The 72,089-nt window shown below is 39.8% G+C and overlaps 1 protein-coding gene and 1 non-coding gene across 4 annotated transcripts; both read right to left on the bottom strand.

Moving 5' to 3' along the window:
* Window positions 1-15,141: 15,141 nt before the first annotated feature.
* Window positions 15,142-47,440, bottom strand: LOC122070668 (CRC domain-containing protein TSO1-like). 3 transcript variants are annotated; one of them, XM_042634874.1, is made up of 11 exons: window positions 47,231-47,440; window positions 45,429-45,589; window positions 44,479-45,325; window positions 33,425-34,149; window positions 33,257-33,331; window positions 32,996-33,182; window positions 26,542-26,640; window positions 26,385-26,451; window positions 16,415-16,565; window positions 15,559-16,288; window positions 15,142-15,438 (listed from the first exon to the last, which is right to left on the bottom strand). In XM_042634874.1, exons 1-10 carry the CDS (start codon window positions 47,288-47,290, stop codon window positions 15,580-15,582), a joined length of 3,081 nt encoding a protein of 1,026 aa, XP_042490808.1. In that variant the 5' UTR covers window positions 47,291-47,440; the 3' UTR covers window positions 15,142-15,438; window positions 15,559-15,579. The 3 variants fall into 3 exon arrangements, with proteins under 3 accessions (XP_042490808.1, XP_042490807.1, XP_042490809.1); XM_042634873.1 differs by having other exon boundaries at window positions 15,142-16,288; XM_042634875.1 differs by having other exon boundaries at window positions 15,142-16,288; window positions 47,219-47,437.
* A 16,944-nt stretch (window positions 47,441-64,384) lies between these two features.
* Window positions 64,385-64,490, bottom strand: LOC122070670. Its single transcript, XR_006137926.1, has one exon. It is a non-coding gene; the product is annotated as a small nucleolar RNA R71 (small nucleolar RNA).
* Between the last annotated feature and the right edge of the window lie 7,599 nt (window positions 64,491-72,089).

The raw sequence follows: 72,089 nt of genomic DNA, 5'->3' as shown, positions 1-72,089 counted from the left end.
CCTAACCTCAGGGGAAAATTCCAACTCGGATGCAGGCCTCGCGGGTGAGCCACTGATCACCTCATAGATGTGCTCCTACATGTCCCAGCTCATCAGTTGGCCTATGCCTCTAGTCCTGGTCCGCAGTAAGGATGATCTCTACACCCTTCACCATACTGACTATAGCGAACTCCCCCACCTCCTCCGTGGCCTCCAGGTTGCAGTAGAACCTCTTCACTAAACCCATATAGCATGGCTGGTCAATGTTGAGGATGGACTCCCAACCAAAGGCAGAAAACCTCTCCAAGAGGTGAATGCGAGAAAAGTGCTCCACAATCACCTGCTTTTCCAATATCACCAGTAGTGAACGAAAAGTACTCCATAATGATGCAGCTCTCGTATTGTGGAAGACCATCTCATCATAGTCGGATGAGTCCTCCCATTTCCTAGATGGTGATGGGGCTGAAGAACTAGACCCCACCTCTCTCTTCCTAGCCCTGAAAGTTTTTCTCTTCCTTAATGGCTCTACGGATTCCTTGCCTCTTCTTGCTGGCATCCTGAAAATGTAAAGGTAGAGATAAGCACATGATGTAAAATAAGAAGTCAATGTATAAGGAGTGTCAAGTCGAGACGGATAGTAGAAATGGAATCAAAGAGATGAATAGAATGAGCTGTAACAGCATACGACAGAAATTTTTTTAGGAAATGTGATCTAAGCTGATATTTTACAAATCATTAAACCTGGATACCAAAACCGGCTACGTGAAAATACATAGATATGAAGGATTATGGTGATGGAAATCACCAAGCAAACACAGGAGATGCAAAGTGATGAATGAGGTATACAATAACCCAAGTGAGATGTGGTCTTAATGCGTGAACAATCCAAGAATTTATACAATGAATAGATCCTTTCAAGAGAACATGAGATACCATACTAGATTAAACAAGAGATAGCATATCCCTATTTGGGTTTAGAATAAGAAATTGAAGGATCCCAAATAAGTATACCAACAAAGTAGAGAAATTCAAATTTGGGAATCTAGCTAAATGGGAGATTCACATTTCAAAGGAACCAACTAATGATGATTCTAATATGCTTGAAGATTTATGATTCAAATGTAAACAAAAAACCCAAGATATGGCTAGATATAAATTTTCCTAATGTTGTTGCCCTCTCTGTTTGGGAAAATTATATAAGGATTTTAGGGCTATCATACCATCCAAATTTGGGGTAAATTGCAAAGGAACGGTTATTGAACACAAGAGAAGCCTAATATTGCAATGAAAACAAGGAAAACTCATAATGTGGTGCTAAATTGACATAGATAAGAGAAAGGCACAATAAAATCCCCAAAGTCGTTGTTTAGGGCATAAAAAGGGAGAAAATCTTTCCAATGTTCCATTTCAGGGATAAAACTACTTGGAAACTTAAATCTAAGCTCTACAATAGCATATGCATCGTTTTCCATGAGGAAAATCAAAGGAAAAACCAAAGCCCCAACGACATTGGTGATTTTTCCATTCAAAAGAGAGAAAACCCAGAAATTTTGAGAAGTAAAGGATTATGACCTTACCTTGAAGATGCAGTGATAGAGAAGGCAACTCGAGCAGATCGTTGTGTCGATTCGGTGAGTCGAGTCGTAAGGGATCACCCAAAATCTCTTGAGTTCGACTGAAAGGGAAAGAAGAGAAAATGGGCAAAAAAACAGGGTTTAAAACCCCTTTAGTTGTAGCCTCAGGTAACTCCGACGGGCTGAAATCAGCATGGTTCAGCCAGCCAAGCCAGCCAGTCTTTAGCCTGCCGATTTTGGCAATAAGGGCCAGACTCCACCGGTGGTCCTACATGGCCTGCATTGGTGGGTTTAATGGTCATTTTTGAAAAACTATGAGTTTATATGGGAGATTTGGGCTGACACGTATAATGAAATGCGAATTTGGAGTTTGAATTATTATGGGCACGTTTCTTCGATTGTTTTGGGATGGAAGTGCACAAAGTTGCGAGCTAAGCTTCGAGCAATTGTGTAATGAGTTGTAATATTAACATATACTTAAGTTTTATGTAAATCAGGTACATTAGCGATGGTATGCACTAGATCCGAGGGTGTCGCTTGGGGTGCACATCGAGGCACTCGTCCTATTGGTAGGCCACCAATCAATAGGAGGCCTCAACCTACGGGGCAAGCATCTAACCCACAACCTCAAGAGACAACTTATCAGAATGTGGCTCATAAGAATCCACCTATGGCTACACTTCCTGATCCTCCACCAATACTTAACCCTGGTGATGTTGAGAACTTGATTCAACAATCGAATCAGAATCTCCATCAGCAGATTCTCCAGCAACAGTAAGCATTTGTGGCTTCTATGCAATAACAATGGTATGCTGCACTACTAGGTCATCCTCCTCAGGTAGATATTCCACAAGGTCCAACTGGAGTACCTAGTGTTGGGGCACAGGTTGGAGGTACACCACCTGGCATCAACCCTCAGAATCAAGTTGGAGGTACACCACCCATACTACCTCAAGGTACACCTCCATATATAATGCCACCTCCTTACCCGTACCATTCAGCGTATGCACCATATTTTCAGTCAATGCGCCATACCACAAGAGTGGTGGAGTCATTCAAAAGGAACTTACCACCTACATTCACTAAGGTGGGTAGTGACCCTTTGGAGCCGGATCAATGGATCCAAGAGATTGAGAAGATATTTGAAGTGATTGAGTACACCGATGCTCAAAGGATTATTTGTGCGGAGTTACAGTTTAAGAATGAGGCCAACACCTAGTGGCAGGCCTCAAAAGCCATATTGTTTGCTACACACCCGGAACCCACATGGGAACAATTCAAGAAACTATTCTTAGCAAACTACTATCTTCGTAGTTTTAGAGACCGCAAGGAAGCAGAGTTCTCAGCCTTAACTCAAGGAAGCAAGTCTATCCTTGAGTATCAGCAATAGTTTGAGGCCCTATTCTACTTTGTCCCCCTCACATGAAATCAGCTGAAGAAAAGGGTAAAAAATTTCTGAAATGATTAAAGGTATCCATTGGCACGATACTTGAGGCATTAGATCTCATCGACTATGCCTTGATTGTATAGAAGGCCAAAACCATGGAAGATAAGATGAAATGTGAATCATCCCTTACACCTAGAGTATGGAAGAGAGCAAACCCTTATGTGGATTATGGTGGCCCGAGTAAGAATTTTCATGGATTATACGGATTTGGTCCTTTATACAGGCAGCCCTACAAGCCATCGAGTTATCCTCCTCGACCCGCTACTGGGCTGGGTACTACATTTTTTTGCCCGAATAACAGTATGGAGCCCACATCTTCTAGGCCGCCTCGCTCTCCACTTGCTACAAGTTAGGCTCAGAGAGCTCCTGCTCCGGTTCAAGCCCTACAGAACCGTTGTTTTAATTGCCATTCATATGGGCATTTTACTAAAGACTACTGAGCCCAACTAGCCAATCAGCCTTCTGGGTACAGACCTGCTTTGACTCAAGGGAGTCAACCATAAGGAAGGATGTATGCTTTGTTAGCTGAGGAAGCTGAAGCTAGCACAGAAGTGGTAGCAGGTACGATTTAAATTGAGAATTACCTTTTGGTAAATATTGATGACATGCTATACTTATGTGCAATGTTGTATTAGGTGTCCTACCTGTATCAAGTATACCGGCATATGTCTTATTTTATTCAAAGGCTTCATATTCGTTTACATCAAAGAGATTTGCTAAGAAACTTGACATGGCACCTAAGATATTAAAGCATAAGATGATAGTTAGTACACTTACAAGAAAATTTTCACAGCTAAAGGAAGTATATGGGCCATACACCATTGAGATCAGTGGAAAGCAGTTAGATGCCCAACTCATCAAGTTCAACATACAAAACTTTGATGTTATACTAGGCAGGGATTGTTTATCAGCACATCGAGCAAGCGTGATGTGTGCTAAGAAATAGATCAAGGTGATTGATAATGAAGGGAAGGAACTAATATACCAAGTGGATATGACAAAGCAGACTAAGAAGGTCCTCATCTCTGCTCTGCAAGCGATAAAGTTGTTGGAAAATGGGTGTCAAGGGTACCTAGCATCGGTGATTGATTTAGATGCGAAGGTCACACCTCTAAAGGAAGTGGAAGTAGTTAAGGAGTTCCCAGATGTCTTTTCAGATGATCTAACTCAGCTACCACCTGATAGGGAGCTGGAATTTGCTATAGATCTGATCCCTGAAGCTGCCTCGATGTCAAAGGCTCCATACAGAATGGCACCAGCAGAATTGAAAGAGTTACAATTACAGTTGCAAGATCTACTGAAGAAGGGATTCATACGCCCAAGTATATCACCTTGGTGTGCTCCAGTGTTGTTTGTTAAGAAGAAAGATGGAAGCTTGCATATGTGCATTGATTACCAGGAGTTGAACAAGTTAACTATCAAGAACTGGTATCCATTACCACGCATTGATGACCTGTTTGATCAACTACAAGGTGCTAAGGTATTTTCAAAGATTGACCTCAAATCCAGGTATTATCAATTCAAAATTAATAATAGTGATATACCAAAGACAGCCTTTAGAACTCAATAAGGTCATTATGAGTTCTTGGTGTTGTCTTTTGCGTTAACTAATGCACCAACAGCTTTCATAGATTTGATGAACCGAGTGTTTCACGATGTTCTTGATAAGTGGGTTATTATTTTTATTGATGATATCTTGATCGACTCGAAGTCAGAAGAAGACCATGTAAAACACTTGAGGATGGTACTACAGAGACTGAGATAGCAACAGTTGTATACAAAATTCAGCAAGTGTGAATTTTGGCTCAAACAGGTTGGATTCCTGGGACACGTGGTGTCTGAAAATGGAATCGAAGTGGATCCAAATAAGGTGAAAGCCGTAGTAGACTGGGAGGTACTCAAGAGTGTAATAACAATTAGAAGTTTCTTGGGTTTGGCAGGTTACTATAGATGCTTCATCAAGAACTTTTCTTGGATTTCAGCACCAATGACCAAGTTAACTAGGAAGGATATAAAGTTTGATTGGTCAAAGGAGTGTGAAGAAAGTTTTCAAAAGCTGAAGAAGTGGCTAGTGCCAACACCAGTGTTGACTATTCCTAAAGGCACAGGTGGAATGACAGTGTATACCGATGCTTCCAAATTTGGATTGGGTTGTGTACTTATGCAACATGACAAGGTCATAGCAAATGCGTCCAGACAATTGAAGGACTATGAAAAGAACTACCCTACTCATGACTTGGAGCTAGCAGCGGTCGTTTTTGCCTTAAAGATTTGGCGTCACTACTTGTACAGTGAAAAGTGCGAAATATACAGTGAACACAAAAGTCTTAAGTACTTTTTCACCCAAAAATACTTGAATATGAGACAAAGGAGATGACTTGAGCTTATAAAAGATTATGATTATGATATTCAGAATCACCCAGGGAAGGCCAATATAGTGACAGATGCTTTAAGTCGGAAAGCTCAAACTATGTCACTTTCCTATCTAGCTGTCAGTCCAGAGCTCGTATAGGAGGCGATGTTAATGGATGAAATCCTCTTGTATAAGGGAACAACCTTGGAACTAGAACACTAGGCAGATGATGTTCAATAGTTGACTATGTCCTTGGCAGCTCTACAGGTACACTCATCCATCACGGAAGAAATCATAATGAAATAGCCTTTAAATCCTAAGTTGCAGTGGATCAAAGAGAAGATTCAAGAGCAAACAATGAATGACCCCAGCTTTACATTAGCCAGTGATGGGGCACTGTTGTTTCAAGGTAGATTGTGTGTACCCTGCGACGAAGTAATACAAGACAAAATAGTAAAGGAAGCACACAGTTTTGAGTACTCTCTTCAACCTGGGAGTACCAAGATGTACAAAGACCTAAAGCAACACTACTGGTGGCCAGCAATGAAGTCCACAATAGCTTTGTATGTGTCGACTTGTCTTGCATGTCAGAAAGTCCAAGCTGATCGGCACCGACCTTTTGGCACTCTTCAACCGCCCCCAGTACCTGAATGGAAGTGGTATAACATTACAATGGACTTCGTCATCGGACTACCCCGTACACCCAAGGGAATGGATGCAATTTGGGTAGTGGTTGACAGACTTACTAAGACAACTCACTTTATTCCGATCAGGACCAAATGCACCATGGATAAGCTGGCACAGCTTTACATGGATAATGTTGTACGCTTACATGGTGTACCAGTGAGCATTGTATCAGACAAAGACCCGAGGTTTACCTCCAGATTTTGGAAAAGCTACCAGCAAGCCTTAGGATCATAATTGAATCTGAGTACGGGCCTTCCATCCACAGACAGACGGACAGGTGGACAATACAGATTTTAAAAGATATGCTTCGAGCCTGTGCTATAGAATAAGTGGCAATTGGGAGGAATATATACCTCTTATGGAGTTTTCTTACAACAACAGCTACCAAACTACAATTGGGATGGCTCCATATGAAGCATTGTATGGTAGAAAGTGCAAAACTCCTCTATATGGGGACGAAGTAGGTGAACGTCGAATGCTTGGACTAGAAATGATTCAGATGACATGTGATAAAATCGATGTCATTAGAGAAAGAATTAAAGTAGCCCAATCACGTCAAAAGAGCTATGCAGATAGCCGTAGGACAAAAATGGAATTCTAAGGGGGAGAAAAAGTGTTCCTTAAAATATCTCCTACCAAAGGCCTACGCAGATTTCACAAGAAAAACAAGTTAAATCCAAGATATATTGGGCCATTTGAGATTTTGAAGCGAGTTGGAGTAGTATCATACATGTTGGCATTACCACCTTTCCTCAGCAATGTTCACAATGTCTTCCATGTATCCATGTTGAAGCAGTACGTTCATGATCCATCTCACGTACTACCTGTGGAACCGAAATACTTAGAAGCTGATATGACATATGAAGAACATCCGGCTGAGATCTTAGACCAAAAGGTGAAAACCCTCCGCAACCGCTCTACCGCTTTTGTGAAGATTCGGTGGGCCGACCACCAGATTGAAGTGGCATCTTGGGAGAAAGAGGATGATATTCAAACCTGGTGTCCTCATCTTTTCGGACAACCAAGTACGATAATTTTGGGGATGAAATTTTTAAAAGGAGGGGGTAATGTGATACCCTACTTTCTAAATCCGATCTAATTAACCGCATTGAATTAGTTTGATCATATAGGGGCCTTAACCGGGGAGAACCAACATAGGTACCATATGGAATATGGTAGCAAGGGTGACCTTGAACTCGGGTTGGCCTGACATGATCGAGCGGGTATCAAGTGTAATACTTGCACCAAGACTTGCACTTGCACGCACCACGAGGCCATATACAAAAAGTAAAAGTACGTACTAGTATTTGTGGGTGCCAACATAATCTAATATTATGTGGGAGTTTATTTCCATTGAAACCCACCTGAGATAGCCCACCTGCGATTTAACCCACCTAAGATAGCCCACTTGAGATTTAGCCCACTTGAGGTAGCCCACCTGAGATATACTCACCTGAGATATACCCACCTGAGATAGCCCACCTGAGATTTAGACCACCTGAGATAGCTCACTTGAGAATTTGAAGATATTTTGGGGGGCCCAGGTATAAAAGAGGAGACATTAATTGTCTTTTTGCTCATTAATGTTAGTTGGTCGGTGGGAGAGCAAAGGAGAGAGAGAAAGAAGAAGAAAGGAAAAGAGGAAGAAGAAGAAAGAAGAAGAAGGAAAAATTGACTATAGAGCTTCACCGGAGCTAGGTCTTAGTATTTTGAGCCCGGATTAATGATCAGCTCGTCGAGGTCTTCGATTTGAGGTAGGTATTTTACACATTCTAAAGATTCTTAGGAAAACCCCTTTCTTAAACCCTCTTTTTGATTTTTGGGAAAGAATCCACTTGAATCTTACTAATCCTACTTGGATAATTAAATTTAAGGTCTAATGGAAGGTGTGTATAATGATTTTGAAAGATTTGGAAGGAATATTGGTGAAGATCTAGAGTATTTGGAGGTTCTTGAGCAAAAGAAGTGAAATTTGGGATTTCATTGGTGTTCTTGAGAAAGAGGTAAGAATATTCCTTTTCTTTTGATTTGATCTTAGATCTAGGTTGAGGGCACATGATTGGACCATAGATAAGTGATTTAAGTAGCTGGATCATCCCCAAACAAGTTCCCAAAGCTGGAGGAAAGTTGGGAATGATGTTGAAAAAATTTCGTTTAAAGACTGGGGGTATTTTTACCACACCTATCTTCTGGTTTTATCCCACTTGAGTTCCCAAAACTCAATTTCTGGGCTCTGGTGTAACCAGCGGGTTGAAATCGATAGGCTATATAGCCCACCGGTCTTCTATTTTTAGCCCACCTGAGTTCCCAGAACTCAGATTCTAGGCTCTAGAGTAACTGGCGGGCTATAGCTCTAACCCACCTATCTTTCCAGAATTCCCAGAATTGGTCCAACTTTGATGGATAACCCCCATTTATGATTCTAAACCCAATTTTAGTGTTTAAACATAATTATTTTGATCCCAACATAGCGAAATGATAAACCATTATGTTTATGATTAGTTACACTCAATATACGCGTACCCACACATCGGATCTTTTTCGTACTGGGTACAGCACCGTGTACATATACAAGTAAGTGGGGAGTGGACTCTGATTTAATTTCAGAATGTTATGCATAATTTAACATATGTTATCCTAGCCATGTCATCATGTCACTTGTGTGTTGACTTGACATCACAAATGCCATATCACGCATTTGAATGTGCATTTACATAATATGCTATGCTTTGTGTTATGATGGAATATTCATTATGTCTTGCATTGAGGAGTTTCATTTGGACATGATATGCATGCTAGATTTTGATGTCGCAGTCAGCTTGGAAACAAGTGCATGGTGGCTCATGATATGGGAAGCGGCACCATTATGTAATCGTACTATGCTCATGTAGAGGCATGTGGCTAGGATGTGATTTACCCTTGTGTTACGACCCTTCCCAATAGGATTTTACGTGTTGGGGGATCATTGGGGGAAGCATCAGGTTACGATTGTCAAACTCTTGCAGCGGTTTGAAGTACGCATGGCTGATCACTAGGACCGTTGGTAACCCCGATGATATATTCAAAGGGTCGATCGTACCGCTTTTATTTCGGGTGGAATCACCCATTTACTTTCTGTCATTTAAATTTACCAGGAGTCGGCTTACATTTTAAATTTCGGTACCAACAATGGGCCTTCTCCGATAACCCTATGGGCGTATCACAGGATGGGGTTCGTGGCTCGTACACGGGGCATACGCGCACTATGGTTGTGAGTAGCACAAAACCTATGACCTAGTAATGTTGTTAGGCTAATAGGGTTAAAATGAATTGTATATAGACGCATTTGTATTGTGAGTTTGTGACAGTTTGTGTGGTTTTTGTTGTGTGGTCTTCCTTTCCACTTATTGGGCTAGTGAGCTCTTCCCACGTGCACAACTCTTTTTAGGTGTTTTTGCAGGTTACTCGCCTGGCGATCAAGAGCCGAGTTCCACTGTGGAGTTTTCATCTGAGGACTGGTGGGTCCTTGATGAGTTCGAGCACGGTGTTGATTGCACGTGCGAGGATTGTGCTGCGTGGTAGCTGTGACTCCTGAGTGATTCTTTTGATTCTTTTTTATGTACTCCCTTTTGTTACTTGATACTTAAATTATTATATTTTTGAATATATATCATGCCTTCAGGTCCAAATGTATGTAACTTTTATAACTCAATTTGGTTATCAAGTATTTGGGAAACAATTACATTTATTATTAATAGGTCTTCCGCTAAAAATACAGGTCTTATCTTAGTTTAGTAGATGTATGTTATACCGCAGTTATTGCATTATTGATCCTAGCAGGTTTGTGAGTTAACCGGTGTTAACTCGGTCACTGGCTCAACTTTGTGCACGCGGGGTGTGACAATAGATACCTTGAATTCCATTACCAAAATTGGACTTCATCCCTCCCTTACCTTTTGCACATAGTTTATGAAATTGATTTGATAACACACTTATATACCTTTAAATCCTGTTAGACCACAGATAACTTCAAAACTATAATAGCCCCTCCTCCAATTGAGACCTTTTAGGTTCAGCAATCCCGCTGAGAAAGAAAACAGACCTGAGATGTCTAAACAACCACCATTACTACAAAAAAAAGACGGGTAGAGCTTCCATATGCACCACTACACAACGGCTTCCACTGGTACCAGCCCCTATACGTAGCTCACTTATCCCATTACCTTCTACACCAAGCATGGCCCCATTGCCATAACTATTACTACCTTTGCTACCACCCCAAGCTGATCATCAAAGAAGATACAGAAGAAAGTGAAGGTAGCTTGCCATAGCATACACCAGACATTCTCATGGAAAAAATCCCCATTACACCAGCAAATGGTGGAGGCAAATGGAGGGATCGATAAAGTGCGTGTATCGATTGAAAGTAGTGGGAGGATAGCAGAGAGAGGGCTGATCAGTAATGCCACTAGGGCAGCCAAGTAAAGTGAAAGCAGAGACAATAGGAAAAGGAGAGGGGATGGAATGTTGGCAGTGGTGGAGCCTAGTTTTTTTTTTTTTGGGGGGGGGGGGGTGTTGTGGGCGGGGGAATACTGTCTCTATAATCTGATCATTTTTATATATAGGGGTAGTGAGTGGGCTGATTTACCTGAAACAAAAGTGTCATCTAATTGCTCTTCTACTTGTTTTTCTAAACTCCCATTTTGTTTTTCAAAATCGGTCTGTGGAGCCCCCAATCTCCCGCTATGATAATTGAAGAAAACCAAAATTTGCCTCAAATCAGCCCATTGGTGTCATCAAACTATTGAGGAAGGCAGATTGGAACGTGTCCTGCAGATCCCATTGTTACCTAAAGGAGATTGTAACATTAGACTTCTTCCTCACTCTAAATCTAAAAAACAGATTGCATTGGAATTGAAAAGCAAATCAAATTGAGATCAAATGAAAACTAAGAGCGAAAGCCACACGAGGAATCCCATTGAATCCAAATCCAAATAGAAAGAAAATGCAACACAACAGGAGGTTTGTGTGAAACATACTTAAATGAAATCTCTTCACGTTTCGTGATTTATCTTGCCAGCACAAACATAGGGATTTACTTACAACACCCCTCTGCAAAAATAGTATTCGAGAAGAAAAAGATTGGGGACAAGATGATTTTCCCTGCCATTTGATTTAAAATAACTTTCACCGTAATCATAGCGCTATTAGTCGCCCTGCTATCATCATAGTCCTCAGCATTGTTGTTCACCATTGCCATGGCAATAGAGACCATTCAAGGGTGTAGAAGAGAGGAATGGTGAGAGGAAGAGAACTTATATATCCCTTATTTAATTATAAGATTTTAAAGATTTTTTTAGTGTAAATATAGAACAATATCATTGTGCAAAAAATAGAAAGAATTATATGAGTACATGCACTTATATAGTATACGATATAAAAAAAAATTCCTCTTAAACTTAAAGATTTTTTTATATAGAATTTTTTTCTTATTTAGAAAGATTCAGATTAAAAGAGAAAAAGAGAGGTGTGAGAGTGAGAGAAAGAAAACCTCCTAAACTCTTTTTTTTTTCTTTTAGAAAGATATGAACGTGAGGTGAGAGAGATGAGGAAAAAAAATTAGAAAGTTTTTTTTTCTTTGGGTAAAAAGAAACTCCCAAAATCTAGATTTATTTTTTGGGTAGAAAAAAAAAACTCCTACAATATAGATTTTTTTTTTTAGAAAGATAGAGATCAAAAGAGAAAAAGAGAGGTAGGTGACGCAAGAGAGAGAGAGAGAGAGAGAGAGAGAGAGAGAGAGGAGGGAGAAAAATTAAAAGAAAAAAAAATTTTGAGTAAAAAAGACTCATAAAATATAGATTTTTTTTTAAGAAAGATATAGATTAAAAGTGAGGAATGTGATAGGAGAAAGAAAATTTAGATTCTTTTTTTTTTTTTTTTTGGGTAATAACAACTCTTAAGATATAGAATTTTTCTATTTAAAGAATTATATGGATGAAAAGTGAAAAAGAGAGGAACGTGAAAGAGGGGAGGGAGAAAATTTTGAATGAATTTCTTTTTTGGCAAAAAACTCTTAAAATATAGATTATTTTTTCTAAGAAAGATATAGATTGAAAAGGTAAAAGAAAGGAACGTCAGAAAAGAGGGAGAAAATTTAGAAAAAAAAAATTATTGGTAAAAACAACTCCTAAAATATAGATATTAAAAGAGAAAAAGTGAGGAATGTGGGAGAGAAAGGAGGGAGAGGTTTTGAAATAAAGAAACTAAAATTTTGAAGAATATAAAGGGTACCAACAATATCAAAAAAATAAAAAAGATTGACAAAAAAGATAATGGAAAAGATAAGGTATTCAAATAAGCAAGATGGCTAAAGTATTCAAAGAAAAGATTAGCCTTTATAATAGTATATAGGAAAAGAATAGGTATTCTAGCGTAATACCTAGGAATAAGGTATGCAAGCGGAATTTTAACCGTTAGATGAAACATAAAAATCTCATCCGTTTATAGGGGGAGGTCTTACAAAACCTGTACAATACCGCCGCTCCACGGTACTATTCCCCCAACCACGACCCTTTTTCCGGCCAGTGTGGTTGAAGCATCACTGTCACTGGAAAGTTTAAACATTCTTGCAACACTGGCAGAAACTCGAGGCAGAAATTTTATGGTCAGAAATGGCAGTCCAGATCGCGATTCCGACCACGACCTCTCGCTGCTGCCACTGTCGCAGCTGCTGCCACTGCCACTGCTGCCCCTGCCGCTCCCCCTGCTGCTGCCCCTACTGCCAATGTTCACGCCACTCTCTGCAAATCGACAGAAGAAAGGTTCTCTCCTACCTAATCTCTCCCCCAACCAGCTGTGTAATGCGGATCTGTCCCAACCGCTCCGTGGGCATCTCTCCCTGTTGTTCTCCATCTTCCCCCCTTTTCTCTCTGCCTGCTCTATCCGTGATCCAAAAAAAAATTTGTCGCCGATGTACTCTCTGCAAATCGATAGAAGAAAGGAAAAAAAAAATTGTCGCCGATGTTCACTCTGCAAATTGATAGAAGGGGAAAAGTTTTCCCACCGCAACAACGGCACCACCCCTGAAAGCAACGTCCATATCTGGGGTTGGAGACATGGGGGGCCATTGATAGGACATGTAAGGGACCCATTAAACATGTTAAGGAAGCACTGGACATGATTCCTTTCCTATGAGAAAAGCAATGGCTAAAGGCAAAAGAAGATAGAAACCCTCCACCCATATCCCCACTGTTGCTGCCGCCGCCGCTGCTGACCCTACTGCCACCACAACTGCCGCTTCTGCAGCCGTCGCAGTCACTGCCGCAGCTGCTGCTGATATTCAAGCTGCACTTTGCAAATCGATAGAAGAAAGGGAAAAAAAAGAAAAAAAAACCCAACTACATCGCTTTCTCCGGCTGGTTCTGGTAAAATGAATGACTTTTTCCGGCTAGAAAAGAGAGAAAGAGAGAGAGTAAAGGTGTTGCAACCGTAAATTGAAAAATTGTGTATCTTCTCTCCATCCAACGGTTCAATTCATGTTGATCCTACGGTCAAAATGCCGCTAGCATTCCTAATTCCTAAGTACTACACTAACATACCTATCCCTCTCCTATACATAATATATATGATATATGATATGATAAGATATATATATATATATATATTCACAATCCAATCTAGATGATCGAGGAACATCCATCTATTCATTCCTTTTAGTGCATTTTTTTTTTTTTTAATATACAAATTCAACACAATGAATTTATAGCAATAATATTCCCAAATTGATTCATTTGTTAGCATGGTGTTGGGCGTGGAGGTTTCTGTAGCTACTTTGTAGGTTTCTTTATTTGAAATAATAGTGCAAAAAGAAGCCACCACTTGGTTTCCTTTTGGAACCGACCTTAACGAAGTCATTATAATTTGTTGTTTAGGTAGTGACGAGGAAGCCGGACAGGTTATGAAACGATAAGGAGGGGTTTTACTTGAATTAGGGGGAGTGCGAGGCAGTGTAGACAAAAGGGATAAACTGCATCAGTATAAATATGTTTCCAAGATTTCCAATTTTAAAGAAAATCTAATCCCACCCCATCCCTATCTGCCTTTGTTGCTCACATTAACAATCAGAATTTGTATCTTTCCTACCAAAAAACACAGGAAGCTATCTAATTCTGAGTAGTATATTTAGGGTAAAGGAATCCTGTCAGTTCACTGAGAGAAGGTTACATTTACAGCCCATATATGACATATTAACTCCATTGGCACTAAATTTGTGGACATATGGTCAACATCATCATCCTCCATCCACTTGGAAACCTAGACCTCTGAAAAGTGATTGTTCAGCTTTGGCAATGAAGAAGCATTCCTCATGCTGCAAGTAATTTAAGACAGAAGGTACAAATCTACATAGCACTTTTTTTGTTATTTACAATGGAGGAAAAAGTTGAGTATGCCGCCGATATCAAATATGCTAGCACCCATTGTGTCTATCTCTCTCTTCCCTCTTTTTGAAATGACCTTCATCCTTCCTGAATGATACTCCACCATGTGATCATATTGATGCTATCCACTAGCATACTTGATATCGATGGCATACCTATCCCTCTCCCTTACAATAGATAGAAAATAAGGCCACTGCAAGATAGATCTCTTACATTTTATTTTATCCTATACTTTGTTTTTTGGGGTAACTAATCAATCAATGGACTAAGATTAATCTTCCAAATAAAAATAAAAAAATAAAACCAAATAGATGTACAAAACTTTCTTGGGAGAAATCAGCAGCAACAACCCTGCCAGATTCAAACTTAATTCCTTCCCCTCAATGTATTTGACAAAAATACCTTTTCGATCCCAATCTAACCAATATAGTCATTGAAACCACTTGTTCACAAGTATTTCTATGCCTAAATGCTTTACCCTTACATGTCAGGTCACTATAAAATTTATGGGAGATGGTTCCCCACACTGCCAGTGTAGGGAGGAACTGCACACCTCACTAATGGGTGTCTTGAAAAAGGTATCACCCATATGAGATCCACACTATCAAAGCAGGTGAAAATATAAATCATGTGACAGGGAAACTGCACACTGGGAAATGAAAATCACTTAAGACTGCATCAAGCTATCCATGCCAAAGGGTTCATCTCTTTTATTAGCAATGAAACAAATCCAATTAAACAACAAAAGTAACTAAGTGAAATTAACAAGGAATGCAAAATCAACATGCTGGCAATTTCGCCACATATATCTTCCAATTTTGGACATGTATCCAAAAAAAAAAAAAAAGGGTTCCTCAAGTATTGATAGTTACCGCAGGAGCGGCCAAGTAATGATAATTTTTTTAAAACGTTTGCAAGTTAATGTCTGTCCAAATGTGCAATTCATTTAGAAAAAGCACCTCATCACATCATCTGCTCTTTCTGGCCTCAACCACATGCCACCACAAAGCAGGGAACTGACGAATATCAGCAACCCATTGAATTAAAAGTCAAAAAGATGTAACATATTGATCCTGATAATAAAGAAAACTAGGTACTAACCTTCGTCTCTTATTGTACCACTCACTTGTCACCACTACTACTCTTAGGGTCACTGTCTGGAGTGAGCAGAGGGAACGAAGGTATAGCCCGCAATATGAACTTGCGACCACTTCTCAAAGCCAATGAAGAATTTGACCTCAGCTCATGCAAGCGACTGTGTGGAGGAGAAACTCTCTTCTTATTCGGAGAACTCGCTTTCACAACATTGATGGGAGTAGCAGTATCCTTCAGAATCTCAGGTGTGTCATCTCCCAAGATGTCACATAGCCCATTCTCAGAGTCCAGTTCTGGGGTGAAATTATTGCCACCTGAGTGAGACATAGGTGTGATGGGTGAGCTATGCCACTGAAGGGAACTAACTGATGATAAATGCCCACTTCTACGAGATGACGGAGCTCGTGAAACTTTTACAGGGTCACTGGTATTGGATGAAACCAAAGAGGAAGTAGCCCTTGAAGGAGGATGTGGCAATGGAGTGAGATTGCAGATATCAGCAAGTCCATCCCATCTTGGTGAGAATTGATTGACTTTTCCTGCCTTGATGCAGTCCAAATCCTGATCGTAGGGAACTATATCTAAAACTTCCGTACTCGTTTTTTGTTGACTCTCATATTTATTTCTTGGAGACCTTGTGGACTTGCCATAGGATGACAAAGCAGAAGAATCAGATTCTGGGGATGGTAGACATCTTCTACCAGGTACTCGTGGTTTGGGCACTTTCTTTCTATTGCTGGAAAAGTGAAATATATTAGTCTTATTGGGAAAACAAAAACAAAGAAAACAGATCTCAATGAATGAATATGACATCATTTAGTTCTGCTCAAATGGAGCATGATGTGCAAAAATGAAGCCATACTTAGAGCAGTCGAATGACAGTGCAAGGGGTGAGAGGCTGTGGGGATGAGAATGCTCCCAATGTGAAGTATCACTCCTCGCTTCCACTGTATCTAGCTTCTCATTAGACAGGCCCTCCCATCTTTCATCAACGGCCCTTTTGTATATCAGTTCTGTAATTTCACCATAGGCTAAATAAATTTCATTGTGACAGAATAGGGAAAGGAGGTATCAATTTCAAATCTAAAGAGAAAAATAAACTAAGGTGGCATTTGGTGTCTATAAACGTAGCTTTTTCCGCTGGAAAACTATGGAAAGAGGTCAGTTGCCAGTATAAAATTTTATTGTGTGAGCATTTCATTTTTTCCTGTTAGAAAACTCCCAATTTCTGGACAACCAAACATAGCCTTAAATTTGAGATGTTTAGTTATATCAAAATACACTTCAGTACTGTTGATTCACTATTTATACCAGTCCTAAATAATCGGAAATATACTGTTCAAAATAATCCCACATTGGAAAACTCTGGGACCTTGGATGACTTCACATACCAATTGAGCCTCTCCACTTAAAATCTTAAGATTTTGAGTTGGATACTACAACAGCATATCATTAAATCCATCAACGCCCACTACTTTAATAACATATTTTGGTATAGTCACCCAAAAAAGGGGGCCCACATGCCACGTACACTTCCACTTAAAAGAAGGGAAACAAGCGAGGGGGAGTGTTGGGAATCCCACATTCTAAAACTCTCAAGACCTCAGATGACTTTATAACAGTTGGGGCTTTGCACCAAAAAGCTCAAGCTTTTGTGGTGGACTCCAGCATGCCCGTCCAACTATAGGTTTCTCAACATATTGGTGAGGTAGGTTCCTGCACACCCATATTCAGGCCTTATCCTGTTTGGTGGCTTTGGCTTTTGTTGGGTCCAGAGGTGGCTGACCAGGTATAGATGGATGGATCTGCCCGTGGCTCACCAAAAGGCCGGTACTAAATTAGATATATATATATATATATTGCCCTCTAAATACCACCAGATGAAAATGCAACAAAAATTTTAAAATAAGTAAAAATTAAAGGAATTTATAATTAATACAGCCAGTATTACAATAAAATCCCATAATATGACCTGACTTCTATTAAGCCCATAGCTGTCACGGCATCTAGGAAAACCAAGGCCACTAAGGTGTCTGGACACCTTGACAAATATGTATAAGCCACAAAAGCCTGGTCCCAGCCCTAACCCAATTTTCAATCAGATCTAGGGATGGCGATAGGTCAGGTAGGGTCACCACTAAGGACAACTATAGACCTAACCCATCCAGAAATCAGGTTGAAATGACCAACCCTTTCATGGCTATGGAACCAGCCCAATTGTTGATTGGGTCTACATGTGGCGATAGGCTGCAGGTTCACCAATAAAGGACAGCTATGCACCCAAACCCAACTCACTTATGTTTCTCTGTTTTCAATAAACTGTTTCTTTTCTCTCCAAAAACGTTATAAGTGTGTCATGAGTCATGACAGTGATATTTTGGACTATTAATTTCTACTGAATATTGCTTGAAATTCCATTTTGAAAATCATAGGGGTTTAGCTTGAGAAAATAATGACAATCCAAACGATCTGATATTGGCAAAATCTACAACATTAAAGAACGCAGCATACAATGAAAAATAAATAATTACGACATTACATTAACAACGCCACAAATTACTAATGCTGAAAAATTTACCAGGAAGAAGATAAGAAAAAAAGGACTTACAAATATTAACAACCCATTTGGCCTGAACTAGTCAAGACAAACCCAAACTGTTTATTATGGTCTTCTTTCCCAGGTTAATCTAACCCCACTAACAAAGAAAGTAAGAAACTTTAGTGGAAGGAGAAAAGGGAAGATTTGGCATATCCTATAAGGCATCAAGAAAGGTCCACAAACTTGAAGCCTTTTGCTAGCCAAGGCCCAAGACATGCTCAATAAGCCCAACTAGTCAAGACGAACCCAATTTTTATTTTGATTGTAGTTAGGCCCCAAGGAGAGTTGAAATCAATGCCCTCTTAATTATGAGATGTTGGTACTTGCCAATTGGGCAACAACAACTAAGCCTTGTCCCAACTAAAAGGGTCGGCCACATGGATCTTTGCCCTAATCAACTCAATTCGGCATCATACTTAACAAAGCCTAAGCTATGCACATCTTCCCTCACCACCTCTCCCCTAAGGTCATTTTAGGTCTAACCCTAGCTCTTTTAGTTCCTTCAATCTGAATCAATCACTCCATATTAGAGCATCCAAAGGCCTCTGTTGAAAATGGTCATGCCACCCCAAACGACATTCTTATAGCTGATCATGTATTGGAACTACTCCCAAATAAACTCTAATATGATCATTCTTTACTTTATCCTTCCTAGTTTTACCACCCATCCATCTCAACATTCTCATCTCCGCTATAGTGTGTTTATCTACATGATGCTTCTTAACTACCCAACATTCCACACCATACATCATAGCCAATCATATGATTCCTATAAATTTTTCTTCGCACAACACTCCAGATGCACCTCTCCACTTCAGCCATCCCATTTTCATTCATTGTGAAACATCATCCTCTATATCACTTTTTTTATTTATGATTGAGCAATACCTAAAATAATCACTTTGTGGAACCTCCCTCTCATCAATTTTCACCGTCTCATTATCCGTCCATGTACTCCGTCTTTGTTCTACTTATCTTAAAACCTTTCAACTCCAAGGTTGACATCCATAACTCCAACTTGGCGTTAATGCATGATTTTGTTTCATCCACCAAAACAATATCATCACAAAAAGAACACACCAAGGAAATTCATCTTGAATTCCTCTGGCTAATTCATTCATGATAAGTGCGAACAAATAGCAGCTTAAGTTGATCCTTGACATAACCCAATTGTAATTGGGAATTCACTACCTTGACCCCCCACACACACAGCTCTTACACTAGCTGCCACACCATCATATGTATCTTTAATTATGTCCACGTATTTACTTGAGACAATTCTCTTCTCTAAAGACTATGCCATAAGCTTTTTCTAGGTCAATAAAAACTATATGAAGATCATTTTTGCAATTTCTAAATCTTTCAACGAGTCTTCTAATAAATAGCTACTATCGTGGATCTTCCTGACATAAAATTTGTTTCTCTGTAATAGTAGTTTCTTTCCTCAGGTGGGTTTTAATAACCATCTCCCATAATTTCATTGTATAATTTATTATTTTATACTTTATAGTTATTGTCGTCTTGAATATTATCACCTTTACTTTTGTAAATCGATACCACAATGCTTCTCCTCCATTCATCTGACATTTTCTTTGTGCTCATAATCTTATTAAATAGATTGGTTAGCCATGATAAACCACAAATTCCTAAGCTCTTCCACACTTCTAATGGGACATCAGGGCCTTGTGCATTGCCAAGTTTCATCCTCCTAAAAGCTTCTTCTACTTTAGATATGCTAATTTTCCATACAAATCTACGAGATGTGGCATTTTGATGCAATATTCCAGGACACTATTACTCGAAGTTTCTTAGTAGGATGTAGAAATAAACTTTCCATCTCTCCTTAATGTCCTCATCCACATAAGTATTTTACCATCTTCACTTTTAATATATCTAACATGGTCGAGATCTCTACCCTTCCTTTCCTTCATTTTAGCTATCTTACAAAAAACTTTTTACCCTTGCTTTGTTCTCAGATTGTTATAAAGATCTTTATATTTCTTCTCCCTTGCTTTTCCACAATCTTCTTAGCTTCATTTCTAGCAAATTTATACCTTTGTAGATCCTCTACATCCTTAGTCCTTTGCCATGTCTTGAAACTAGCTTTCTTAGTCTTAATGGATGTTTGAACCTCATCATCCCACCACCAGGTCTCCTAGGCTACCCCTTGAGGTTAATATATTTTGTGGTTCATAAATATTCAAAGTTAAGATGATTGTTCCTATAAAGTGTTTTCTAGTATAATTTTTTAAAGATCCATTAACCATCTTATTATGGCTCGGAAATTATATGCATTGATTGCTTTGAGCGACACAAATAAGAGGGGGTAAACTTAAATTAATATGATTCACAAATTATCAAGGTCAAGACGAGAGTTCCTAGAGAGTGTTTCTAATATGTTTTTTACATTTTTAATTTAATTAACTAGGAGAGTTGGGTCTAAACGATCCAGTCACATTAGTAACATTTTTGTTGGATGGGGTAATGACTTGTGGCAAATTTGGCACCAGCCCTCTTTATTTATAATAAAGGAGAGAAAGTTCTAGAGAATCACCAAAGACCATTAAACCCCTTAGGGTCAGTTTGGCAATTGACCAGTTTCCTAAAACCCATTATTACAATACTCCCCCTCAAGTTGGTGTATAGATATCACATATGTCCAACTTGCAGATAATAGGATAAAATATCTTACTATTAAGACTTTTAGTAAATACATTAGCCAGTTGTTCACTACTAGGGACAAACTAATAAATCCCATATCCAACTTCTCTTTGATGAAGTGTGTAGATCTCCACATACTTGGTTCGATCATATTGGACAAGTAATGTAGAAGTAGGTTCACACAAGGTTAACAAACTTCCAGTATTTAAATAGCCCAAACCAAAGTAATTCTGAACACTCAAAACCAGTCTTCGTAGAAACCAGAAATAGAACCAGAGAAGGAAAACTTCAGCAGAGAAGTTAGGATGACAAAACCCATCCAGAAGTATCCAGGATCAACTCAGAAAAATCACTCACAGCAGTCAGCAGCAGACAGCAACTCCGCAAAAGAACCCCACAGCAGCTAACACATTCCCAGAAAAATCTGGGTTTCAGCCAGAACATGGAGAAACCCTGCAGTTCAGTTTTGGCTGGGTAGCAGGGGCTGAAACCCTAGTCGAGTGGCCCCCCTTGAGGCGATCTTTGAACCCTCCAAAGGGTCTTCAAATCTGCTGGACAGAAGAGGAGAAAAGGGCCCTGCCGATTTGAGTTTTGAAGCCCTAAAACCTGCAGTCGATCTTAAGATGCTGAACTGATTCTTCCCAAGCTTCGATCCTTGTTAAGTCTTCAAATAAGCTTAATTTAATCCACACACTCCCCTCACAGTAAGTAATAACAGAAATTAGAAAAGAAGATATTAAGCAAGATAGATGTGGGTGGGAATGGCTATCTCAGCCTAGGTATCTCACCCACAGCTATCCCACTTGTTTGTCTTCCTTTCTTAGGAGAGGAAGCAAGCAATAGCTGCAGAAAACTTTATTAATTTAATTATAATTTGTGTCTACAACACTCTCTTTTTGAAGTTCTTTTTTGTTCCATCCAATCTTCCTTCCACTGACCTTCATCTCATCTCCCCTCTACCTAAATGTAAATCCCTTTAAGCTCACCCACCTTGCTTTTGTTGATGATCTCATGATCTTGTCCGAATCTGACCTTCTCAATCCATTCCATTCTCTCTTCCCTCTATCTCTTTGAGAACCTTTATGGCCTCTGGATCAACCTTTTCAAATCCTATGCCTTCTGAACCGAGGTCTCAAACTCACTTAATTCCACCCTCATAGGTATTTTATGGCTTTTCCCTGGGCTCTCTCCCTGTTAAATATCTGGTTCTCCCTTTATTTCTACCAAGATCATTTCCCAGCACTGTACCACTATGCTTGATCTCATCCATAAAAGACTTCAGCTTTAGAGAAGCAAGCATCTCCCTTACACTGGCCATTTGGTGCTCATCAAATCGGTTCTCTAATCTTGCCACATCTACTGGTCTGGTGTTTTCCGACCCCAATTCACTATCAAACTACATAAACCCTTAAGAGCACCTTCCTTTGGAAAGTGTTGACTCGGCTCATTTCCTCCATCCCATAGTTGGTCTTCCATTTGTCTCCAATTGAAGGAATGAGGCCTAGGCATCCGTAGAATTTATAAGGCCAACATTGCGGGTATCCTCAAGCTCATTTGAAAGATGGTCTCCAAGCATAATAGCATCTAGGTTTCCTGGATCTATTCTTCCCTTCTCCGTAAAGACTCCCTCTGGATCATTTCCTCTAATTCCGATGCCTTTGGGTTTGGTGCAATATTCTTAGCCTTCGCCCCATAGTCATCCGTGTCATCCACACTTCTATCTTTGATGGTCATTCACCTCTCTATGACTTGACAACTGACATCCTTCTGATGTCCTCCCTGTAGCTGGGCCTAGATCTATTTACTCCTGAGGATTAGATAGAGACTCTCTTATCGCTTCCATCATCTCAAATGAGATTTGTTCTACGCCTCTCCTTCCCCGGTCCTCTTGGACATTTGGTCCTCTCTACCCCCTTCTCCCGAGTCACTGTGGTAGAAGTGATCAAGTCATATGGTCTCCTTTGCCCACTGGCACTTTCAACTCCTCCTTGGCTTAGGATTTTATACGTTCACATAATCCTCTTACCTGTTGGCGTAAGATTGTTTGGTTCACTGGGCACATCCTTCGTCACAGTTTCACTGCTTGGAGATCCCTCTCCAACTGCCTCCCCCACCCAATCTTTCCTTCTCTATTGACATATTCATGTCTCTACCACTTGTTGTCTTTGTTGGAATGGAATTGAAGACCCTAATCACCTTTTCTTCAATTGCCCCTTCTCTTCCTCAATTTAGAAAAGAGTTCTCAATTCTTGTTGGTGTGGCAGGAGACGTATTCTCCCCCTACATAGAGAATGGATTTGGATTAACATGACTTTTTCTAGTTCTTTGGTCTATGACACTGCTGCCAAGCTCGCCTTATGTGCCGCTATCAACCACATTTGGATGAAAAAGAATCTTCGTAGATGGACTCCCAAACTCCCCGTCTTTCGATAAGATTTGGAAAGCCATCTACTTTGATGTCAGTTCAAAGCTCCACATGCTTCCTCACCGATGTGTTAGTCTTACCCCAAGGAACAAGCTCATTGTTATGTCCTGGGTTTTCCCCTCCCAATCCTTTCTGCCCGCTCCTTAACTCTGTTTGTTTGGCTGTGTTTTTTTCTTTTCTTTTCCCCTCGGCGCCTGTATATTCCCTTCCTCCCTTCTTTGGTAATGAATTTTTTTTTCACCCTAAAAAAGGAGGCAGTTTGCTTACTGGTTAACTTACCAGACCACTTAGCAACACTTTGACCACATGCCACATGCCCAGAAAGTTGAAAGAACATCTATTTGATATCAAGACCCATTTAGATCCTAGCATGAATATCCAAGAATGAGCGTAAGACTGGAACCAAATAAATATCCAAGTTGCTCACTGCAGTAGATGATGACAATACAGAACAAATGTGAATACAACTGCGAGTTGGCAGCCCTAAGCAATAAGATTGCATCGGAAGGCAAAACGGACATACTAACAAATCACATATCTGGGCTGGCTTATTGAACTCATGCAGAAACATCATCCTAGCAGATATCTGATATCAATATAGTTCAGCACTATCATTCTCCAATGTGCTTAAGATATTGGCTTTTAGTTGAAACTTCAGCAACTAAAAGTTCCCAATTGGGGATTGCTTTACCATTAAATGGGAGGATCCAACAATTCTGAAGACCGTGCAAGAGTGAATGAAGCAAAAGGCGTCAAGTTGATTTCCTCTCACTAAATTTGAGGAAGATTGATTTAGATGAAAGCATGAAGAAGAAAAGGGCAAGAATTGAATTCAGAGGGAAAAATATTTTTAGTGTTCATGTGAAGTACAAGCGGTTACTATTCATGTGAACAATGAATTGGGCCCCATATTAGCCATTGGAGGTAATATTTCTGGACTAATGGAAAGTTGTTCAGTTTTGGACAGCAAGCAATAATGGAAGACTTCTAAGCCTTGACAAGCAAGATCGATTGGACTTCTTTGCCTTGGGGTATCGATCGGAGATTCTAAAAGGGATGTGTGGATTTGTTTCCTTACATTTAAGTTTCTTTTTTTATGTTTCCTTTTTGTAACTTGTCTTCTCTTGGTCCAAGGACGAGGTTTTCTGTTTCCATTTTTAGGAGTTTCCTAAGTAGTTAGTTTCCTTCTTTTTTAGTTTCCTTCTTTTTTCCCCTTTTCTTCATGGTTTCCTTTTTCATAGTTTCCCTTTTGATGGCAAGCATTCTTGCCCGTGAATTGTATGACTCCTAGAGAGTCCACCACAATTAAGTTTAAGAAAATAGAGAGCTTTGTATTGGAAGTTGTGTGAGGCAATGGCTGTGAGATGCAGTGGCAGTGAGAAGCTGTGGGTGAGAGACCCAAGTCTGAGGGAGAATACCTTATCCCCCTTCCCTACTACCCTCATTCTTCCCTTTCTTCTCTATTTTCTGTTTTATATTTCAGTCGATTTCATTGTGTGATCTGCTACATGCTCTGCCATCGGAGTACCTTAAAGTCTATTCTAGAATTCTGAGATTTTAACCTATTTTCTACCATATCCGATTTGGTTGTGCTTTTGGTTGCTGGATTTGTTACTTGAATTTAAGATTTATTGATCATGTTTAAAGATCCTACTTGGGGCTAGGTCCCTTGTGATCCAGCCTTACATTAAATTGGTATCAGAACCTACCGTGGCCAGCCATGAAGACGGACTTGCACAACAGGAAACTTTGTCGAAGAATGTTCAAAACTAGAGATCAAGTTTTTTCTAAGACAAGGCGAGTTGATATAGATCAAAGCATGAAGAAGAAGAGGACGAGAATGAAATTCAGGGGTGGGGGAATTACTGTTTATGTGAACAGTAGAGCCCATTCTGGCCATGGAGATATGGACAGTTGTTCAATCTTGGACAGAAAGCAATAACGGGAAGACTTCTTAGCCTTGACAAGCAAGATCAATTGGACTTCTTTGCCTTGGAGAGCAAGCCTTCCTAAGGCTATCGAAGATTCTAAAAGGGATTTGTTGGAATTGTTTCTTTAGTTTAAGTCCTTTTTGTAACTTATATTTACTTAGTCCAAGGACAAGAACTTTCGTTTCCAGTTTTATGATTTCCTAAGTCGTAAGTTGTTAGTTTCCTTTTTCTGTTTTTTTTTTTCCTTTTCTTTGTTGTTTCCTATTTCATAGTCTCCTTTTAATGGCAAGCATTCTTGCCTATAAATTGTAACTGACTCCTAGAGAGTCCACGATTTAAGAAAATAGAGAGCTTTGGCTTGGAAGTTGTGAGATGCAGTGGTGGGGAGAGACCCAAGTCTGAGAGATACTACTTTATCCCCCTTTCCTACCTCTTCTTCTACCCTTTCTTCTTTATTTTCTGTTTGATTTTTGTAGTCAATTTCATTGTGATCTGCTACAAGTTCTGCCATCATGGTACCTTAAAGTCTATTCTGGAGATCTGAGATTTTAACCTATTTTCTGCCATATCAGATTTAGTTATGGTTGGTTGCTGTGATTTGTTACTTGAACCTGACATTTATTGATCTTGCTCAAGTTCCTCCCTGGGGATAAGTCCTTCGTGATCCAGCCTTACATTATAAGGTCCATAGAAAGCCAACTATTGGAGGTGATTTGCATGATGCCCCTTAGCAATCATCAAAGTAAGGGATTCTATCTCCAGTCATTGTCCAAAGTCATACAATTATGGGATTCAAGAACACAAGAATAGAGAGGATTAACCAGTGCCTTTTTTCTCTAAGAACTATCTTATTTATGATACAAAGTGCCACCCAAGGTCTTTCCATGCATGCATTATCAATGCAGACATTTTTTAAGCATGATTACCTAAAAACTGTTCACTGAGTACATCATGATTATGGTTTTCAGTGATTACTTAAAATCTGTTCATTGACTACGTCATGGTTAGGGTTTTCAATATGCTAATTGCTTTAGGAAAAACAGTAGGACTGCAATGCACTAGTGTTTGTTTTCTACTTTGACTTGTCCTCTGGTAATATCCATTTTATCCATACAGCTACTACATGGAAAGTGGTTAAGGTATTTATATTCTGGATTTATAAAAGTAAAAATTGTATTAAATTAGTTTAAGGAAAATATGTAGTTTAAGATCTTACCTTCTTTCACACCATAAACATTTTTACATCTTTCGCACCGACATGCTTCTGAGCATCCAACACCGGACTTGAAGGCAGAACAGATAGATAGGAATGTCCAATCAGAAAAAACTCAAAATAGTGAATGTGATATAATACGAGTAATGAGAACCAAAACCTGATAGCATTCGCAGTACTTTTTCAAACACAATGATCTCTTACAATTGCATCCTCTTTTGTGCCTTGCTGAAGATGGTGTCATTCGGTTACTGTCTTCCTGTAGAATAAAATTCGGATCATTAAGTTTAATTTGAAGTAAAAAGGAAAATTGATGTAGATCGAGCTGCGAAGTCAGAGAACCAAATCTGGATCAGCTTTGTCTCATCAAACCAACCCAAGCTGCCCCAATTTTGGTGCAATTCTGGTTTTCTACTTCAGCCATCAAACTGGACCAAGAATGGACTAATGTGTTATTTTGTAGTGTCCAATGGGTTGTATGGGCCATGGGCTTTATATTTTTCGATTTACGTTTGTAATGGGTCAATTCCATAAGCCCAAATATTGGGGATTTAAGTCCTATACAGGATGAAGTAGTTATTTTATGTTTCCTAATCATTAAGAATATTAGGTTTACTATTGGGTTTACTTTTCATTATCTCTCTTTTCTTTGTTCTATGTCCTTTTATCTTGTTTCCAGAGCATCCCACGCAAACGAAGCATGGCAAAGATTCTTTGCAGCATGTACAAGGCGAGTTGAGAATGTTAACCATAACCGAATGATTCAATGTGCTTCCTGGAACATTGGTTCACTAACAGACAAGAGTTTGGAGTTGATGGATGTTATAAGGAGGAGGATTAACATTGCATGTATCCAAGAGACTAGATGGAAAGGTTATAAAGCTAAGATGTTGGATGACTTCAAACTATGGTATTTGTGTGACCAAAGTGGTAAGGGTGGAATTGGCATAGTCGTGGATAAAGACCTAAAGAACGATGTGGTGGATGTTAAAAGGGTGGAAGGTAGGAGTTTATCCATAAAGCTGGTGTTAGATAAAGAGGTGGTCAACATTGTTAGCGTTTGTGCACCCCAAGTTGGATTGAATGAAAGTTGCAAACTACAATTTTGGGAACACATGGATAATTTGATGCATGGTTTTGGACCGGGTGAAAAGATTATTATGGGAGGGGATCTGAACGGACACATTGGTAGGGATAGGAGAGGTTATGGAGTTGGGGAGAGAAATAAGGGGACCACAGTTTTGGACTTTGTGACAGCCTATGGTCTATCAATTACAAACACTTTTTTTTGCTAAGAGGGAAGAACAATTAATTACCTACAAAAGTGGGCATCATTCCAGCCAAATAGACTTCTTACTCACTAGAAGGTCCGACAGATGGATGTATAAGGATTGTAAGGTTATTCCTGGGGAGAGGGAGAGCTTAACTTCTCAACATAGATTGTTGATCTTGGACATTTGCTTTTGTTTGCCGAATTATAAATCCAGGAAACATGTCTGCCCCAAGGTAAGGTGGTGGAGATTAAAAGGAGTACCGAGGACTTTTACAAATAAAGTGGTGAAGCATGAGAAGTGGGATTGTGAAGGGGATGTCGACACGATGTGGAATCAGATGACCGATTGCGTTAAGAATGTTGCTAAGGAGGTTCGAGGAGTGTCTAGCAGAACTCAGTTGGCCCCTAGAGAGACTTGGTTGTGGGATGTGGAAGTTCAGGCAACCATCAAGATTAAGAAGGATCTTTCTAAGATTTTGCAAACAACCCAGGAGGTTGAAGATAAAGAAAGATATAAGGCCGCCAAAAACGAGGCTAGGAAGATTGTGGGGAAAGCAAGGGTGAGAAAATATGATGACTTGTCAACAATCTAAATACCAAGGAAGGGGAACATGCTATTTATAAGATAGCTAAAAATACAAGAAAGGAAGAGCAGGGACCTCAATCATGTTCGATGTATTAAGAGTGATGATGGTAGAGTGCTTGTGAAGGATGAGGACATAAAGAGGAGATAGGATGAATATTTTTGTGACTTAACGGAGTCAACCCTAGTAGGAGTGGTTTGAGTAATCTGCTTGACAACATGCATCGTAGATATGTACGTAAGATAATAGTGACCGAGGTTAAGGAAGCTATAAGAAAGATAAAGGTAGGAAAGCCACTAGGTTCGGATGAGGTCCCTATTAAAGTGTGGAAGAGTTTGGGACCATATGGGTTTGTTTAGTTGACCAAGTTGTTTCACAAGATCTTGACCACGAGAAAGATGCCTGATGAGTGGAGGAAAAGTATTGTTGCCCTAATCTACAAAAATAAAGGTGATATCCAAAGCTGCAAATAACTACAGAGGCATAAAACTTATGAGTCATACTATGAAATTACGGGAGAAGTTAAGAGAAGTTTGCATAAGAAGAGAAACTAATATCTCAAGGAACCAATTCAGTTTTATGAATGGGAGATCCACAACGAAAGAGATGTACCTTCTTAAGATGCTTATGGAAAAATCTAGAACTTATAAAAGGGGTCTCTATATGATCTTCATCGATCTAGAAAGGTCTACGATAGAATCCCCAGAGATTTAATCTGTCATATACTAGAAAAGAAAGGGGTATAATGCAAATACGTGGATATAATTAAATACATGTTCGGGGATGTGATGACTAGTGTAAGATTTGAGGGAGGTCAAGGTAATGAGTTCCCAATCACTATCAGGTTACATCAAGGGTCCGCATTGAGCCCTTATCTGTTTACGCTTATCATGGACGACCTAACCAGGAATATTCGAAGAGAGATACTGTGGTATATGCTTTTTGTTGATGATATTGTTATAACGGGTGAAACTATGGCCAGGATTAATGATAAGTTGAAGTTATGGAGATCTACTTTGAAATCGAGAGGTCTTCAGATAAGCAGAATGAAGACGGAGTATATGGTGTGTAACTTTAGTCGATTGGGGGCTGATAGGTGATGGCAAAGGGGTGAAAATTGAGGGGAGAGAGATCCCGTAAAGTGACTATGTCAAATATTTGGGCTCTACTTTAAACAAGGAAGGTGAGACTGACACTGATGTTTCCCACGGAATTAAAGTAGAATGGATGAAATGGAGAGGTCCATCTAGGGTGTTATGTGATCAACGAATTCCTCTAAAGCTAAAGGAAAATTCTACTAGATAGTTGTAAGATCAGCTATGATATATGGTGCAGAATGTTGGTAGTCAAGAAGCATAATATAGATAAGTTGAGTGTGGTAGAGATGAGGATGTTGAGATGGATGTGCGGCAAAACTCTAAGGGATAAGAGTGAAGAATGACCGGGTTAAAGCTGATTTGGGAGTTGCCCCGATTCAAGATAATCTCAGAGAATGTCGACTAAGATGGTTTGGGAATGTTCAAAGAAGGCCTTTGGATGCCCCAATACAGAGGAGTGACCAGATTCAGATGGATGGAGCTAAAAGGGCTAGAGGCAAGCCGAAAATGACTATTGATGAGTTGGCAAGGAGAGACATGCAAAAGATAGGTCTCCACCCTAGTATGGCATCTAACAAAGCTGCTTGGAGGGCAAAGCTCCGGGTTGCCAATTGTTCGTAAGTGGGATGTACCTAAGTCTTTTTTTCTCTCTCTAACTCGGATCCATGTAGCCAACCCCATTTACTTGAGATAAGGCTGAGCTGTTGTTGTTGTTGTATATTTTGAGTATTCTAGAAGTCTAGATATGTCCTTTATTTCTTTCTTAGTGAGCAAGTTATTACTTGTTAGGTAGTTTGAGTCTTAAGTCAATTAGTTTTTAGGCTCATTTACATCAACCTCCCCTGGCGTTTGCCTCTATTACGTCCTCCCCGCTGAAAATTCATTTATTACATTTAAACCAAAAAAACTAACACTGTTAGCATCTTTTTAGGGCCAGTATGTTAAGTGGACAGAATTTTACTGAAAATCCTATTTTGCCCTTATTGTGTTCAACATATCCCCACTTGGACCCGATTTTGTTCGTAGGGTTCTCTTAGGCGAAGCTCTCTCGCGGTGACCCTCCTCTCTCCGGCAAAGTCTTCTTAGGCGACTGTTTCTTTCGAGTTCTCTACCGGCGAAGTCTCTCATCTCAAGCGACAGTTTCTTTCGAGCATCTTTTTAGGCGAAGTCTTCTCATCTCAGACAACTTAAAGAAGAGAACCCAAAAGGTAGAGAGAGAGAGAGGCATTTCAGGCATCGTCATTGTAGGAGGTGGAATCTACAGCCTTGCCACTACCCTCGCTCTTCACAAGTACTTCTTGTTCTTCTGTCTGTGTCTGTGTGGGTGTTTGTGTGCGGTGACCAACCTGAATTCTTAAAAAGACCTTATCTCTCTCTCTCTCTCTCTCTCTCTCTCTCTCTCTCTCTCTCTCTCTCTCTCTCTCTCTCTCTCTCTCTCTCTCTCTCTCCCACTGCGAGTGTGTGGTGTGTCCCAACACAACTTAATTTCAGAAAACGATCATCAATTTGAAGGTACAAGACACCATAATCTTTCTCTCTGATATATAGGTATGTTGTTTGCTTGGAAGGAGACCAAACTTAGTTCTTCTTGGTTCTTGAAGAAAGATAGTAAGACTTAGTTCTTGAAGAAGAAAGTAAATCCGAAATCTCTCTCTTTCTCTCTCTCGGATGGATAGGGAGTTTGTCCCCATCAATCCACATGTGTCTGTGAGAAAATTGAATTACATGTTCTTGTTGCATCGCTCACAATGAATTGGAAGTACAGAAGCAGGGGAAATGACAGTTGTGAGAGGCTTAAGAATGAAGGGCATGGAAAACCCAATTCATATTGGCTTCATCAATATGGAACCAAAAACCCTTTTCATCTGTCAGTACATCGATTCCAACTTGGTCCTCTTTGTTTGTAGGGGTACCCATTTCCCTTTCTCTCTTCTTCCCTCTAAATTGATTGATATATGCCTTCATCAACAACTTTTGTTAATTTCTGCAACTTGAGTTTGATGTGGGGGAAGTGAAGATTGGGTGGATCCACAAAGATAGTTTGGTGAGAAGCAATTGAATACAAGGGATCTGTATACAATCCCAGCTGGTTCGGAATTCTACTTGTTAAACACAGGCGATGGCCAGAGACTCCAGATTGTTTGCAGCATTGATACATTCGTGAGCTGTATGGCCAATACTCCAGATTGTTTGCAGCATCGATACATTGGACGAGGACCCTTCCAAGTTCTGTTGTGTCTCACTGATCTAGCCTGCCTTCTTTCACCAAATCTCCCACAAAGATAAACCCCTGGAAATGGCCAAGAAAAAAACCCTTTTCTTTGCAGTCAAATTCAAATTCTCACATCTTTCCTCTTTGCAGTCGTTCTTCTTTGGTGGAGGAAGGGATCCCCAACCCGTGCTCTCCGGGTTTGACCACAAAATCCTCTGTGTTGCTATGAACGTAAGCTATGAATCAACTGCTGCCCTAACTTCTCATAATCAATGCAAGGTTCTAATTTAGGGACTAATCCCACGAAAATTAACTTGATAAGTAAAGCTCCCACAGTCACATAACCTTTGCCAGAGACTTTCCTAAACCTTCGCTGGAAATGGCAACTCCTCTCCACCTTCGCCGAACAGGTAAGGGTGTTAGAGGATCGGTTTGGGGTTACTTTGTGATGGTTGTTGGTTTATAAAAGGGAAGAGGGGTATTATAGGTATATAAATTGTTAGGGGCAATTCTGTCTTTTAAAATTCAAAACTAACGCTAGCTTAGCTGTGTTAGTTTTTTGGGTTTAAATGTAATAAACGAATTTTCAGGGGGGAAGACGTAATATAGGAAAACGCCAGGGAGGTTGATGTAAATGACACTAGTTTTTATTTTCTATATGTTTCCTATTTGGTTACTTTCCGTGTAATTGAGTCCTAGCTTCCACTATAAATAAAGGCTTTGTATTGCAAAGAATAACAGTTGAATTAATAAAGTTTATGAGAGTTTGCTTGCAATTTTGACCTAAGAATGTTTTGTTTCAGCTAAGATAGTTGTGGGAGAAAGACCCAGGACTGAGAGAGTCCACCCCAGCCACATCTATTCCTTCAATACATCCTTTCTCTACTTTCTACTCTTTTTATTCTTCAGTTTATTTATTATTATTCAGAGAACAAAGTCCCAACCGTTGCTGAACAGAAAAGCACACAACCAGGATATTGATTCTAGTTACAGGGTCTTCTAGGGAAAAAAATTTCAAGTGCGTAACTTCCAGGTCAGATCCCTGATTGCTGAAGGATTTTGAGGATTTGTTGACGATCCTCACCAATTGATCCAAATTTTAGGATCATCCGACGCTTCCAACTCAAGTTCTTGAAGAATCACCAAAGTTTATTTTTTCCTTGCACCCAGCATAAGTCTCAATCCAACAGGCAGAATTTGTTCAGCTTCTGACAGTTTGTTCCCTCTTATAGGATCTCCATTCTATCCAAAATTCAGCTCCATCCGAGCTGAGGTTTGTCAGTAATCGAAATCTCATCTATTCAGCCCTATTTTCCACCTTAATTTCTGTTGAATCTGAACTGAATTTGTGTGTTGGAGTTTATGATGGATCCTACTGGGACTGATTACCCCTTGGTAATTTAGTCTGACATCAACAATACTCAGATTTATTTCGAGAAGGGACTCACCACCCCACTGTTTGCTGAAGACTCAGAGACAAGCTGCACAATCTTTGGAGCAAATGCAAGTGGATTGCGGGACTCAATTTGTTGACGGATGCCAAGAACTGTTTCTTCATATTCAGGCTTGTTGAAGCACTCCTGGCATGCACACAGATCAGCACAATACACTCCTGCTGCAAAGCATTCACAATAACTGCCAAAATGGATAACAAAAATCAGGAACTACATAAAATTAAGAATATAAAGGAAAATGTTCTTCGCACTTACAGTTTCAAGCATTTTGACCTCTTACAATTGCAACGTTTGCAACCTTCATTCTGACTGTTGCATGATTCCTTCTTCCTGGACATATCAAAATCCCAATTACAGTTGCCCCAATAAAAGAAGAATGATATGATAAAATTTAAATTAAAAAAAAAAAGGGACCAAACTTGCCTCCCCTTTTTATGGCTTGGTTGGTTGAATTCCTCAAACATGTCAGCACTTTCGGAGGCAGATTTTCTTTTATGACTTGGGATCGAATGGCATTCCATGAGTTTCAGCTGCTGAGAATTTTTTACAGCTTTCATGCTGTCAGGTACCTGAGAGGAGGCAGAACTTGCCAGAATCGTGGCCTGACTCTCTTGCTGATCATCATCAGTATTTGATGAAATTTCCCCAACCATTCTGAATTGAAGTGGGTTACTCTTTGAGTCCTCCTGGAAATGACTGTTAATAACACAGAATGACTTCTGCCCTTGTACAATCACAGAACACTTTTCCACTAATTTCATGCTTGCAGTTACACCAGTTACCTTTGCCGAAGAATGGACAATGCTATTTAAGTGCAAGCCAATACCAGTTGGCACTGGAGCTATTACAGGAGCATTACCATAATCTCGGACAGATTTATCAGCCTTATCAGCTCGCATTTCAGAATTTTGAACTGGAAACTGAGACAACTTTGAAGCAGCCAGTTGCGATAAATCGGGTGGTTGCTTTGGACTGGAAGCAGCACTTGGTCCAAGATTACATAAATCCGGATCCCCCAAATCTGTAGAAGTACCAGGAGTCATATTTGTTGGGTGACTGCAACAGCTCCCAGCAATATTTCTGCAACCCTCAGCAGCCTCAAATTGTAGACAACGTCTAAGCGTGCCCCATTGATGCTGACTGGCCTCCTACATTGACTGTTGCAATTATTCTACTGGCAATAAATATTAAAAGGAAATAGATAACAGAAATTCAAGCTTACAAGCGTTACTAGACATCAGTTTGTTAAAACTTGTCAAATTATGAGACTTATGGTTCCAAAAATTAGAACTAAATTTATTGGACATCCAATGAGTAATGGAACAGACAGGATAGATCCAATCCATCATACCAGGTAGATCAGCCAATGCTGTGGTACACTGTTGTTGATATACATTGTTGTGTTACCTTCGTAACAGCTTGAGCTTTCGGGATAAGCAGTTGTACCATGGTATAAAAGCCAAGAGGCCAGTGTTCTATCCCTGATTGGTGTGGGGGAGTGTATTGTGCCCCTGCACTCTGAACCCTCGATGCCATGTGTTGGTGTCACACGCAGAGCTGTGTCTATGTGGGCCTGCACGTGTGGCAGGTGTTGATATTCAGTGTCGTGTGCTCTTTCTAACACTCGAGCTTTGAGGTTAGCTGTTGTAACAACTGTTACTATAAATCTTTCTCTCACCGGATCAATTGGTCTTTGTTTGGATCATCAGATCAAGATAGGTGTCAATAGTGGTTAGGAATAATCCAACTCTGGTAGGGACATTCAGAACTTAGTTAAACTTGATCAGAATCCAAACTCAGATCAGTCCATAAGCACCAAGGTTATCAAGGCAATAAGGCAACCAAGGTGAGGGAGGATGGTAAAATCAGGGCATCGCCTAGGCAACCAAAGCGCTAGTCCAGGCCATAGTTAGCAAATTCGGATTCGGGAATTATTCGGACGGAGAATTATTCGGAATAATTCGACTGGTCAATTTAAGGGTTCGGTCAAAAAAGAGGTCAAAAAAGCGGACAAACTAAAAATCGGATTCGAGAATTATTCGATTACAAAAATAAAAGTCGGGCAAAAAATTCGGACGTTTTTTTTTATAATTTATTGTATGTTTTTTATTTATCAAGTAATTAACTTGATATGTACACCTAGAAAGAGCAAATTACTGTAGTTCAAATATACAATACAATAAAAAACTAGGAAAAAGCTGTCATTGGGTGATGGAAACAATAGTTACAGTAATCCAATTTCTAAAGAAATTGTCCTGTAAGAATATAAAAGTTCAAAATCACATCATTCAATCCATGACTCACCTAGTTCCATGATTCCATCATCCATGCTTAAAAGGAAAAAACTATTCTAAATAAAGCAAAACATCCACAAAAGGATTGATCTTGAATGAAATTGATCCAACTGACTATGGGTTGTTGAGTTTCTCAGGGCAATAGTTCGGTTTTACAAATACGGTTGCAACAGTAAATTAAGAAGAATAATATTGAAGGGAAGAGGGAGGAGGAGGAATATAATGCAAGGGAAGGGAAGAAGGAACTAATCTTTGAGATGAACGTCAACTCCAAACTAGGGAAAGGGATGGAAAGCAGCAGTGCAGCACTCACATCTGTGAGGTAAACTCAACTCAATTTCATTCAATAATCAAGTCTACCTATCAGTAGGATTACATGCATATAAATAGAAAATAAAACTTCTTACAAAGTAGAAACTGCTAGACAGACTCTTCTCATATTAGGAAACAACTCAAACAATTCTCCTACGGATATCCAAAAACTCCCATAAAAATTTAAGTGTGAATTACAAGAAAAAATCCAAGGTAAATAAATGCTATCCCTTATTAACCATCGTGTAACTGTATTCCAGAAATAAATGGAAGGAACAAATTGAAAAAATCCCTAGAACACAAGCCCGGAATCCCTCGTCTCCTCTGCAACATCGATCTTGGATTGGGGGCTTTTCCTAATAATCAAAATTTTAGGGTTCAGTGATTTGGGATTTTTCTTCCTCTTCATCTGTCAATCAAGGGCTTGCTTGAATTCAGTAGAGGAGCTGAGTTAATAGAATGGTTTTTTGCTTATAATGTTTAATAGTCAATGCTGCCACTGTTCAAGAGGATAATTACTAACCCGTAGCCGCAAGAGTCCTAGGAAGGAAGGATGTTGTTCAACGAGGCGACGAGGCAGCGAGGATGCTATTCAGCGAGGCGGTGAGGCAGGGAAGCAGCGAGCCGCGAGCGGCAAGGCAGCGATCGGCGAGGCAGTGAGGCGGCAATTGGCGAGGCAGGAGCCACAGGACTCAGGAGGCGGGATTGCGCGAGGCTGCGAGCGGCGAGGCAGCGATCGGCAATCGGCGAGCGGCGAGGTGCAGAGTCTGTCTGCAGAGACCGTAAGAAATGGGAGGGATGTGGTTTTCACTTTTCAGAGAGGGTTAGAGTTAAAGACCGTTCGGTTTTGGTTTTTTATGTTTTTTTTTTTTTTTTTTTTTTTTTTAAGTGGGTTAATGGTAACCGAATAATTCGGTTTAATCCGGTTTGTCATGATCTATTCGCGGTTTATATTCACTTTTGAAAAAATCGCGAATTTTACCGATTTTTATTCGGATTCAGTCAGAATTTTTCATTTAATTCGAAAATATTCGATTCGTCCGAATAATTCGCGAATTATTCGGCCAAATTGCTAACTAGGGTCCAGGCTGAGCCGCCTTGTCACCTAGGCATCGCTTTGACTTCTTCAAAGGGGCAGAAATATTCCTCTATTGGTTAATCATGCCTAATTAATTACAACTTACTTGCTAAGATGATTAGGGCCTGCATGATAAACATTATGTTTCTCTGTTTCTCAGGATTTTTGTTCTTGGGAACAAAAAAGGAATAGAGAAATCTGTTTGTTAATGCCGGTTCATTTTTTTGTTCCTAGGAATGAACCGGGACCAAAAGGTTGCTGGGAAATAGGAACAAAGAAGCATCTTTTGGGAACTTCTTTGTCCCATAAATAAAAGGGAGAAATAGGCGGGTGGTCTCGAATGAATGTCTTCGTGAGTCGTATCTCCTCCGCGAGAAGTTCGAGCGAAATTTGGGTGTTTTCTCCAATGAGGTAATCTTTCTCCTGCTTGGAAATTACAAATTCTCTAATGAAAGTTTCAACCTGAAATAGGGTTTTGTTAAAGTAGCTACATGGACCCTTTGTACCGTGGGCGTACAAAGGGCACATGTGTTAGTGGGTCGGTGGGATCCTTAGCTCCCACAGTTTTCCCTTGCCTATTTTCTTACCTATTTTGTCTTGTTTCTAATTTGGGTAGATTTCTATACTGTCTAGTTTCCTAATTGGTTTTAGTTACAAATAAAAAATGCAAGGGAGACTGCAATTCATGATTCTGTGAACTTGCAGTCTCGGTTCTTCTTCTCTTCTCCTTTCTCCTGGAGTGGTTGCTGGGTGTTAGGCCTGTTGTTACAAGTTCCATTGCTTAATGCAAGTGCTTTATTGAGCTCAATTAAACCAATGGTTTTCAAAAGTGACTTCCATTCTCATTAACAATACTGGAAACAGATCTTAAAAAAAAATGGAAGAACCAAAGAAGAGAAAAATTTGGGTCTTCATTTATAAGTGAGTTTGGTTCTCTCACCCTCAACTATCCTAGTTGATGAACACAACCAATCTCAGGAAAATCTTTGCAAACAACAATGGAAGCCATGAGTTTGGGACATCGTGGAGGATTTGGGCATTGGCGTGCACCATAATTCATTAATTCGAGCCCTAGTCCAGTACATCATTGTAATAGTGGCTTTGAGAGTGTCGGATCAGATGCATCATGGGTATCCACTGTATGGTGTATATGCCAGTGGACCATCCTTCGAGAGCATTGGTTCATTTGGATATGGTGGTGGGTATTGACAGTACGGTGGATCTTCTACTTCATTTGAACAGGAGGGTAGGTCAGGTGGTGGGTCATCTTTTGTTGACAGCAACTTTGGGTATCCATCCCAACCATGTGTGCCACTAATGGAGGGCCGGAAATGGTAGGGAAGAACCCATGAGATGAACTTAGAGTTGCAAGGGAGGAAGAGAGGATTCACATAAGAAAGGGCGAAACACGCCAGCATGCATCACAAACACTCAACTCAATTCATCTTTACTATTCTAATTTTTAAATCAGTTACATGGCATAAATAATAAAAGTCCAAAATGAAAGGAAACCTACTCTGATTTGGAACTCAAATTAAGTGGAAATTAAATCCCAATAGCTATCTCCTACTTAAGCAACCAAAAAAAAAAATTGCATGAAAATAGAAATAAAATCCTAAGAGATCCGACAAGCCAAAGATCAAAATTGGATCCAGTTCATCTCTGTCTAGATATCCAAATGGGTTTGGATCGTCCAAGTCTGTGCATCTACATCAACTGAGACTGAGACCAGCAATCTAAAAAAAAAAAAAAAGTTGGAACTCTCTCCGTAGCAGCCCTACCCCTTCCATAAACCCCCTTCGATTCCCAACCAGAAAGCACCTTCCCTTGCTGTAAAACCAAATCAATAAAAGAAAAAAACAAAACAAAACAAAAACAAAAACAAAAACAAAATAAGACCTCAAACCAAAACCCACCCTCCCGTTGATTCTACCTTACAAAATCCACACTGTCCTTTCTTTCTGTTTTTCCTTCGATTGAACCCCTTTTCTAAGGCTCCGTCAACAAAACAAAAAAAGAAAAGAGAGTGAGAGAGAGAGGAGAGATCGAGAGGAACGAACAAAAAAGAAGAAGAGTTTCAGAGAAGAAAAATCAAACATACTTGGATTCGAAGCTCTCGTCGCGACTATTTTTCCTCCATAGAAGCTACAATTCACGATGTTAGGTGGAGAAATCTCCCTAGACCATCGAAGATACCTCCTCCCCCTTCGCTGATTTCCCCTGGTTCAGCAGCTTTTTCCTCCCTCTTACAGGTTTCAGCTTCAAGGAAGAAAACTCCCTTTTCTCTGTCGGTATTTTGAAGGTCTGAACCCAAACCCCCCTTTTGTCGATTTGCATTCCTTCTTTCCATATTTGCCCTTGTCTTTCTTGTTTATTATCTTTTAACTTGATTTTTATTTAGTTCCTATACTTACCCATCCTATGACAAAGTACCAAGAGAGCTTATTTGGCATGTCCTAGAGAAGAGAAGGGCATGAATAACTACGTGGATATAATTAAGGACATGTATGAGGGAGTGGTGACGAGTGTCAAAACGACTGACGGTCAAAGTAATAAATTCCCAACTACAATTGGGTTATACCAAGGATTAGCTCTAGTCCTTTGTTTGCATTCATTATGGATGATTTAACAAGGTACATTCAAGATCCAGTTCCATGGTGTATGCTATTCGCTAATAAAATTGTTTTGGTAGATGAACAATGGAAGTGATTAATACTAAACTGGAGCTATAGAGATCAAGCTTGGAATCAAAAGTTTTATCATAAGTAGAACAAATACAGAGTATATGAGATGCCCCCTCAATCAAACTAGCTGAGGGGAGGGAGTGGTGAGACTTGGGGAACGGGAGCTGCCCTAGAGTGACTGTTTTAAATACCTGGGGTCCATCATTAACAAAGAAGATGATATAGAAGATGATTTCCCACGGAATTAAAGCGGGATGGATGAAATGGAGAGGTGTGTAAAGAGTGCTATGTGACAAAAGAATGCCTAGTAAACTCAATGGAAAATTCGACAGGACAGTTATTCACCCAGTTATGACATATGAAGCAAAGTGCTAGGCAGTTAAAAAGAGTGATTTGAATAAGCTGAGTAGCGGAGATGAGGATGTTGAGAGGGTTGTGTGGCGAGACCAGGAGAGATAGAGTAAGGAATGAGGGTATTAGAAACCAGTTGGGGGTTGTAACAATCTAGGAAAAGCTTCGTGAGAGCTGGTTGAGATGGTATGGCCATGTGCAACGGAGACCTACGAATTCCCCAGTAAGGAAGAGTGACATGATTCAGTTCAAGGAAGCCAGAAGAGGTAGAGGCAGTCCTAAAATGACTATTAAAGAAGTGCTAAGAAAATATATGCATACAATTGTGCTTGATTCGAATATGACCATAGATAGAGTTTTATGGAGGACGACCTGTGTAGCCGACCCCTTTTAGGGGATGTTCATGTGATGTGTCTTTGACTACTGCTTTATTTTCTTCTATTACCACCTTTCTCTCTTCATTTTAACTCTCTTGTGTTGCGTCTTTTTATTATTTTTCATATTGGATCCATGTAGCCAACCCCACTTAGTTGGGATAAGGTTATAGTTGTTGTCATTTTTTACCCCTGCCTCCTTCATACATTCTAAACATCATATGTTCTTATTGCACTTCCATAATTACGGTCTTGTTAGTCACTCAAGGATTTCTATTTAATTACAATTTTGCCACCCTATTCTAAACTTCCACTTATTTAGTATTCTGCCATTAGTGTTCTCTTATTATTTTCCATCATGGTAGCCAATAGTGAAGTCCTCCAATAGCTCAACTCCTATAAGGGCAAAACTGATGCAAAATTTGATGCCCTCACTACCATTGTCACTTCCCTTCAGACAATTATGGTATCTATGCAAGTTTCTATTAATCAATTTGTGGTCGCAGATAGGGGAAAGAGTCTTATTCAATCTGGAGATTATTCCAACACCACCCCCCATAGGATCCATCACAACCACTGCCACCGTCACCGCCACTTCCACCACCATATGGAACTGGTCGATATCTCATTGATTTTATGTAGATAACAACCTAGAATTGTACCTTGACTAGATTCACAGCTTAGAGACATTCTTCAGATGTATGAGTTGACTGAGGCCCGAAAGGTCTTATTTCCAGAGGCTAAATTGAAAGGCACTGCCCACGTCTGATGGGTCAAACAATAGCAACGGAACCCAACCCGAGGTATTGGGTTAGTCACTACTTGGGCTGAAATGCATGAAGTCATGAACCGAAGATTCTTGCCTCTTGATTACAAGTAGTGCATGCACCTCAGGTTTGCACAGTTGAAACAGGAAATCTGACCGTTGAAGAGTATGTTGCTAGATTTTATTATTTTGCCACTTGTTCTAGTTTTGAGAGGGATGAAGAAGTTTTAGTGGCATAGTTCTGTAATGGTTTGCACCTTCAAATTGGTGCTTCCCTTGCATCTAGTTGACTGCCCACAAAGGAAGATGTCGTACCAGTAGCGTATCAGGTTGAGGAAAGTCTGAAACATCCATACAATTGGAGAAGTTTTACAAATACTTTTCCTAGGGGTCGTAGTTCTATTCTGTAGCATACTTCTACCTAGGAAAAGTCATTCAACAAATCACAGGCTAGTGCTTCATCTATGGCATCTTCACGACCTAGTCAGTCGTATTCTCCACCTTGACATGTTTCTGACATGTCAACTTCACAAACTACTCGTCCATATTCTCCCCATCAGCATGGTTCAAATAAACCTTGTGAGGCGACAAAGTTTACAATTCGGTGCTACTTGTGCAATGGATTTGGATATATCAGTGCTCAATGTCCCAACCGTTTGGTTGCTTTTATTGACAAGGACTCTCTTCTACCTTCTATTCCCGAAGAGCAAATTAGTTTTAAAATAATTGATTTAAGGGAAGAACGCACATCAAGTGTAGTCCATGACAGTGATGACACTCCCAATGATAAGGACCCACAACCCTTTTATATCATTGTTCGTAAGTTGGGATTGAAGACAGAGCCACATCCAAATCTCTACAAGGTTGCTTGAGTGAACAACACTAATCTCAAGATCACAGATAAGTGTTTGGTCACATATTCTATTGTTGGATTTAATGATACAGTCCAATGTGACGTCCTCCAATTGAAGGTCTGCCATATCCTTTTTGGTCTACCGTGGTTGTCTGACGAGAGTACAGCATTGTGGCTGGCTATGCCAACAACTATACTTTCAAGCATAACAAAAAGACTCTAAAAGTTTCATCCTGCTAAGGATCTCCCTAAAATTAAGCTCAAGAAGATGGTGGGATCGTTCCTCATTCAGCATATTCCTTCAGACGGTCTTCTCGATCCTTTTACTAACTCGGTAGAGTTAGGTTCTTTTCAAAGGAGGAGAGTTGATGCAAACACGACTGCACTTGCCTGATTGGACCAACAAGGCTTTAGAAGCCAAGAAGAGCTAGTCCAACCCAGGGTTTTGGTCCAACAAAGGTTGGAAATAAATTAATAGCTTATTTTGTCTTTTATTTCATGCCTTTTATTTTCCAAACTTAAATGTAGGATTGTTAGTAGGAGTTGGTCGGTTTACGTATTTCCTTTTGCATTAGTTTCCTTTTAGAATTGTTTCCTAGTTTAGGCTAATTACTATTTCAGTTGAATTCCTAATGATGTCTTTATTTTCCTGTATAGTTGCTATAACCGATGGACAAGTTAAAGTGATTTAATTTTGAATGAGAACTGATTTGGTTTATGCTCCTGTGAGAGTGTGTGCTTCCTCTTTTCCCATTTGCTACTCTATTCTTCCCCTTCTTCTCTAAGGGCTCTCCATCAGCCACCTCCACATCCTATCAGTTTGAGTGAACCATTCCCTAAGTTGGGAAACCTAAGAGATGTTGATGATGTGTCTTATAGATGGACAGTGACAGACTTCCAAAACAATTGGTCCCAAAGCATGTCACGGGACTCATATTTGGTGCATTCAGATGAGCAGCTATGACATAAGCAGTGGTGCGCAGCTCGTGGACTAGAACCTCCTAGACACTCCGACTGGTATTGACTGGTGAGAGATAAATCTCAATTATGTAATATTATTATTTGCTTTGGATCCTTTACATTATGTTTTATTTGTTTTAAACTTTTAATCATGCATTTTCCATTTTTAGTTAGTAGCTTATATATGTAGTACAGTTTCAGTCAATGTACACTAACAAACTTGGGTCAACACAAGAATTATCACTTTAACTGTTTTTTTTTTTTTTTTTCATGAAACTAATTCTTTGAATAGGTTAGAATTGTCAAAAAATAGGATGTACACAAAAAATCAAACATAAGGAAAGACAGTTTGGGGGCCGAAACCAAGGTTTCCACCATTGTAGGCAAATTTCCCTAGTTTTCTCGAAATTTCGGAAAACTTCGATCTCAACTAGGGTTGAAACCTGATATTTTGAACCTTGTACCCAATTCACCCCCTCTTAGGTTGTCAACGATCCAACATGGTATTCTAGTAAACAACAAACTCATGTTCCTACAGGTTTATGTTCACTACCTTTTTCACATAAAAGCTCGAACTATTAGGAAAGGGCAGCTTAGGGCCAGTTTGGTATCGTTTATGTTCCAGAAACGTCGTTTCGTGTCAAAAACGAAAATTTCAGTTTCTGTGTCAAAATGCAGTTTTTAAACAAAAAAATGGTGTTTCAAAATTTCAGATTTTTATCGAGATTTTTTTTTTTTTTTTTTTTTTAAATGGAACGAAACTGGGAAGACGGAACTCCATTAACTCCAAAATGGAGTTCCGTCCAATCTCGTTTCTTCAGTTTTTTTTTCACTTTTCGTTCCAAAAAAACAGAAACGGATAAGTGCACCAAACAGAAGATTCCGTTTTTTCGTTCCAATAGAACGAAAAACTCTAGAAACGCTTTTTTAGAACGATACCAAACGGAGCCTTAATATATACATCAACACTCCCCTGCACGTGCAGGCCAAGATCCATGGTCATTGCATGTGGAGTTCACACAAGATTGCTTTGTGCAGCACCGAAGGAGAAGTAATGTCAAGAAAACTCTTCCGATGCCACTTCCCAAAAGTCAAACACTTGACCTCCCTACTTTGATACTATGTTTGCTAGTGTTTCTCCTAAAAACTCAAACTAATAGGGAAGGGCAGCATCAATGTATGCATCAACAGTTTACCAACCAGAACTTGCACAGTCCAAAACCCAATAGGAGCATAACAAACTTACAAGAGAAGGAAGGCAGGACCATCGTTCAAGTTAAACCCACACCACGGCAGTCCCTAATTCCAGCTCAAGGGTAGCTTACAAATGAAACTCAATTTTAGTATATAGAAGCAAGAACAAATCACACAACAATTTCAGAAATCTTTTACTAACATATTTTCATTAATAGTTATTTGAACTTATGCTCGACCATGGACAAACAATATCAACATTTTCCTATTCTCCAACAAAAAAAAAAAAAAAGTTCAAATTTGAATGCTTCACTCAGTTTTAATTCCTAGTTCATTCAATGAGGTGTCAGAATAGCTTGCAAAACACGGGGTTCATGTTAGAACTGTTAGGGGCTTGATCTTCCATTGGAAGAGTCATATCTTTCCTGAGTGTAATATTGCACAAATGTTTGAAGCAGGGAAGTAATTTCAGCATAACAAGGGCCCTATAATGGATCATTTGTAATATCTAGATTATTTCTTCTTATGAATAAATTGATTCCTCTTCAAAAGAGCTAAACAAAGATAACTAGAAAAATCAATTGATGAATTAGAGACACCTTATTTTGTACCTCAAAATTAGACTGCATCTTGCTTTCAAGAGACCCATTTGATATTAATCCTGACTTCTTATCATGATCTCGAGATGCCTGAGAAATCTGCAGAGATTCAGGCAACAACTGAGGGGTACAATCCCATTCATCCTGCTGCCCACCTTCTGCATTCTGCAGCATGACATCTTCTAATCTATGTTGACAAGGATTTGTGGAGCAACTAGACCTTTGTCTCTTATCAAAATCAGCATCCCCATGCTCCCCTTCCATTGCAATTATAGAGGATAATTCTTTAGCAATTTGGACCACTAAATTCTTGTCATTTTGAATAAAAGAAACATGTTTTATGGACAAATCAGACTCCAAGTGAGCACTGATTTTCTCAGAAATTACACCTTGGTACTCATCAGGAAGCCTCCCACTATCCTTCTGCTGTTCAGCTTCAGATTCAACTGGATTATCAGGGAACAGCAACTTCTCTGCCACTTTATCTTCAGCTTGTTCTAATGAGGTAAGGGATGCAGCCATCGCTTCACTATCAGTGCCTTCCCTGTTATCAATATTATCATTAATGTTTTCTATGTTTTCCTTCAAGCTGGAACTACTCTCTAGTGCTTCAGACGCATCATTAGATTGCTTCAAACATAAATTGGCTGAATCAATGGAATTCACACTGTCCTCTGGGTCCACAGGATCAGCCAGGAATTCATCAACACATCCAGGACTGCAGGCCTGAACTTGAATGGAGCACTTGCTATCACATTCCTTCTGAGAGCTGCTGTAAATATCTGAAGCTGCTGCAACCATCTTGCCGCTATCATCATGCTGAGAGAGCTCTGCATTTGATGAGTGTGAAAATTGGGGCCTGAAAACAAAAATAAAATTATCACATGACCAGCTTCCAAATCAAAATCCACATTCTCCAATTTGAAAAGACAAAGCACTGTGAAATTGAAGGCAACAAATACCTTTTTAAGAAACTTGCTTTTCTCTGTGTGTTTATCTGAGGAGATGTAAACACAGGAGGTGGTGGAGGAAAATTAAGTTCTGAAAATCCTTGTGCAAGATGAAAAGACTTAACTGGCTTTATGGGCGACAGAGTGCTAAGGTAATTGGAAAAAGGTGATTCCTGCAATTTATTTAGAAGTAAAAATGATGAACAAGAGCCAAATTTGTAATGTCTTACAAAAAAAAATCCAGGTGTTTTCTATCAAGAACAATAAATCTAAAGATATGTCTAACTATGGTAACACTTATATCTCCAAAGGGAATTCTCAGGAGTCATATGAAAAAGGCACATCTTAAAAATTTTCACAATTCAACATAAAAGTAGATCCATAAAGTCTTCATTACAATGTCCATTACATGTGTTCTTATGGAACAATACATAAACAGATTAGAGGGTAAAACTTTTTAAATGCTTACCAATGGTGGAAGAAAACGGACTGGAAAATGGGAATATAATACTAAAAAACTATGGAAACTTGGAAGAGCAATCAATAAGTTCAACCATGACCTTTCAAATAACAAAGTAAAACTTTCATGGAAGTCCGCCTCTGAAACACATGGGAGCTCCCCAAAAGTGGGTAATCTTGCACTACCATCATCCTTTTAGAATGCCTTATCTCACCTTGGCCCACTGAAGATAGGAGTTTTCCTCCTCACCTTTACAGAGATTGGGCTTCCTATATAGAACAGTTGTCCTTTTCGGTAGTTTGGAGGAGGAAAGTGAGGAACATATATTTTCCCTCTCCACACTATGGCATTTGGTTGAGATGACCACTCTATCTTCAGCCAGATAGTCAACTTGATCGGTGTGTCATTGAAATTTTTTTCATTTTAGAGGATGCTCAGTTTACAATATAAGTGTTTGCAAGCATTTATCACACATCGAACATGGCTGGTGTGAATACCAAGAAATAATGAGTTTTCCAACAACTGCACACTCACCTACTACAGCTTATACGGACATACACCAAAGCAGCCACAGAGGATGATAGCAGAGCCACACATGCACATGTCCACATCGAAGAGATGTTTGCCCGATGAAAATTGGGCCCTTGGCCTGACGGCCTATCCATCCAGAGGACAAGCTGGCATGGTGGGCTGTAAAGGGCTAGCATGACACCATGCTTTTTTAAGTTTTAGTTTCTCTATAGACATATAAGTACCAGCCTTACCGATATGGCTGCAAAATTCATGCCTTAAAATGCTCAAGAACTTTTCCTGACTCGTATCATACTGGAAGACTGTAGACGCTGACAAAATCAAGGGCAAGATTAGGTCCATAGAACGTCTAACAGTCACACGTATTAGTCAGAGAAGGTAATAACTTGACCAACATGTTGGCCAGCCATGCAGCTAACTGTCAAACCAACTTGTTTTGGATGGCGAACCTCTCTAATTCCTAGACTAAGGAATGACTTTCCTGGCCGATCTACAAGCCTCCACATAAATGCAAACCCTAGCCAACGCATTGCAACAAAAGATCCTAAACCAGATTTCAAATTCAAACCATTTCAAAGATTCAAACAACCCACTTCCAAATTTATCAAAAAACACACAAAAAAAAATGGGGAAAATTCACAACAAAACAAAGCAAAAAACGAAACGGGTATTCCATCTACAGAATACCCACAAATAAATAAACCCAATTACGGATTAATAAATTTTCAGATCATCAACCTGAATGAACTATAGTAGAATAGTAGTTCCAAGAAACAGCATTAAAAATAAAATAAATTTATAAATCAACAACATTTTACTGTACTTGAACAGTGGGAGAAGCTGATGAAGTAGATACGATACGATTGCCTTCAGGAGAATCCATGGTTTGAAACCCTACTTCGCTTGAGACGCTCTCTCTGCATCTTTTTTAACACTGATGTCCTGAAACGGAAGGACGGAAAAATGGGAAAAATGGAGCTTTTATTTCTATGCTTTTTCAGGCTCAGAAGATAGACATGTGAGAGAAAGAGATGCGAGAAGCGCCAACTCTTAAATATGGGCGGGAGTTTCCCTACGCCGTCAACTACGACGTATGTACACCGTATAAGATTTGCGAAAATAAGGTGTGCTTTTTCTTGTTTTGAGAAGTTACCCGGAGATGATCTGATGATGTGACTTTCTCAAATTTTTTTTTTTTTTTTCTGCAAATGCTTTTTTAATGTAAGCTAGTTAAACTTTTATACTTTGCTCGCATCTATCTTTTTTTTTTTTAAATAAAAATAAAGAAAACAATTTTAACACCAGTTTCACAGCTGGACTCGTCGCCAGGGTGCTAGCATGTATCATCCTCTCTCCCCTCCCTTTGGAAAATGCTCCTTGCCCTCCTATGTCCAACCTACAGTTGGTGCATGCCACTAGCTTATCAAAAGCTAGCAACATGTGCAACCCTCTTCCTTTAACTTTTTTATAGACCCTAAGAGTTTATCAACCGTCACCTTCAATAACCATTTATAACCAATAGATACATTGTCCTTGAACCTCTTAACAAAACAAACATGATTAAAACACTCCATAAATTCATACACATCTATGGGTATCTCGGGTAGGAAATCACCTTAGTCTTCTTCTTGCTTCACTAATTGTCCATCTCCCCTTGTGTAGGGGCACAAAGTCGAAAAGTAAAGGAATTAGGGTTCACTCTTTCTATCTCGAGGTGTATAAAGTTGAATCGAAGGGATAAGGCAAAGGTCTGCCCAAATCTCTAATAGGTTGAGAGTTACATGATGAGAAGGTTTTACGCACTAACCCCGCCTACCCGGATAGTTCTTTTTTTTTTTATTTGGATCATTCGTAATCTTACTAATCCTTCTAACTAGCAAATATATAATGAAAGCAATAAGTCTGAATGAGTATCTAACCTAAAAGTAGTAAACATATAGGAACACATATAAATCTAACAAAAGCACAACATTAACTATCATGATGAGGCAGAGGAAAGATTCTGGTTCCAAGCATCTAGATTGTCTTACATATTTGATGGGGACAAGAATACCAAATATTTTCACACTGTGGCTAAATCCAATCTCCATAGAAGGAAAATCACCAAGGTCATTTCTTGCAATGGTCTAACTTTCTCAGGCCCAGTAGATATTGCCTCGACATTCTCTGAATTTTTTGCAAAAATCTTTACCACCTCTAATTCTAGGGATCATACCCCATATATGTGTTTGTTTCCTCTTGTGATTTCTCCATCTGACTTACCCTCTCTTGTCGATTTTCCTTCTATGGAGGAGATAAAATCAGAGGTCTCCTCCATTGGTTCCTTCAAGGCTCCGACCCCGATGGTTTCCAGGCCATTTTTTTCCATCATTTTTGGAATCTCGTTCAATGGGATGTTTGCAACTTTGTTACCTTTTTTTCCTTTTTCAAACTATTTCCCTCCCTCCTGTCACTAATCATACTCTCCTCTGCCTCATACCAAAGAAAGAGAACTCTATTGCGGTTGGGGATTTTCGACCTATTAGCCTATGTAATGTTACTTACAAGGTGATCTCAAAAATTCTTACTTGCAGATTGAAGCGTCTGCTTTCTCGGTTTATTTCTCCTTACCAATCTGCTTTTGTCCCAAGTCGTCAGATTGTCAATAACATCAATTTAGCCCAAGAAATTTTTCATTTCCTCATATCCTCTAAAGGTAAAAAGGGATGGGTTGCCCTCAAGCTAGATATGGCGAATGCTTATGATAAACTAGAATGGGGCTTCCTCAGATGCATCCTTGATTCCCTTGGTTTTGGGGATAGATGGGGGACATGATCAGTTATATCATTAGCTCCTCCTCTTCCGCCATTAAACTTAATGGAACTGCTTTTAACTTCTTTAAACCTTCCAGGGGTCTTAGCCAAGGATGCCCCCTCAGCCCTTTCTTATTTATTGTTGCAATGGAAGGTCTCTCGTGCCTTTTAAATGCCTGTAGACAACTTAATTTTTTCAAAGGCATCAAGGTGGCAAAGAGGGCACCAGAGATCTCCCATTTGCTTTTCGCAGATGATACCTTTATCTTCTATAGAGCTGAGGTGAATGATGTGACCAATATTAAGGGTATCCTTGAACTCTTTTTTGACCTTTCTGGCCTAACCATTAAATTGGACAAGAGCTGTCTGGCCTTTAGCTCTAATGTTTTTTATTCGGCTAAGTCCAGAATTTGTTCCATTCTTGGAATTAAGGAGATGGACACTACTGCCGCCTACTTGGGCTCTGATCTTTTCCATCCAAGAGCTAGAAGTACTAGTTTCAACAAGGTGATTGCTAGGGTTAAAAACGAGTTGAGTTCTTGGAAAGCTAACTTATTGTCTTTTGCAGGTAGATAGGTTATGCTGCAACCTGTCTTAACTTCTATTCCCTATCTTATTTTCTTTTCCCGAAATGCATTACTAATAAACTGGACTCTATTTAGCAACGTTTCTGGAATGGTGACTCGTATAATAAGAATAAATTGCATCTAATTGGCCAGCATAAAATTTGCCCTTCTAAACCGTTTGGTGGGTTAGGCTTTAGAAAGGCAGATACTCAAAACCGGGCTCCTAAAAATTGGATGGAGAATTTTAACTGAGCCTCACTGTCTTGGGATGCAAGTTCTTGTATCCAAGTATTTCCCTAATAGATCCATTTTTCACCCATCCACTTTAAGGAAGAAGGGGTGTCCATCTTGGAACAATATTGTAAAACTCTTACCTACTCTATCAAAAATGGTTTTTAGGAAAGTTGGAAATGGCCACAATACTGACTTCTGGTGGGACCCTTGGATTCCTACTTTAAGAGTCCATTAGCTTTAACTTTTTCCTGTCCTGACACGGGCTCTCCGAGACATATGGTCTCGGATTTTATCAATGGGCAATCTTGGAACTCTAATTTGTTACTTTCTAATATTCCTCTTTCTTTTTCTTCTTCTATTTTGAACATTCCAATTTCTAATCAGTTTAACCGATGGTGGTGCCACTTATCGAAATCTGGTATTCTCACAACTAAGGTTGCTACAAAATTTATAATTAATGTCACACCTACTAATCTGAATGGATTATCAAACAGGTGTTCTTGCCCATCTCCTTGCTCACATAGGTGGCGATTCTTGTGGAAACTCCACATCCACCCCAAATTTAAGTTTTTCTTTTGGAGATTATTGCATGATGGCCTTTCGACAACGGATGTGATTGGACAGTGGACTACTGTGGACACATCTTGTGCCTTGTGCAAGACTCATCATGAAACCTTATGGCACCTTTTCCTTTCTTGTGAGATTACTAAGCACATTTGGGCGGCCAGTACCCTCGGACTACATACTTCCTCCTTTACCGCTTCATCCTTTAAATCCCTCATTATGTACTTTTTTAATGCCCTGAACCTTAAAGGGAAGGATCTTAAGCTTTTCTTTTCGACCTTTATTATGTTTTACTACTTTATTTGGTACTATAGGAACACAGTCATTTTCTCTGCCTAGAAACTTAATCCTCAACAAATTACCAGGCATGCATCTTGGTGGGCTGAATGGTATTCTAAACCACAGCAACCTCACACCTCAAACATTACAACTCTCCCCCCACTCCCACGATGGAAAATTCCATCGCTTAATAAGCCCATTATGATATGTGTTGTTCATACCACACAACTGGCTATTGAATGAGTTGTTTGTTTTCTCTATAATGGTATATGTCTTTTATTAATGACCGATTATATAATGATAGGGACATTTATGAAGGATGTACTAGGGCTCTGCTATTCGGGCTCAAGGTTACCTCATAAAGGAAATGGGAAGTAGCGGAAGCATGGAGCAACACCATCTTTTTGACAAAGCTAACCTCTGACCTCTCCACCACTTTTTGGCCACTCAGTGTATATATATATATATATATATATATGTATGACATAAAAAACTGAACGTGAACATAATGTCGTCAAGCTGCCTACATACTCTTGTTGGGGATCATGTTATAATGTAGTCCAAACAACATGATATTTATAATATAATTTAATGTTGAACCCAAAAGGTTCTATATTTATTGTGTTATGGATATGAAAGCCTTGTATGATGTGTATTTGGGTGATCGAACATGTTTGTTAAGGGGCTTTGAAAAAAAAAAAAAAAAAAAAAAAAAAAGAAGATGGAACCCAAGGAACTAAGATGGAGCTCATGATAAAAAAAGATGGCATGTTAAATAGCAAGTAATTGCTGCTAACGATATACAATGAAGAAGCTATGATCTTCCGTGAGATAAGATATTCAACCACTTCAAAGGTAAATTCAGAAGAAGAAGTATTCTATGAAAATCAATATTATGTGAGCTTTAAAAAGTGTTACTTTTATATAATCTTGTCCACAATAATAAAAACCTTACAAAATATATAAAAGGACCTAAGTGAATAAACTCAATAAACTAAGTGGTTTCACTTAGAAAACTTTATGATCATATTGTCCGTGGTCTTTCGTGACTAATTGTGGTTATCCTTGCTTCATTAGTTAATTCTAAGTTATCCAGACGGACTCATGGAAGGTCGCTCATGGGTGCTTCCATCAAAACATAAGCAATGGGCTTTGAGTCCCCCATAATGCGGTCAACCATGGAAACTGGCAGTCATCTATGTGTGGAGTAATTACTCTTCCACACTAGTGATGTTTCATTATTGATTTGAATATTTAATGTAGCATTTGGACTCTAACTAATTTTGAGGAACTCTAGAAGTATTAAAAATCTTGTTGTTTTATGGTTGTCCTTGTTGGCAACCCGGCCATGTGGCGGTGATGACGTGGTCACTTTGGGTGATGTGGATGAAAATGATAACATGACAATGTCCAGTGTCACCGATGAGATAACAGAGCCGCTTGGTATGCATGGAGTGGTTTGATACATCCTCAGTATGTGGTGTGGGTTTCTGGGTCAAAACTAACAAAATTGGCCTATTTACTCTTGGGGGCATTTTTAGCCGTGAAAATGACATTTTTGGAAGATTGTTTCTTCATGAAAAATATGTAATTTATCTAGTCCAGTGCATCTGATTTTGTCGCATTCCGATACCGTATGAAGAAGTTACAACATTTGTGGTAGTCGAGGGCAATTTTGGCATTGAAGATGAATTTTTTAAAGGAAGTGTTCTCCATGTAACGATACGACAAAAATCCGATATTTCCAACGGTTCTAATTTCATCGCGTTTCGATTCCGTATGAGAAAGATGCATCATTAGAATGTCTAGGGGCATTTTGATCTTTTTACATCACTGAGTCAGATGATAGGGTCTTCTAGAAAGTCGTAGAGCGTCCAGTCATGGTTCCAACGCACTTTGTTTCATCTTGATCGGATATCGTATGAAAAAGTTATAAGTGTTTCCGTGAAGCCGATTCGAAAATCCATCAGTTGCTCTCGGTGTTGGGTGGATTTTTCAGAATTTATTTTTGAAATTTGAAGGGCTTTTGTGTAATTTTAAGATTTTGAAGGTCTGAGTTGCAGGGGATCTTTAAGCATTGAAATATATGGAGGCAGGGGCTTGATTGTAATAAAAGAGAGTATAGGGTTGTACAATTGAGGGTTCAAATAAAGCCATGTAGGCCTTATTCTCATCTAACGGCGGCTGAACTTAGGCACTGACGAGACGGTTAAGATTCCTGCACAAAGATCCTCATTGGTGAAGTGCATCTGACATCATGGTGTGGTGCCTCACCATATTGAATCTTGATTGTGTGTATCGCATGTGCATAGAATCTATAAAGAGATTCTTCATATCTTGATCTGAGCCAATCATATCAGATCGGTTCCGATCTAACGGTCAAGATCGATGAAGCTTTATTAAAGTTAGATGATAGCGTACCGTGAAACTCGCTACACCAACCAATCGGTAAGCGACAATGCGTCTGACAATGTCAGCGCATACATCATGATGACGTCATCTTTGACTTTGTAAGATTCAAATCTAATGGTTTAGATCTATTGTCCGTTGATTTAATCGGACGGCTTAGATTATAAGATCTGTTGGATGAAATCTACGGTTAGATTTCGCCTCTGTTGTGCGCGCTGTCGGCGTAGCCTACGCCACTCCTATGAAGATTCCATTTCAGACTATCTCATTACTCCAACTTCAAATGGTCATATCTCCGTCATTTTAACTCGGATTTGGGTGAACCACAACTTCAAATGGTCATATCTCCGTCATTTTAACTCGGATTTGGGTGAACCAAGTTGCTACTTCTTCATTTTTTCAAGCCCTACACTATGGAAGCAAGAAAAATGAGTTTTTATTGAAGAAATGCTACGATTTTGGCAAGAGAAGTTTTTCCCTCTTTGTTGGTTCTTGAATGAACATGAATACTTGATGATAAATGTTCTTAGGCCATTAAATGAGGTAAAAGAGGTGGTTAAGGTGTGTTAATGATACATTAACTCAAAGCCTAGGAGGAAGAGAAGAAAATAAGGATGTGTTTGCTTTGAAGAGCAAGAAGCCAAGGGGAGAGAAGGTGTGAGCACCAAACTTGTCAGTACAAGTTTCGAGTCATCCCAGACAATCGGTTGTGAGATTCTCTAACATTTGATTTACATTATATGCATGTATGTATGTTAGGGTTAGTTGTGGATGAATGTATACATGCTAGGTTAGTTGTGGATGAACTGTAAGCATACTAGCTAGTTGTGGATGTATATGCTAAGCAGAGCTTGACTGTAGGGCATTGATATAAGCCCAAATTTACTGTATTCTTTATTGAGTGCTTAGTGGGTGCTAAGCACTGGGAGTGAGTGCTCTCGTGTAGTGGGTGCTACACATTGTACCAGCACTACGAGTGCCCTCTCAACTTCGGCTTGAGAAAATTGGGTGTGGGTGCAGTCAAAAGTAGTGTATTGAGTAGGTACGAAGCCTTTACAGACACTACTCCGGGGACGTAGGCAAATTGTCGAACCTTGTAAAAACCCTGTGTTGTGGGTGCTTATTGTTTGCATTTTATATTGAAGTGCTTGGAATGTAGAATGTGTGTGCACACTTGGATGTGCCTATGAGAGGCCGAGTGTGCATACGACTGTGTGCAAACAGGGACAGGTATATCAGATTTTTCTTGGTCAGACATCTGACAGGTTTTTGGGGATCGAAATTGGACTCACTGATTCACCCCCCTCTCAGTGACTGCGGGGTTACAACAAATCTATGATGATTTAATACTTATATTGTTTTCAAAATCAGATTTTAACTTAAATAGTACATTTAGGAACAATAGTGGTTGACTCTAATAACTAGTCTTATTGGCTTTAATGGCTAGTTTGTTTCCTATATAAAGGCTTGAGTAATTTGAACAATATATAGAAGCGATAAAAACTTTAAAAGAAGATGTCATCTTGAGAAAAAGGGCAAGAAACTCTTATGAGAATCGTTGTGGTCAAACGGTTCAACACCTGGCTTGTAAATAAGTCTTTTTGTTGTTTTTATGAGCTTGTTAAAGCTCATTATTGTACTATATGTACAAGAGTGAAATCCTTGACTAGTTGTCTGGGTACTCAATCCAAGTGAGTGTTATTGAGTTTAAAAATAATCCTTAGTCAGTGTGGCTCAGTTGCCCAACCTAAAAGACTATGATTAAGTTGTGAAAATCCTTGGCTGAGTGGTATGGGTATCAATCCAAGGGACTATGGTTGGTTGTAAAGCTTGATTCTTGCCATTTGGAAAGGAATCCCCATAGTGGAAGAAACCTTTAGTCCAATGGATCTGGTGAGCAACGAACTTGGTACGAACCGTAAACTTTGACTCCCACTAAGCACATCTTGGGCCATTCACACGGGGATGTTTAATGCTCTTCACTGCTTTTCAGTGAAAGTTGAATGGTTCTCATTTAATTCTGGTATGATCCAGTCCATGTCGTTGTGAGGTTAGTATGGGCCCACGGGACTAGTCAGGCTGAAGGCCTGGATACCCGTCGTTAGCCAAAAAAAAAAAAAAAGGTCCTGGTAATGCCATAATAGGTATGTCTAGTTCATGATGTTATGTTTCTTATATCTATATCATGGTCATGTTTGTGTTTCTATATGATATTACCTCTATCCATGTTTTCCATGATTTTCTCATGGTTTTTTTTTTCTTCTTTCTTCTTCTGTTGTTTGTTGCCTCCACATGCATTTTCCTATTCTGGGGGTATTTTTAGGGATATTTTCTGAAATTTTTAAGCTTTGTTTAGGCCTCGAGGGTGTCTTTGTAATTATACTGTATTTTTGCCACGCACAAATTTCCATGCTTATTTTCTTGCCATGTTTTTCCTTGCTCATGCTTAGTATATTATTTTCTTGCCATTTGTTTTACAGTTGAACCTCCGGATATGTGTTCCTTATTCTGATCTTTTTATTTCAGTATTTATTTCTTCATAGTTTATGTATATGTTAGATTATTTGCTTTAGCCAAGTAACAAGAAGACTCATATCTATCAGGGCAGCCCGGAGTACCTAACACCTTCCTTAAACCGTAATTTAGACCCTAATTCAAATTGATGGTTTGACCATACTTCCATTGGATGGATTCTAAGTCATCCATTTGTTTTGCAAGTCCTAGACGTGAGGTAGATACAAGGGTATGCCCTTCCTGGCCAGAATACCATGTCTCCACACTCTCCAAATGGTCAAGGGGGACTGTGGAGCAGCCATATGTCTCAAAAGTTGGCATCTTGAGTCCTTGGAGGAGATATGCCCTTCTAATTAGGTCGGAAAGGGCCATTCGCTAAAGAAGTTCGTCTCATTGATTACCTTGTGGTTCCACATGACCTTTTTGACCCATTCATTGAGCTCTTGGCCAGATCTAGAGCTTCAGGGCTTGCCTAGCCTCTTGGTTACGAGGTTCTTCTGCTTGGCTTTTCGAGACCTTAATTATGTTACCCCCTATATCAGGTTGCATTCCATTGCTTGTATTTGACATGCCATGATTTTCTCTATGATTGTTGGGGTTGTGGCCGACGAGGTTTAACACCCTAAGAGCTTGATTGATCGATCTGGAGTTCTCAAGGATGACCTGTGTCAGGAGTTGAATCTGTTGTCGCAGGTCATCAAGTTGTGCAAAAGTCACTGGAGCTTACAGGTCAGGGTGCTTGGTGTCTTGATTGACATTGTTGCGATGGCTGCTTGATCACTATGTTTTGCGGCTTTGATTATCCAATCTGAAGTCTTCTAGTTTGGATCAAGTTCGCAGGGACCAAAGTCGAACCTGTGTTTCTGGCTGCAAGCCTTGCAAATCTGCCGTTTCTATTATCTTGCCTATTCCCACAGACAATCCCAATTTGCAGCTGCTGAAACCAGAATCGTCATGCAGTGGAGTGACATACGTTCACGAATCAATAACCGGCAAGAGAGAGGGTCGGAGCGCCTCTCCAATTCTAAGTAAATAATCTGAGCAACAACAATGTTATGAGTCGGGAGTTGAAAAAGTAGTAGGCTTGAGAGTAACTAATTGTTTTCCATACCTTGGGTCCTACTTTAGGCGGTAAAAAGATAAAGACCTAACTTTCTTTGACGGCGACGAGGGGCTGGGATAACATGAAAAGAAGGCGTCATCAAGGATATGGGTCCTAGAACCCAAGAGAGTTGGCCGAATCCTCGGACAGGGGAAAGGAGTTGGTTTGATTCCATATGATCTGGTCTAGAGGACAGGGTAAGTGTCAACTACAAATGTAGAAAGGTGTTAGGTACCCACTTCTCCCGGTAAAAAGGGATTTTTCTATTAGATGCTGAAGTTTGAATACTTCCCAAAATGCGTGCATCCTAAACCCACATATTTGACTATGTTTGGATAACTAAAGCATAATACTGCATCATGTGTTAAACCCTACTAATGCTTACATCAACTGCTTTAAACAATTAAACTAACAATGCATATCTAATTAACACATGCTAATTATAATGCTACTTTAATGCTATTTTAACTCTAAACAAGCATTTCTAATTAAATAACTACTCTTAAGCTAATTAATTAACCCTAATTGTGCTTATCTAATACTACTGTATACTACACTATGCTACAATACACTACACTACGTTGCATTACATTACACTAGGCGTGCATTACTATTAAAGGGAACTACTAAAAAATGGGGAAGAATATGCCAGATCCTTGATCTTAGGTAAAGGTCGGAAGGGAAGGGTCCCTTCGCTCCTATCACGAACTTACAGACCCATGGAATTGTGAATCACTAGTATGTGGTCTCCCGGCTTAGGGAGAAGACCAACTCTCTCTCTCTCTCCCCCCATGGTTTCCTAGCTTAGGGAGGAGACCGAATCTTTCTCTCTCCCTCTGAAGATTCTAACCCCTTCCCTTTCTCCGAGTTTAGGCTTTAAGGACCCCCGAGGGAATAGTAAGTTGCTAAGTTCGCACTAGAGTTATTACTATTTAGGGATATAAAGCTTCCAAGCTCAAGAATCAACTCCAAGTGCTTGTGGTGTTGAATGTGCCTTTCAAATGAAAGGGGGGGGGTGTATTTATAGCATTCTAAATATGCAAGTGCAAGCCCACATTAATCTGCAAGTGCGAGCCACACCCACTTCTTTTTTTTTTTTTGGGGGGGGGGGGGTGGGCACCAATGGTTGAGTCGAAAATAGATTCTTTGTTTAAATGGTCATAACATTTTATTGGGGTGTCTGTTTTCGATACATAAGATATCCTTGGAAGGTTTGTTTCAAGCACTATCCAATAATGTAGAATGCGGGCACAAATTAGTTGGCGCCTAGGCCTAAAGGGTGCCATAAGCACTAGATCTCAATCGTTATCACAAAAAGGGAATTAATTATCGTTTTTCACTGTTTCAACACCAATAAATAATACCCGAGTTTTTAGTGTTGAGGGTATTAAATACATGCTTCTTGACACACGTCAGTGGTCCATTAATGTGAGCCTGGTAGAGAGATCGAGATTGTGGTCTTCTTTAAGGTCATTATTGTTGGGGGTGACAAAATGTAGTGTCCACAAAATGCCCTTCTTTGACTAAGGGCATGTAGTGGACAGAAGTCAAAGAAAGTAACTCAAAATTTTGTCATCAGTGAGCATGTACTACTGACATCTTGCTCGGAGATGGCAGAGGTACGAATGCAAGTGCAAGCAAGTGTTACAACCATGATTCGGGATAATTGATCGGGAACTTATGCAAAAATGCTTGGAAAAAATGGGTCTACTATAGCCAGGAAAACACACTTAATTGGTCAACCCACAGGTGCAGCCCAGACCAATGTTGCAGATCTAATGCAAACCAACAATTTAACACCCTGCCTCCAGTAGGCTAAGCTATGAGACACTGAATTGGATTCTCAAACCTAGTCAGCCTAACCCTCTAGGATCACAGATGTAATAACTTAATTTCATAAATGCTACTAAGATCATAACTACAAATCAGTGTACACTAATAAAATCATACAATTACTACTAATAATTTATTAAAATGATAAATGACAAGTATACAAGTCCCATCTAATAATAACCCAGGTGTAATAACTACATCTTACACAAGATATAAATATTTACATCAAAAGGAAGAGTGAAGTGACGTCCATTAGGACTCATACACCTCGCAGAGACAAGCCTCACAACCGCCAATGAAAACCAAATCCTGCCTTAGCACCGGTTCCACCATATAAAAAGAAGAATCCACATGGGGTGAGATTCACAAGACCAGTGAGGGGTGTGCAAGCAAGCATACTCAAACAAATGATGCAATGTATGATAAAGCATATTATATGATGCTGCATGATCTAGTTTTAGCACACAATACCTAGAAAAGAATTACTAAGTCCAAAATAGGGTCTTAGTGGTACTGCGACGTAGGTGGTATCCCATCAGTCACCTAGCGATACACCCTAGTTGCGAGCCAGGACCTTGCAGGTCCCGAAAAACCATCGGTCACCCCACACACCCTAATGAATAACCCCCTACAACCATTGTCCCGGAAAAACCCATCGGTCACCTATTCTGTGGGACAACCACAGTCCCGAAAACCCCATTGGTCACCTATACTATGCTGCATCCACCTTTGAGTACAATACAACGTAATATGAATATGGTATTCTCCACAAGCATACCATCCCATGGGATTAGCCAGTATCTCACCCCTACTGGCAAGGGTGGAGCACCTGGGTTGTTATCCTAACCAGATGCAATCTACATGAATGTATATACAGTCACCATATCATACATACACACATCGGGCATATGGTGCTGGAATTCCCCCTCCGGCCTCACTGTGTTTGGTCTCACCTTTCTTACATCCGCAATTCACAGTATCCATATTCATAGTTTCAAAAATACCATAATCATATAATAATAGAAAGCATATCAACAATATTATGATTCATGTAGAATTAGAAAAGAATAAGAAACACTATAAATTAAGATCAACATCCACTCACCTCAAAACTTGAAATACGATCGTTACCGTTGAATTCTTGCCATTGCTTATCCTCACTAGGTAATTTAGGTTCCTATGTAAATGGTTTATAATAATGTTAATTATATCTAATACCTAACGTACCTCATAATAGATTCTATGCTGAACTTATACATACTTCAATAGCCCGTACACAAATCCTATTTTCAAGCCTCGGAATGCCCTGTGCTACCCCACTCTAGAGGGCCACTATGATTAAAGGGTGTGTGGCATAAACCACTAGGGGTAAGGCATCAATCAGCAAAAACGAAGGCTGAAATGGCCTACAGACACTCCAACGGCAGGTGACTGCAGTGCCATCGGCCTGCCTCAGGGCACCAACTTGTGGTCATTTTCTATAGATTTTTTCCCAACTTCTGAACCATATACAGTTGGGCCTTGTCTTCTACAAGAGGGTTTAACCTTTGGCACATGTCCTCAACCATATGTGAGGAGTATAACTTATCCTATAGGTCTAATTAAGGTCCATTTCCCTTCCTTAATTTAGCATGCAAATTAGTCAAATCACATACAAGCTGTACAATTAAGAATCCAGCTGCATGTACATGTACAACACATGGTTTGGGTTTCCTAGCAACATCAGCCCCTCAACTGGGGCTGTACTGCCTTAGGAATCATGTCTGGATCATACTCCAACTCCAATGAAATCCAGTTTGGAGAGATTGCATGGGAAAGAGAGGGGGAGTTTACCCAACTTTCAGCCAAAATTCAGCAACTAGAGGATGCTAGGCTGCAAGCCTAGGTTTTTCCCAATTTTTACTCATTGTATGGAGCTGGTCCATGTTAGGAAATATGTATTGATCATGCTCCAGTTCCCAATAAACTCAATCAAGGAAGATTTGGAAGGATTACAAAGAAAACTTAAGTACTTATCCAATTCCAGCTTTAAAATTCAGCAAGAAAATAATTAGATGAGTAAATCTAATAATTAATTGACCTAAGTTCTCAAATCCCATCATCAATCTACAAATCCCCAACATGCATGGTGTTTCCCTAATTTTTAGGGCTTCAGAGATGGGTTAGAGTGACTCTGGGTCTCCAAACACACTCTAAAATCCCAATTTCAGCAACTGGTAGTTGTAGACCATCTCAGGAACCAATTACTGAACTCAATTTCTTCATGCAGCTCAAAAACACTTTAGATGGATGTGGATACAAGTGCAAGCCCTAATTTTATAAAAAAAACAGCAGGGATTAAACACAATCTCTTGTAGAAAAACCCAATTTCTAGTCTTGGGTTGGCCATTCCATACCTATAGCTCTCAATTCAACTGTAGCGGCTACAAGGACAACAACCAACCTAAATTCTACCCCAATTAGACAAGTACAACATACCAATATACACCAATTCAGTCCCTGAACCAGTAATTTGTCAGAGCTCATGCATGCAGTCCAAGGTTCCTAATTCTGGGTGGCTGCATGCTTGGATACTTGCTGAATTTCTAGTTTATATGAATACAACCTACTATACAACCATTTACAGAGATAAAAATTTTCCTCTTTGGACAAGTACAATAGTAGCATGATAGCAGGTGCAGTAGTAACTCAGATGAAACCAAATTTGGACAGCAGTAGCAGAACATTTGCAGCAAAATTTCAGCTTGGACAACACCTTACACTTCAAGTCTTGCTTGCTCCAAGCTTGGACAACATCTTGATATTGAACTCCACTTGCATGCACTATCATCTTCAGCACAGTAGTAGGTCAGCAGTAACAATAGGAGCAGCAAAGCAGGGGTGGCAGCTCCCTTGCATGCAAGCTCCAAGAACCAGCCCTCCTTCCTTCTCCTTCCTCTCCTCTCCTCTTCTTCTCTTTTCCTCTCCCTCTCCCTCTCCCAAACAAATTATCTTATGAATGGGGGAAATGAGAGAAGAAATGGGTTATATAGTGGCTGAAACATCTTACTAGGGTATGTTTGGCTCTTAGGATTGATGAGCACATTTATGTGTGAAATCTAGGGTGTAAAAGCATGCATTTTACATATTTTGAATGGAGCTACTTTGGGTTTTACTCTCTTTTTTGCAGGTTTTGTATTTAAAGGCCTTAAGGACTATCGGGAGCCGTATCTCCAATTTTACACATAAAGATGTCCTATTTCTTTTCATAGTTGCAAAGAGAATGAAATTCTGAGCAAGATGGATGTGTTGCATTAAAAGTACAGATCCGTTTGGTCACCTATACAAGTGACTATTCTTTTCGGGTCAGAAAAAAAATAATGGATCAGAATTGAACCGAGATGCAGAACCAGCCGGTTTGCAGTTATCCCAGGGGTATAAGAAATATTCTAAGATGCTAACAAGGATCGATGGACCCCCCTTTAGTGGTTGTGGTGTGCAAACATCCCTTGCTCACCAGGAGGTCTCAAGTTCAAACCTCTAGGCTACTATTTTTTGGAGATTTTTTTTGGAAGATTTTCTCTCTCCTACTCATTACTTAAAGCAAGAGGCATGGATGAAATTTCCGACTCAATTAGAAGATTGCCCTAATCAATTCAATTCGTTGGATCTCCCCTCTCCCATACGATTTCTCTCTTGTCTCTCTTCCACCTCATCACTTTGGATCTAAAAAATCTCACCTACCAATTGAGATTCCATCCAATTAGGAAACCCTCGGACATCCTCTCTTTCCCCTATTCCCTATAAAAGGGAGTTCACCAAACCCTAAAGGGTTATCCCTCTTTTGCGCTCTTTTTCTCTAATTTTTAGTTGTGCTTTCCTTCTAGTTGTAGTTGTAGTTCTTCTTAGTTTTTCTTACTTTAAACACTTTTGTAATTGGTTTTATTTCATTAATGCAATGTCTTTTATTTTTATGGTTCATGTTATTCAAGTTATCCAAAGGTGTAATAATTTTAATTTATAGTTCTAGGCTTAGTTCTAGGTGGCAAGAGCAAGTCGTGGAGCATCTTTTTGAAGTTCAATTTTTTTCTTTAAGATTTGTTTTCTCCAGGCCTAGCAATTTCATGTTTGATTTAGTTCAGATCTAGTTTTTAGAGATGGTAGTATCTCAAATCAATCTAGTTTTCAATTCAAGGATTGAAGTTCAAGTAAGTAGACTTCTACAATAATCTTCTCCCCCCTCTCATTCCCTTTTCTTACTACCCATTCATTCTTAATTTAGGATTTAAATTTTAGTTTTTACTTTGATGCTTTCCCTTTCCCCCAGGGTCCTTGGTTAGAAGCATGTGTTGGCTTTGCCCCTCTCTAGCTATGGAACCATCTTTTTACTTTTCTTATTTTTATTGCATCCCTTCTCCCTAATCCAAGTAGAAAAGTCATTGTAAGAGTACTCTCTGGTCAAGTAGGGCAGCTCATATTATTTATGGTGCATCCCTCGGGCTAAGTAGAGATACCTACTTATGTGCCTCTCTCTAGCTTTATTCCCCTTTTTATTTCATTTATTTATTTTTTAGCACTTTTTATTTCAGTTATTTGATTTTTAAGCATGGTTTGAGTATTTAAATTCTTAGATGTGAATGGTTAGGTCGTTCAATTTTTATTGCAATCCCAATTTCCAATTTCCAATTTCTAATTTCCCTAGATGTGTTGGTTAGGACACTTTTAGATGCATTTGTGTTAAGAGGGTAGTTAGAAGTAGATCACCATAATTAATCGTTACACTTTCACATTACTAAAAGAAGCTAAAAATAAAGTGGCTGCTCTTCTTGTGTTCGACCTGTTAGCTACACTAATCTGTACGCTTGCAGTTACTTTTAAAATTCAAACAAGTTTTTAGCACCGTTGTCGGGGAGGTAGTTCCATGTTAGTTTTCACTTTCTTTTGGTAAATCGGAGTGTTTTGTTTACTTTGTTTTGTTTTTGTTTTTTCTTTTATTGAATTCCTAGGAAGAACAACTTGCAATAATAGTTGTATCAGTGGAGGTCACCAAGCCTCACAATATGATAAAGACAGGTTTCGCCCTGTAGCAGTATCTCAAGAATTGACCTGAGCAACCTTGGATCCCTACTGGTAAGCTCACAAAAAAAATAGAAAAAAAAGTTTTCATTCTTTTGTGTTTGTGGTTTGTCTTATTCTAGTTGTGGATAGTGTTACATTGTATGAGTGTTGGGTGGGTACGTAATAGTGTGAATAGGTTAGAAAGAAGAGATCCAACAAGTAGTGACCCTATACATTTGCTCTCTTTAAAACCTTTCATTATGGGAGAACAACAACAAAACTCTCCACCTAAATCTCTAAAAGAAAGGTTCTACCCTACTAGAACAGCCTAACCTTCCTGTATAGTTCTACCATAAGCCTAGTGCAATAATTTTGAGCTCAAATCTCAATACATCACTAAGTTGCCCCACTTCCATGGGTTGACCTCTGAGGATGCATACCTATTTCTAAGGGAATTTGAAGAGGTATGAATTCTAATTAAGATCCAACAACATTCTGATGATGCTGTTAAGCTTAGGTTCATCACTTTTGCATTAAAAGACCAAGCTAAGAAGTGGTTGTATGGGTTAGCCAAAAATTCCATCACTACCTGGGAACACCTTACAGTTGTCTTCCTCAAGAAGTTTTTCCCAACTCACAAGACCAATAAGCTTAGAAGTGATATCCTTCGGTTTCGACAAAAGCCTAGTGAGTCCGTTCCAAACTTATGGAGAGATTCAAGGACCAACTCTAAGAATGCCCTCACTGTGGCCTAGGTTTATGGCATTTATGTCAAATAATTTATGAGGGTATTGATTGTCCTACTAAATAAATGATAGAGTCTATGTGCCTTGGAGGATTCACATCCTTCACAGATGAAGGAAAGGTAAGTGAATTCTTACTTGACTTAGCTGACAAAACCCGTGAGTGGGAATCAACCCAAGCGAGTGAAAGAACCATGGGAGGGAAAGGATATTTTGTGGATGGGTTAGTTGCCAAGGAATCCCACTTCGATAGCCTTATCAAAAGGATTGAGGCTATTATTCCTTGAGAGCCATCATCAGTCAATTTGGTTAAGATGTGTGCTTAGTGCCAGTCCCCTGGACATGTCATAAAAGAATGCCCTAACACCTCTGAGACTTCCAATGAAAGTGTTAATGCCTTATATTAGAATAATCCACATAGTAACACTTATAATCCAGGGTAGAGAAATCAGCCAAATTTCTCTTGGAACTAGAGCAACCAACAAGGGCCTCCCAATTTTCATAATCAAAGTCAATGTGGACTCCAAAGGCCTCCCTTTGCACATCAACCTTTTGCCCCAAATACTTTTCCTAGGCCAAATGTAGGACCTCAGGCTAGTTTTCCAAGGCCCCCTCTCTAATCATCTTATCAGTAACCCCCTGGGTTTACCAACACTGGAGAGGCAAGTAGAAGATGTGATTTGGAGAAGAATATAACCCTCCTTATGACAAGCCATGAAAATCTTATGAGAGAACTCACCCAAGTTATCTTAATTTTATGTGAGAGGGAGAAAAGAACGTTGCCTAGTCAACTAAAGCCTAACCCTAGGCATCAACCTGTCAGTTCATAAGCACCACCTAATGCATCATTGAATGTAGTACAAGGTCAGACCTAACAAGGGCCCTCCAACCAATGTAATGTTGTTTATGCCCTTAGGAGTGGCCGAGAGTACCAACAGAGCTTTCCTAAATCTTCCCCATTTATTACTCCTGTTAACTCTCCGTCTATTGAGGACATAAGTGTGCCTCTTGTTCCAGGTTCCTCTGAAGAACCTAAAGCAACTAAAGATGATTTGGTTGAGGAAACCAAAAATGATTCTTCTGAAAAAGGAAAAATCCCTAAGAGTCCTTATGTTCCTCTTGTCTCCTTTCCTAATCGCTTCGTAAACAAAAAGAAGACTACTTTTATGGGCAAGATTTTAGAAGTCTTCAAAAAGGTAGAAGTGAACATCCCTCTTCTAGAGGCCATATCCCAGATCCCCACCTATGCAAAGGTCTTGAAAGATTTGTGTACTCACAAACGTATCACTAGTGTGCCTAAAAAGGCGTTCTTAGCAGGTAACATTAGTTCCATAATTACTCAGTCTATAGCCGACAAGTGTAAGGATCTAGGGAGGGCAACACCCACATTGAGCATGCCTTACTTTACCTTGATGCAAGTGTGAATTTTTTACCTTACCATGTGTATAAGCAACTAAGATTGGGAGAATTGAAAGCCACTGGAACTACTCTTCAGTTGGCAGATAGGTCTGTTAAGATTCCCAAAGGCATGATTGAGAATGTCTTATTTAAAGTAGGGGAATTTTTATTTCCTGTTGATTTTATTGTTTTAAACACCCAACCAGTTGCCAACATTTAGGACCATATCCCAATTATTCTTGGTAGACCGTTCCTTGTAACCGGCAATGCCATAATTAACTGTTGGAACGGTACCATGAAACTTTCTTTTGGCAACACTTCTGTGGATTTTAATGTCTTTAGGTTGGGTAAGCAACCAAATCCCCATGAGAAGGATGTTCATATGCTCTAGGAAATTCCAGATTCCTGGTTTGTGCAATTCTATTATTGTTGTCTTTAAGATTTTTATTTAAATCCTAATTTCCCCAAGTCATAGTTGGGTTGAGATTGTGAGTTAAGGCAGAGTTCATGCTCTGATTCCATATTGTCAAACCACACTTCCAGTAGACCCAATTTATCATTAGGAATACCGGTGATGTGAGTAAAACACGTACCTATCTTACAAACCTACTAGGATCGCTGATAGCAGTACTTTAACATTTTACAATCTCACATCACAAACCAACCAAAAGCAGTGGAATCAGAGTATAAAAACGGAATCAAAAATAAAATGGGAAAATGTCTAATGATAACATAATATTAATAATTGAGTTATTCTATTACATTCATCCATAACTTATAACAAAAATCCACAGTTTGTACCAAAAGTATCAAAGCATAAGGTACAATCTTATGGTGCGAAGTGGTCACAAGCGCAATCCTGATCGTGCTCCTCCGCTTCTGGCATCTACCAGTCTCACACCGTACTCTGAACCAAAGGATACTGGGTCACACACCATCGACACCACAATACCTACATCATCATCTAAAAAGGGGTGTATACGTGGGTGAGCTTTCCAACTCGCTCAGTGAGGGGTAGGGTTCAAGCACATCCCAGCAAAACAATCGCAATAATAATTTATGATGTGTGATAATAGAAATTAAACACATAGTCCATGATGCTCGTGATGTAATTCATTTATTTTATTATCCACCTAACAATACAATTGAGTCTGGTAAATGCTATTATGACACATTAGGCTGTATCCCTCATCTCGAAACCGCCATTGACAACGCAGGGATACAAATCCTAACCGTGAATAGAAGCCAGTCAGCCCCATATGCGTCCATGGGTCACCCAGCAAACCCCTGATAATCCCCTCCTGGTTGTCATGGCACCGGTGCCAATCATCGGCCACGCCTAACAAATTCCTGCCTCCGGTAACAATCACATCGTATCGCGGGTGTGGCATTCTGAAAAGGCATATCAAACATACCATAATGGGCTATCCAACACCTTTACCCCTATTGGCAAGGGTTCGTAGCATTGGGAGTGATACCTAACCACATATGAGCTACATGCCTTCATAATGATACAATTAGTATGAATTACATGATACCGGTAACACATTGGCTACAAAGTGAAATCCAAGACCATTTACCTAATCTAGCATGCATATAACAGTTGAGTATGGACTACGTAACACCGACACCAATCATCGCCACAAAGCATATCCATTTCGGAATGTAGTCCCGGAGCACACGATACCGGTAACACATCAGACACAAAGTGTAGTCCACGACTACAACTAACTCTAATGCACATAATCAATACATGAATGCAACAAACATATGATAATCAGGGCACCGGTACCACCTCGGCTATGCCAGATTCCGTCTCATACATTCAACCAAACACACAATGATCACGGTACCGGTACCACCTTAGCCACATCGGATCCTGCCACACATATACATAAACATCTCATATCGTAATTGTAAAAATATAATGTATGACATGTCATCATCATACTTGAGCAGTTAAGATAATCATGTACAAACTTACACATGTGAGCAGTTCTACAAAGATAAAACAATCCAATATTAAAGCAACCATCCCTCACCTGGTTTATCTCCGTGTGTGGTAGGGTTCAAATAAGGCCACCGTGCGCATCACTATCCTAGACATAAGGGCAATCATACATCAATATGTGTCGTGAAGATCAGGAGGGGCCCACTTGGGTCACCCCAAAGGGTACAGATAAAGTCCCCAAGTTACAGTAATGTCACCGAAAACAGGGTATTTCCACCAGAAATATCAATACTATTTCCGATGGTGGTGGTAGAGAGCTCATAGAGCTTTACGATTCACCAAAAATAGCCCACTGGAAGCAGGTCCAGTGTTTTCGATGGTTTGCTTTCGGTGGCAGTACAGAACTACCCAACTCGAATTGGGGCTTTTCGGCTTGGGCCCGACCGCCTGGATTTGTTCCATGGAGTTTGTAGGGAATGTTCCTAGCATCATTCCATGCCAATAAAATCCTGATTCCACTGAGCCATTTGGGAAATACGTCGATTGAACGATCAAAACCCTAGTTGGTCATTTGGCAATAATTATTGTTGGAGCTCACTGGGCTTGGTTCGAGCTCAGTAACAACACCGGGGAGGTGGAACACGCATTTCCTGAGCTCAACATGGTTCGTGCACTAGGATTAAATCCAAACCTGGCTTAGGCTAGGTCGAAATAAAGAGAGAGAATGGTGGAAGTGCGTATACTTACCTCCGGTAATGATATCGGTAACTAGGCGGCAGCTGGCACCAATGTAAGACCTCCTCCTTCTTCTTCCTTCCTCTCCTCTTTATCTCCTCTCCTACGTTGGACACAAAGAAAATGAGGAAATGAAATCCTCATTTCCTTCTTATGTGTTAAGTTAGACTTTAGGGTCCATTTGGTTTGACCCTATTCGGACCGATCGGGTTAATACACCTTTCGGAGCTCGAGAACCCTACTGCTTGGGTTCATGAAATGCTTATGTCAAGAGGAAAGTGTGAAGGATGATTTGGGATTAACCGAGACTGTCTACGATGCGAGTGGCGGGACCCACAGGCATCGGCACCTTGACAGTAGCCTGTTTGGCTCACTGAAAATAGTCACCGGATTCAGGCCCAAGCTGTTTCTGATGGCTTATTTCCGGTGGTCATGACTCCTTGCTGCCCTCCAAGTGGTCTCGCATGGGTAGTTACCCTCGGCCGTGTTTATGGTCTTTCGACAAATTCGGTATGTGCCAGGATTCATATGTGAGGAATTGGGTCACTTACTGTCTGGGGCCAGAAGGTACGAATCCCCTCTAGTTAGACTGGCACACGATGCACGAACACTTGGGGTCATCTCTCCCCTTTTGTCAATGAGTGGCCGCGAGTCAAAACCTAGTCGTGCTTCCAATCTCTGGTCCAAGACCTATCATAACAGTTCAAATTAGACCAAGTTAGGGCACAGGTGTAACATTCCCCCTACCTTACAAGAATTTTGTCATCGAAATTGAACATACTTGGCAAATCAAACAATCTAGGATACTGTTTCATCATCTCATCTTCTTGCTCCCAAGATGCTTCCTGTTCTGGGTGGTTCATCCATTTCACCTTGACGAAGGAAACAGTGCGATTGCAGAGAACCTGCTCTTTTCGGTCAACAATCTTCTCTGGATACTCCACATATGCAAAATCCTCGTCTAACTCACAGGATATGTAAGTCAAGATGTGAGTGGGATGTACTTCTTCAACATGGATACATGGAAGACATCATGTGTACCCTCCAACTCTGGTGGTAGAGCTATCCGGTAAGCTACTAGTTCGATCCTTTCTAATATATTGTAAGGTCCCATAAACCTCGGACTAAGCTTCCTTTCTTGTCGAACCACATTACCCCTTTAACTGGGGAGATCCGCAAGAACACCTTATCTCTGACTCCAAACTCCAGATGCTTCTTTCTAACATCTGTATAGCTCTTCTGCCTAGACTGAGCTACCTTGATCCTCTCTCTGATCACATTCACCTTGTCACTAGTAGCCTGTATCAAGTCTGGACCCAAAATATGTCATTCACCAACCTCATCCCAATAGAGTAGAGTCTGGCACTTCCTGCCATACTGTGCTTCGAATGGGGACATTTCGATGGTGGCCTGATAGCTGTTGTTGTAGGAGAGCTCAATAATGGAAATGTGCTCATCCCAACTATAGCTTATATCCAAGGCAAGTGCTTGAATTAGGTCCTCTAATGTCTGGATAGTCCTCTCCGACTGACCATCGGTCTGAAGGTGAAAGGCTGTACTGAAATTCAACTGTGTGCCCATAACTTTTTACACACATGTCCAGAATTTAGAAGTGAACTTGGGATCTCTATCAGAGATGATACTAACTGGTACACCATGCAATCTGATGATGTTTTCAACATACAACTTGGCCAACTTGTCTATAGAAAATGTGATCTTGATTGGGATAAAGTGAGTTGCCTTGGTCAAGCGGTCCACAACTAACCCAATGGCATCCATGCCCTTCTGTGTGTGGGGTAGGCCTGTGACAAAGTCATGGTAATATTCTCCCATTTCCATTCTGAAATTGGTAGGGACTGTAATAACCTATGAGGCATTTGTCTCTCAGCCTTGACTTGCTGGCATGTGAGGCATCTAGACATATGCGTGGTGGTCACATCATTTTTCATTCCTTTCCACTAGTAGGAGCCTTTGAGGTCCTTATACATTTTAGTGCTGTCGAGGTGAATGGAGTATGGGGAGCTGTGTGCCTCCCTCAAAACTGTATCTCTCAAATCATCATCATTAGGCACACACAACCTCCATTTAAACTTGAGAATCCCACTTTCAATTATAGAGAAATCCAGGTCCCTTTGGGTTCCTTCCTGGCATTCTGCTATCAGCTTCTGCAACTCTGCATCATTACCCTGAGCTGCAGTGATCCTATCCACCAGACTAGGTTGTACCACTAATGGCTATAGTGACAAGGTGACACCTTCTACTAATAGATCCAAGTCTAGATTCCTGGCCTCCTTTATGAGATGCTCATTGGTGGTCAGTGATGCAAGAGTCAATGACTAGGATTTTTGACTTAGTGCATCAACTACCACATTGGCCTTTCCTGGGTGATAGTGGATAGTGCAATCATAGTCTTCCATCAATTCCAACCAATGCCTCTGTCTCATGTTAAGCTCTTTTTGGGTGAAGAAGTACTTGAGGCTCTTGTGGTCACTGAAGATCTCACTCTTCTCACCATACAGGTAGTGTCTCCAGATTTTCAGTCCAAAAATCATTACTGCCAACTCCAAATCATGGGTGGGGTTGTTCATCTCATAATATTTCAACTAGAGAGATGCATAAGCAAGACTTTCCCATGTTGTATCAATACACAACCCAATCCCCGCTTGGAGGCATCACTATACACAACCATACCACCTGTACCTGTTTGAATAGTCAAAATTGGAGCTGATAGCAACCTTTGCCTTAGTTCCTTAAAGCTCTTTTCATAAGCATTAGACCACTCAAATTTCACACCCTTTCATGTGAGTCGGGTCATCAGGATGAGAAGTTCTCAATAAACCTCCTGTAGTATCTGGCCAATCCTAGAAAACTACATATATCTGCTACACTCTTGGGAGTCTCCCACTCTAAAACTGCCTTCACCTTGCCTGGATCAACCTCTATACCCTTGTCTGAAACAATATGGCCTAGGAATGCCACCTATGACAACCAAAACTCGCACTTGCTGAATTTTGCATAGAGTTGCTTCTCTCTCAGGCGTTGTAATACTAACCTCAGGTGAACAACATGTTCCTCTGCACTCTTGGAGTAGACCAAAATGTCATCAATGAACATGATCACAAATTTTTCCAAGACATCCTAGAATACCCAGTTTATTAAGTCCATAAATGTAGCCAGTGCATTGGTTAACCCAAATGACATCACCAAGAACTCATAATACCCATACTTTGATTTAAAGGCTATCTTGCTAACATCACTATCTTTGATCCTGAGCTGGTGGTAACCTGATCTAAGGTTGATCTTGGAGGATACCTTGGCACCCTACAACTGATCAAATAAATCATTTATCCTTGGCAAAGGATACCGGTTCTTGATGGTTAGCTTATTAAGCTCCCGGTAATTAATGCACAACCTCATACTTCTGTCCTTTTTGACGAACAATACCAATGCTCCCCATGGAGACATACTAGGTCTAATGAATTCATTCTTCCAAAGATCCTAAAGTTGCACTTGCAATTCCTTCAA

This window comes from Macadamia integrifolia, unplaced genomic scaffold, assembly GCF_013358625.1.
Source record: "Macadamia integrifolia cultivar HAES 741 unplaced genomic scaffold, SCU_Mint_v3 scaffold968, whole genome shotgun sequence".
NCBI classification, from domain to species: Eukaryota; Viridiplantae; Streptophyta; class Magnoliopsida; order Proteales; family Proteaceae; genus Macadamia; species Macadamia integrifolia.
Note: the sequence above shows the minus strand (reverse complement) of the source record. Positions and strands in the feature narration are given on the sequence as shown.

Excerpts from the sequence above, each read along its gene's own strand:
- LOC122070668 (XM_042634873.1), bottom strand. The coding sequence starts at position 47,290 with ATGGATTCTCCTGAAGGCAATCGTATCGTATCTACTTCATCAGCTTCT. Across the intron at positions 34,150-44,478 it reads AGATGCAGTCTAATTTTGAG|GAGGCCAGTCAGCATCAATG; the intron begins GTACAAAATAAG and ends CAGTCAATGTAG. Across the intron at positions 16,289-16,414 it reads CTGTCATTCGACTGCTCTAA|CAATAGAAAGAAAGTGCCCA; the intron begins GTATGGCTTCAT and ends TCACTTTTCCAG.